The sequence below is a fragment of the Bufo bufo genome, chromosome 8 (assembly GCF_905171765.1).
Source record: "Bufo bufo chromosome 8, aBufBuf1.1, whole genome shotgun sequence".
In the NCBI taxonomy this organism is placed as follows: Eukaryota; Metazoa; Chordata; class Amphibia; order Anura; family Bufonidae; genus Bufo; species Bufo bufo.
The window spans coordinates 182,176,948-182,244,241 of record NC_053396.1 but is presented as its reverse complement, the minus strand read 5'-3'; the positions used below and the strand labels follow the sequence as shown (position 1 = coordinate 182,244,241).

Below are 67,294 nucleotides of genomic sequence, written 5' to 3'. Positions count from 1 at the left end.
ACCACATGTCCTTTTCCTCCTGCACAGCAAAGAAGAAGAAGAAAGAAAAGAAGTCAGGCTGCGCGAACAAGTGGATGAGGGGAGTTAAATTATTATTTATTTATTTTTTAACCCCCTCCAGCCCTATTTTACTATGCATTCTGTATTACAATCTACACAACATCTAACCCGAACTTCTGTGAAAAAAAATCGCTCATTTTCCCGCGACGCACCCGCATCTTATCCGGCCCAAATCCATGCCGCCCGTGTGAAAAAGAGGCCTAAATATTTCATTCTTTTCAGGCAAAAAAATATATAAAAATGTTATATACATTGGGGCAGATTTCCAAAGTCTGTAGATTGCACGAACCTAGATGTGACAGACGGCCCCAAAATCTAGGTGCATGCACATTAGTAAATGTGGGCCATTGTGTGCTCCATCAGTGCAGGTAAAACGTATGAAACTAAATAAAATCTCTATCTTCCTGACGTAGGTCACTGTATTTATATATTTTTCCCCCTTTCACAGTAGAATTAAAGGGAATCTGTCACCAGCGACCTGCAGACACATGGCTGTGGTTAATCTGATCCGAAGCTCTGTTCCTGACTTACAATACTTTCTTAATATGCAAATTAGGCCTTTGGTGCAGTGAGGGTGTCACCGTTGCTCTCATTGCACCTAAGCTCCACTCCCTTCTATGTCTAGCCCCTTCCTGACTGCTTTGACACTGCTTGGCCCTGTTAATCGAAGCAGTCAGGGAGGGGCTGGCCATAGAAGGGAGTGGAGCTTAGGTGCAACAAGAGCAACAGTGACACCCTCAATGCACCAAAGGCCTAATTTGCATATAAAGAAAAATCATAACTCGGAATCGGAACTTCAGATCAATAATAGAAAAATAACTCTCTAACCCCTTCCTGACCGGCCAGGACTTGCACATGCAGCGGGCACCATAGCCACTGGGTGCCTGTTCATACAGCAGACACCCGCAGCTAAAGTCCACAACTGGTAGTAATGTTGATTGTGGACTTTTAACCCTTCGGATGCCTTGGTCAAAAGTGACCACAGCATTTGAATGTGCTAAAACCCGGAAAAGCACGCTTCTGGGTGTGCTCTGGCTCTGGAGTGCCCGTGTATTGCGGACCTGCTTCTTGCAGGCCGCAGTACAGCCACGGCCAGGTGCATGAGCCCTAAGGGTATGTAACACCAGTGAAAAAATCCATGGCAAAATCCGCAGGAGTAAGGGATAGTAGCATATTTCACCCCAAAGATTTGCAAAAAGAGAAATCACCTGTGAACGCCCACAAGATAAACAGATATGCCGAGGACTTCAAGGGTCCGCAAAACACATACGGTCGTCTGAATGCACCCTTAAAAAGATCAACATATGATATGAATACAAAATCAAAAACATTGGATATTTCACAAAAACTTAAACGTGATCATCGCACTAGTAAGAGATTTGTGGCTGATTCAGAGCACAGACGGGTTTGTGCAGATAAAGGCACATTGAGGAAGATTTCTGCAAGATCCATGCATCGGATCAAGAGAGCAGCTGCTAAAATACCATTACATAGCAGCAAACAGATAGTTGAAGCTGCTGGTGCCTCTGGAGTCCCACAGACATCAAGGTGTAGAGTCCTCCAGAGTCTTGCAACTGTGCATAAACCTTCTTTCTCTTGAATGCATTGGGGGACACAGCACCATGGGTATATGCCCAGCTGACACTAGAAGTAAAAAGTGTTGGCTCCTCCTACCTGGGCTATACCAACTGCAGATGCAGGAGCAAACCAGTTTTTTTCTAGTGTCTTTAAGAGGCAGACACAACCTGCTTTTTTCCTGCAGGTCTTGCTGCTATTTTGTTTTATTTTTTATTTTTATCTTTATTGCAGGTTTTTCTCCTGCTGCAGGGGGTGCTCCATAGTGGGCTTCCACTTTAGTTGCACCCTCTACGGGTCACTCCCTGGATAAGTCTGAGACAGGCGAAGTCTCGTCTTCCGCCGCTTTTGGGGACACCTCTGACTCAGATTCTGTATCAGAGCAGAGTTCTACTTGATCTGTGGCCATGCAGGACCTCATTAAGGCGGTTAGAGACACCCTCAATGTGCAGGAGGGTACTCCCTCCTCTTCTCAGGACCCTGTGTCCTTCCGCCGTTCCATGTTGGTCTTTCCTAACCACCCGGACCTTGACGCACTCCTGGCCAAAGAATGGAGTCAGCCTGATAAGCACCTGCAGATGTCTAAAGGTTCGGACGCTCTGTTTACTTTCAGTGCAGAATCAGTGAACCTATGGTCAGTCCCACCTCTGGTTGATCCTTAGGTGGCCCGTTTGGCCAAGGCCACCACCCTTCCCTTGGCCGATGCGGCTTCCTTGTCGGATCCCGCTGACAAGAATATTGATTCCTTGGCTAAGGCCATTTTTGTAGCGGCAGGCTCCGCTGTTCAGCCTGCTTTTGCCGCCTCCTGGGTTGCCATTGCCTGTGTGGTCTGGGCGAAGCAGCTCATCCGTTTGCTGCCGGATTCTTCTCCAGGTGAGGTTTCCATTCTTGCCTCTCAGCTTCTCCAGGCTTCCCGGTACCTATGTGATGTCTCCCTGGAATCGGCTTGCCGTTCTAGCAGGGCGGCTGCTAACTCTGTGGCCATCCGCCGTACAGTCTGGCTCTGTTCATGGGAGGCAGATGTGGCGATTACTTCTATTCGCAGAGTTTCTGAACTTGCTGCACTTTCTTGCAGATCCCGTTTCTTGGTGTCTCATCAGGATAAGGTCGTTCTGCGTCCGGTGCCTTCCTTCCTCCCTAAGGTGGTGTCCTCATTCCACATTAACGAGGAGATTGTCCTTCCGTCCTGACCCCTCATATCCTAGGGAGCGTTCATTTCACCGTTTGGCTGTCGTTAGGGTGCTTCGCCTCTATCTTCGGTTGACTGAGCCCTCGGTCGGACTCCCTCTTTGTGATCCCTGAGGGTTCTAGCAAGGGCCTGCAGGCTTCCAAGGTCATTTCCCGTTGTATTAGGTCAGCAGTTAAGGTGGCCTATGTTGCCAAGGGTCATGTTCCTCCCTTTCGTTTGACCGCTCATTCCACTCGGGGCTTCTTGGGCGGTTAGACATCAGGCCTCAGCTTCCCAGGTCTGCAAGGCCACCACCTGGGCCTCTGTTCATACGTTTTCAAAATTTTAAATCGCATCCACTCCTTGGCTTCTGCTGATGCCAGTTTGGGTCGCAGGGTTCTGCAAGCAGCCGTGAGTTAGTTGCGTTGCGTTGCATGGCTGTTTTATTGCTGCCCTCCCTTGTGGATTGCTTTAGGACATCCCATGGTGCTGTGTCCCCCAATGCATTCAAGAGAAAACTGGATTTTTGTACTCGCCGTAAAATCCTTTTCTCGTAGGATGCATTGGGGGACACAGATCCCACCCTTTGTGGCTAAGTTTTCTGTTGGTCCTGTCTGGTTTAGGACTCGTTGGCTTAGTTTTTTCTCCTACTGCTTTTCAACCTACTGGTTTGCTCCTGCATCTGCAGTGGGTATAGCCCAGATAGGAGGAGCCAACACTTTTTACTTCTGGTGTCAGCCTCCTAGTGGCAGCTGGGCATATACCCATGGTGCCGTGTCCCCCAATGCATCCTACAAGAAAAGGCTTTTACGGTGAGTACAAAAATACAGTTATTCGGCCACTACTAACCAATGCTCACAAGCAGAAACAGCTGCATTGGGCAGAAAAATACTTGAAGACTAATTTTTAAACAGTCCTGTTCACTGATGAGTGCAGTGCAACCCTGGACGGTCCAGATGGATGGAGTAGTGGATGGTTGGTGAACGGCCACCCTGTTCCAACAAGGCTGCGACGTCAGCAAGGTGGTGGATGAGACATGTTTTGGGCCGGAATCATGGGAAGAGAGCTGGTCGGCCCCTTTAGGGTCCCCGAAGGTGTAAAGATGACCTCTGCAAAGTATGTGGAGTTCCTGACTGACCACTTTCTTCCCTGGTACAGAAGGAAGAACTATGCTTTCCGTAATAAAATCATCTTAATGCATGAAAATGCATCATCTCATGCTGCAAATAATACCTCTGCATCAATGGCTGCTATGGGAATAAAAGGAGAGAAAGCCTCCATCCTCCCCTGACCTCAATTCTATTGAGAACCTTTGAAACATCCTCAAGCAAAAGATCTATGAGGGTGGGAGGCAGTTTACATCCAAACAGCAGCTCTGGGAGGCTATTGTGACATCTTGCAAACAAATTCAATCAGAAACTGTCCAAAAACTCACAAGTTCAATGGATGCAAGACTTGTGAAGCTGCTATCAAATAAGGGGTCCTATGTTAAAATGTAATGTGCCCTGTTTAAATGTTGTTAAAAGTTTGATTGAAAAAGCTTTTGATTTCAGTAAATATGCTGCAAACACAACAAATGACAATTTTCAGTTCTTTACAACCTGTAAAGTGTTTTGAAACTTACAATGCACTGTTCCAAATTATTATGCACAGTAAGTTTGTTTAAAAAAAATACTGTTATCATTAGGTTTGTTCAATAAAATTGAATTGTACTCTTAATAGATGATAACAAGAGAACTATGCTGACTTATTTACATCAATTATTTAGGTAAATGAGAAATATAATTTGCATAATAATTTGGAACAGGGTGTATTATAAAAGTAAATTATAAATTAATTGTCACAGATGATATTACAGATAGCTGGAAGTTATGGATAAACATCCGACTGGCTTGATCCCAAACTAAGGAGCATAAAGGAGACCCCTGGAAAACCCTAAGAGCTCATCCTGACTGCTAAGCTCATACAAAGGTCTCAGAGGTAGACGATTGCATGCCCTCGTACCTAGACTGTGTGACACTTGAAAACCCTATAATAGTGAGGGGACACGACCACCGGCTCCCTGCACTTAATACGGAGGGAGTCAGGGTCACCTAGAATCAAGCCAGCAAGTAAACACAATACAAGAAAGGACTTATCTGAACAAGCAGTAACAGAAGTCTCCAGCAGTGATCACTTCAATCCAGGAAGTAGTATAAACCGCAAAGTGAGGCAGTATGGGAGGGAATATAAAGGGAGGCAATTAGTGTGAATAGGTGACAGCTGGGAGAAGGAAAGGAGATGACAAAGTGAAACCAAAACAAAGAACATCATGCAAGAGGTACAGAAGAACGTCTGCCAGACCTTCTCAGAGAGCTGGCGGTGAGATTAATAAAGCCCTTAGTTGGTAGTCAATATATAATTTACATTTATAATATACTAGTGCCAAATGCCAATTTCCACACACTTTATTAACCCCTATCAGACCTCAGATCAGCCCTTTATTAACCCCTATCAGACCTCAGATGAATAAAATACAAAACTCCTCCTCTCCTGCGCCACGGCTCCTCTTCATCTCCGGGTCCGGCGTCTCGCTCCCCTGTCTTCTCCGACCCGCACTGCAGCATCAGGTCATAGTGCGCGCACTACGTCCTGACGCTGTATGGGGTCAGGACAGTGCAGCGCGGGCTCCATCAAAGAAGACCAGGAAGGGTGAGTATTGGAAGCACTCCCGGCACCCGATGCATACTAGTTCGCGCTTCCATAATGGAAACGCTCACTAGTATTCCATTTATACGCATTATCGGCATATCAGCAAGGTTAGAGGAAAATACCGATAATGTACAAAATCCTGAATATCGGCCAATAATATCAGTACTTCCGATAATCTGTTGATCCCTAATTTGCACCAAATTCCGGAACTTTTTTATGCTGAAAACTTACAAAGCCTTTGTAAATGTGGGCGATGTTCAGAAGCAGGGGAAGCTATTTTGGATTGTACTTTTCACTTCCTGTTTAGTTTTCTAATTGTTCCACGCCATAGACTGTGCCGCCACTTCCTCCGTTATTTACGAGGTTCTGTATCATAGAACAATCATTACATAACATCAGTAAACCAGATCCGCTTCCTTTTTAAAGGTCTTTATTATAAAAACCATATTCCAAATATTGTACAAGAATAGTGTAAAAATAAGTCATTTTGGCTAAAAAGGAACAAAAAAATTATTTTTTCACTAGTCGACCCGGGAGCCCAATTGTTACGTTTCACTCTGCATCATGAATATGAATAGATAGATGTGTAATACTTAGAAGATGCCATAGAGGTATACAGCTCTTGGCTTCGATTGCCGTGGACCTGGTAGTCACAGAATCCTACCATACACTTTTGTGAGCTATGTATTAAAAACCGGAACAGGTTCCATCATTAAGGCTGGGTTGACATCACGTTTTTCCTATCAGTTTAACGTATAAGTTTTTTTGTTTATGTTAACCAGATGGGAAAAAACATGATGTGAACCCAGCCTTAATGATGGAACCTGTTCCGGTTTTTAATACATAGCCTCAGACTGGTGGCATCCGTTCACCATGGAGGATACAAAATCACAGCACACCACGTTCTTGTATTCTGCAGGTCCAGAAAAAAAAAAAAAAAAATTATATATATATATATATATATATATATATATAATATATATATATATATATATATATATATATATACACACACACTTTTTTTTTCTACAGACCTGCAGAATACAAGAACGTGGTGTGCTACGATTTTGTATCTTTTTTTTTTTTCTTTCTGGCGTATACATCAAACAGAGGCATAAAACGTAATGTGAACCCACCCTAAGGGTCCATTTAAACGTCCGTAAGTGTTTTGTGGATCCACAAAACACGGACACCAGCAATGTGCGTTTCGCATTTTGCGGACCACAGATCGCCGGCACTATGATATAAAATGCCTAATCTTGTCTGCAATTGCGGACAAGAATAGGACATGTTCTATTTTTTCGGGACCGGAAGTGCGGGTCCGCTATTCCGGATCCGGGCAGCACATCGTGCGGCCCCATAGAAATGAATGGGTGCGCAATTCCGTTCTGCAAAATGCGGAACAGAATTGCGGACGTGTGAATGGAGCCTAAGAAGTAGAAAAAAGCACACATATGAAACCTGCACGGCCCAAGAATACGGTTCCTTCCTGTACACTGTGGAAGCCTTGGATTAAACCAGAGTTCCCCCAACAGGTGGCTCTCTAGCTGTTTCCTAAACTACAACTTCCATCAGACCCTGACAACCTGCAGCTGCCAGGTCATGATGAGAGTTGTAGTACTGCAACAGGTGAAGAAGAGCCATAGGTTGTGGAAATCTATATTCAACATACAGATATGATCCAACAACCCCTTGGTTATCCCAGGATTCCCTGGATAGAAACGCAGGTCACACTATAAGCTTGTGTAAACCTAGAAATGCCACATGTCGGGAGAGGAAGATCTCATGGTCGGGGCAGTGGGACATGGCTTACATATTGGCCATATTGGCCCAACGTCTGCACACCATTTAGTTGATGTTTTGTTAACCATATTAGACCTATGACCGAATTTGCAGGCAACAAATTATAGAGCGGGAGGAACTGGGCAGATCGATATATAGTCTGGTGTAAAAACCTTCAGGATAACTTGTAGTTCATTCATTTAAATCCCTGCTCTTTCTGGACTTAGGAGTCTAGTGGATGGAGTGAATCAATGTCTGATCTGTCAATCACTGATAGGACCGCCCACTGGACTCCCAAGCATAGAATGAGCAGGGATATAAATAAATTAAATACAAGTTATTCGTATCTTTTCCCATAAAACGATATATCAAGCTGCTCATCTCCTCCTGCTCTATAACATGCTGCCTGCAGATAATACATGTGACAGGATCCCTTTAAGTGACAGCATAACTACCCACCTAACAGTTAAATAAAGGAGCTTCAATTACTGTTAAATATCTTGCGGGTTTCTCTCCTTCAAAAAGTTTTAGTTGCAGTAACTCATTTCAAACTGTGCTTTTTAGACTCTGTACTACTGGGATGCCCAACCTGCAGCCCTCCAGCTGTTGCAAAACTACAACTCCCAGCATGCCTCGATAGCTGTAGGCTGTCCAGGCATGATAAAAGTTGTAGTTTTGCAACAGCTGGAGGGCCGCAGGTTGGGCATCTCTGCTCTACTATGTAAAACATAAGGATCTCCCCTATATGATATAGGCTCTGTCCGTGCAAACTTTTTCTTTTTATACTAGATCCTTTTAAAAAGGAGGCTCCATTGACGTCCGTAGCAACTGCAGGGCCATTTTTCAAGTAGCTAAAGAAAAAAAATAATAGTTGCATGGACTTCAAATCTCGTAAAGTGATGGTCCCACCTCTGGGACCTCCACTGCACGGCCCCGTGGCTGGTGCTGTATCTCCTATGTTTTTCCTACACATTAGCATTCCTGGGGAAACAGCTGTCCAGGGGACTTCACTTGAATGGGGCTGCACTACAGTTCTCCGTACATTGGCCCCTCAGCCCAACCAGTGAAGGGAACCTAGTGCTACACCAGCCCTGCAGACCGAGCCCTTATGTCTAGTGATTGCTCCTGCAAACTGGGGCCTTCATTCTAATGATCACAGGGGGTTCCCATGGTTAGACTCCTACAATCATAAATTGATGGCATATCCTAGTGATATGCCATCACTTTGCAAGATGGAAATGACTCTTTAAAAAGGCTCTGCTTCCCCCCACCCCCAGACACAGCACCACTTACATCTATGGTCTCTAGTACTGCAGGTCAGCCCCATTTAAGTAAATCTCAAGCAACAAAGCAGAGTGCAACTACAACGGGGCAAATCAGTGCGGCTCACCCGACGCGGGGTATAATGAATGTGGCCTGTGTGTAGGCAATCATTGCTTTGGCTCAATCTTGCCAACCTGCATCAGAACCAAGGATACTACCTCGAATTAAAGTGAACATTTAAAAAAATAAAATATAGAATAAAATCAGTTTGTAAAGAAGTAATAAAATATACATATATATACAAATTATAAAAGAAAGGAGGTCAACGCTTCTCCCAGCTTTAAACTGTACAGTTTCCAGTGTTAGGTCTCTAAGAGGCTACAAAAAGCATAAATAAAATACAATTATAATACATCATAAAGTCCAATAGAGATGAGGTTGGGAATCCGAGGTTCCTTCTTATCACTGTAAGAGTCCAAAATGTTGCCACAACTTTTTCTTTGTGTCAGTCTCAAGTCTTAGTCCTGCACCATGTCAGAGAATATGTTTATGAGGTTGTCGAGCCCCCACAAGTAACCATCTTCCCGGTTACCCTCTACCCAAGGCGCCCGGTGATTTAGTGTCTGCTTGTTTGGCAACCGAACAGTTTTTCCAAAGTCAATCATCCAAACCTTGGCCAGTTCTGAGGAGTCGTGGACAAAGAGCAAGGAGCTGCCAACCACCTAAAGGAAAAACATTGACGAGTTAGGTCAGGTTCCTGCCATGCCTATAGGCTCCTGTACATTCCTCATCGCATGCGAAACACCCTAAGGAAATCAGATCAAGACTAAAGCTGACCACCAGCTATTCCTCCCGACCCTCTCCAAACATGTTTGGCTTAGCCAAGTGTGCATGTGTTCTCAATAGGGAGAAGGGAATAAGCTGCTGCCAGACTCCTTTGGCGGTGACTTACCTGCCTTGAGCTTGTTGGAATCTATCCTCATGTGCATCTATGGCCCTTTTGGCTCACCTCTTGGTCTTATTTGCTTTGGCAGCAGCTGCCTGACATTGGTTGCTACAGTTAAGTTTACCATCAACTAAGCTTCCCAATTCTTTTTCAAGTCCATTTTACCCAATGTTTCCCCATTGACTACACAAAGAAATAACCTTTATTTTCTGAAACAGTGGCTGGCTACTCCAGTGGAGATGGACCCTAGTCATGTGTATAACCTTCATGTCTATGTGAGCAATACAGAGATAGATACCTCATGGTGCTTGAAAAACTCTGATTTTTCCAGTTCAACGCGAAGCTCTTTCAATCTTGTTAGGTAATTTGTCTGCAATTAAAAATGAGAGAAGGCAAGATGGTCAGATATCTTTTCAGACGTCTACTGGCGATGGTCTCAACTGCTTCCCCAGGTGGTGGCCCATATTGTAGAAAGTGGCTTGCAGCAGGCAATGTGTCCTTGGAATGTGTCATTGGTTAAAAATGTAAGGTCCACACGGTGACAAAACATCTGACTTCACTTGCAGATACTCACCAGAATGTTCTTATTGCCATCAACAAAGTCTTCCAGTGCCCTCATCACCTGCTCCCGATGTTTGGTCTTCTTGAAGTTTGTGTTGCACGTCCCATCAGCTCTCTGATAAGAAATAAACCTGTGACATCAGTTCACTGGTTCCTTAATTGCAAGCTGGTAAAATTAAATCTCAAGAATGTTTGTTTCATCTGCAATCTCTAAGGTTTGAAGAAAAAAACCCTCTGCATATGTCAGTACTTCTGAACAATACGGGTTTAGTGTTGCTCACCTTGATTCCCTCTATTCTAAAGCCCAAAGTTGCGGTGGAACTAAGGGTCTCCCGCCACTGCATGTATCTGGGCTTCAGGACCGCCCCTTGTCTGTGCTCCTCTTCAGTGGGTGCGTTGGGGTCTACAGCGGTCATTTTATCATACATGTCCTTTCTGAGCTTGGGCTTCTCTCGAGCCTTGACCAGTTCCTCCTCTAGATATGTACTGAAGAAGGAGAGCTTTAGTTAGATGGTGTCATGACATCTGACCGTAGCAACTAGAAACGATCACAGATATTCGCTGTATTTCAGAGATGCATTAACCATGAAACCCATCTATTTCGAATGACCATCTTATCCATGATGGATAACTATTACATCGGTGGGGCTCCCACCTCTGACACTCCCACTGATCATAAGAACAGGGACCTTGAACCCCTTGGGGCCCCCTGAAATGCATGAAGTGGCAGGCTAGGCATGTGCACTGCTGTTCCGTTCATCTCTACAGGAGTTCCGGAGACACACGTACAATGATCGGCTATTTCAGGAACTTCCATAGAGATGAATGGAGTAGCTGTGAACATTCCCAACCTGCCGCTCCATTCATTAAGGGGAAGGGGGGTATGGGGCTCCTGTTCTTGTTATCAGTGGGGGGCCCAACAGTAGATCTAACAGTTAGGCTAGGTCTACACGTGACAGTTGCAGAAAAATGCAGTGCGACACCATAGACTACCATTATAAAAATTGTTGCGCGACATTCGTGCGACAAATGTCGTCGTGTAGACCTAGCCTGTGGGTAGGGGATAACTTGTCAGAATCTGGAATACCTCTTGCAGTAAATGAGCCTCCCTTTTCTTTACGCTATAAAAAGTTTAATATTGGACAAATATATTACCATACAAGTATTTTTATACAAGGTTAACAGAGATGTGCATGTTGGGGGAGGGGGGGGGGGTTCACAAACCCCCTCCTGGGCTGACCTGCAAAGGTAAGCATACTTGCCTGCTTCCTAAAAACACACTGGCTCACACGCTCTCAGGCCTCCGCTGCCCCACTTAGGTCTGGATGTACAATTCCGGTTTGACGCCACTGCAGCCAAAGTCTGGCTGCAGTGGTGACCTGCTCCTTTTGCATCACGTGACCATTTGTCGTGACACAAGGGGAGCAGGTCACCCTTGCGTCCAGTGATTGACTGCAGAGATGTCAAACTAGAAGTTTACATCCAGGGACCGAGCGGAGGCCTGAGAGAGCAGGAGTCGGGAAGCAGGTAAGTAGGATTCTCTACTGTAATTGTGGCCATGCTTCACTCACCGAACGCCCATTTTACAGTCCATGATGGAAGGAGACTCAAACTCGGACAGAAGATCCTCCATTTGGTTGTAGATCTCGCCTTCCTTTTCGATCACACCGTAATAACCAGGGACAAATGGCTGTAAGGAGTCTCGATTCAACCATTCCAAACACTGCTGCTCGCACTGACAGAACTTCTTCAGGATTTTCCCAAATTCTCCAGCCTTAAAGTTACCTACAGAAAAACAAGAGTGAATAGTTACTGTAGACCCCTATACATGCCCGAGTGCTCCTCACTGTCCGAATGCTGATCGACAATATAGGAATCAACAAGTGGTCGTTCACAGAAGGAACGATCATTCTAGTATTCATTTATCCAAGCCCCTCCTCTCATCGGGTATTGTGCTGCTGAGGAATAGTCACTTTTATGCCTAGGTTGATCATTTGTCAGTGATCAGAAATTAACATTCATCTGGCCTATCATCGACCCGTGTAAAGGGGCCATTAGAAATGGTTTCCTTGTGAGGACAGAGTTAAAAAAAAATATATAATAAAAACACACACACACACACACAACACCACCAGCCTATGTGCGGTTCCACAGTCCCGGCCACCAGAGAGGCCGGCGCTTTTTCCTATAGTGTGCAAGCACGACCACCGCTGATTGCAAGGTGGACGTAACCATGGACCAGAGCAGTGTATAATGTGATGGAAAAATGAATCCAGCTAGCAAAGGAAGCAATATGGACAATCCCAATACATTAGAAAGTGGCTTGTATTAACTTCCTCTACATGATAAATGCTATTTGCTGAAGTGAGACAACCCCTTTAATTTACCGCTCACCAGGTGTGTTTGTATAACTAGGGCGAAACTACAGAGCAGACCAACTTCTTTATAATTTACAGAGGAAAATCTGGTTTAAATAAACACTTCTCGGAATCCAATGGTAAAATACTACACAGACTCAATCCGAGATGCATCAATAGAAGTCACTCTATAGTATAAAATAGCAAGTAGACCATTAGAAACCTCATTTCCTGAGGCTCAGGTTTACAAGAAGCAGATTTCTTCAAGAATGAGCGCCCGAGAAGTCATGCTTTCTTACCTGCATGTCCTGCCAGCTGGACCCATGGATAGTGCTTTTTGAAGGACACCACAAACGGCGACCAGTGGACCATGTTCTTCAGCTTCCTCCAGGATGTACTCTGCAAAAGAAGAACCAAGAAGACAGTGAGCTCAGCAAATTCCTGGAGGAACGGTCATATGCAACCACAAGTTTATCTTGGGAACCAGAAACATGCATGTTTTGTGAAGCCACCACCCAGCAATCTGGTTATAGTTCCAGAACGATCGCCCCGACACCTGGAGGAGATTCTGGCTCAGCGAGGAACAAGAGACAGTTTACAGAGGAAACATTCTGAACATCTAAAATGTTATGGACTCTATGGTGACCTCAGAACATCAATAAAAAGCAGCAAGCTGCTTCCTCTGTTCCTCTCTGCACTTAACAGAACTAAACCAACGGAGTTGTAGCTGACAACCTAGAAGTCATCTAATTACTTTGTGACCTGTGGCTTTGCAATGTTTGGCAGGGGAGGAAATGGTTGCAAGTTGCTATTATACATATCTGCAAATATATTAAACTGCTGGACAGACTCCAAGGAGAAAGAAACAATAGTGTGTTTGGCCGATCCTCAAGCTCTCGCCGGAGGTATGAACACGCTGGGTCAGGCATCTGTGGCTTGTTGACACCTAAAGCAAAGCAGGCGATCAATACTCACTGCATGTCACAAGGCGCTTGCCACCACAAACACCACAAAGCAACACATTCCCTCAAGCTGGAATAGAAAACGGGTACACTATACTCCATGAGAGAGATTGCAACCCAGCTAACAATACAGAGGTCAGGAAATGAGGATGGATTTCTCAAAAAGGTTCATATATGAGGGTGAACTCCTCAAGAAGGTTCAGATATAGGGGTGAACTCCTCAAGAAGGTCCGAGTATGAGGGTGAACTCCTCAAGAAGGTCCGAGTATGAGGGTGAACTCCTCAAGAAGGTCCGAGTATGAGGGTGAACTCCTCAAGAAGGTCCGAGTATGAAGGTGAACTCCTCAAGAAGGTCCGAGTATGAGGGTGAACTCCTCAAGAAGGTCCGAGTATGAGGGTGAACTCCTCAAGAAGGTCCGAGTATGAGGGTGAACTCCTCAAGAAGGTCCGAGTATGAGGGTGCATTACTAAAAAGATGCAGGCATGAGTCTCATAATCAACTCAAAGGACATACACAAGAAACAAACAGTCTTAAAGCATCACCAACTTTTCAGTGAGGTTCAGAGTGCCGAGACCCCCACAATCTCTGGAACACAGGGAGAGAAGCGCACGCATATCTCACACTCTCTCCTTGCTGCACGAGACGGGCTCCATGGAAGTGAATGGGCCCGTCTTGATTCCATCCTCAGGAGTGAGAGTGCAATATGCTTGCATTTGTCTTTCCTCATTCTAGAGAACAGCGGGGGTCATATCACTCAGACTTCCATTGATCAAAACTTTTGATGTATCTACAAAAAATAAATAAAAAAAAAGAAAGTTTTGTGACTGCTTTAAGGTGGCCACACACCTTCAATAGCTGCTGGGTGACAGCTTGTCCCTCAACCCTACTATAACATGCATGCTCAGTTTGGCTGAGCGTCCATGTGTTCTTAAAGGGGAGAGGAGAATAAGCCGCTACCTCTGACGTCAGGGTATCTCCCTTGAGAACTAAAGATTTGGGCATGTTGAATTTCAACATGTCCAATCCTGTTGTCACTCACATCTGCCGAAAAACTAACATGAATTGGATAGTTCGCCGGTCCCGAAGAAAAATCGCCAGGTTCAGCTTGGCCATCAACAATCATCTGCTGGTCCGTAGACCCCTTAATTAAAGTTCCCCACTTGATAAAACATCTAGGATCCACAAGTGTCTTCTAATAATGTCACAAAACCTCTGTATGTAATATCCAGCAATGCTAACACAATTCCTTTACATAGCTCATTTCTTGACTGATTATTAGAGGAGGTTTAAAATATCAACTGTGGACCACTATGACTATAATTGACCCAGTCTACGAGTAGACAGAGGGTGTTCCACCATCCTGGGCTCTATCTATTAGCCACAGTGTCTACAAGTAGTGACTTACTTGGTCATTGGCTGATTTAAACGTGCACCATGTAATGCGCCATGTCCCCACTGGTGGCGCTGCAAGTTGCATTGAACACTATCTGGTGAATGCCCCACGGAAATTGTGAGGATCCCCAGCGGCCAATAATCCACTTATCAATAGGGTATCAATCGGTCAAGCCCAACACCGCAATATGCTCTAGTGAGAGTTTTCTGGATCAGGATTGGCACATTGATCTGGGTCCAACAAAAAGCATGGAGATCCCAATGAACATGGAAGCCAGATACTGACCTCTGAAGACATAACCCTCCTGAAAATAAACTAGGAAACCAGCCGTGTACGAGACGATATTACCTCATCACTAGACACGTCCATCAGCAGGACACCCACATAAGTTCAGAGCCCGGAGATTCAGGTCGGTCACAGTCCGAGGCGGCTGGTGTATGCGTATATGTGTAAACTATACTGAAAGTACGAATTCTCCCAAGTCTTACACGGCATGGGAACAAAGTCCTAACTCCAGTGCCGGGCCTGCTGGATGTGCGAGGGGAAGAGCCCCGGCACAGATCAAACCTGATATACAAAGCACTTGGGAGAATAGATACGCAAATATAATACAAGAAAAATTCCAAATACATGCTCTTAAAAGGAAAGTAAACCTAAATCAGGGGCATTAACGGCCGTTTGGGGCCATTATACAGATTCCTAGATCAGTCATGTGACTACACCTCGACTCTCGACAGCTGAAGTGACTGTACGAAGTCCAAACCTGAACGCTCCGGACGTAAAACAGAAAGAAAGACCTTCCCCGTGTCGGCTCTGGCAGAGGAGCTCCTGGCCCCCAGTGAAAAAACTGTAACAGAGCCACCACCCACCATGTGCCACTCATAATACTGGTATCTTTTGCTGTGCCCCCTTAGGCATTAAAGGGGTTCTCCAGGCTTTGAATATTGATGACCTATCCTCATCAATATGGGGGTCCGACGCCCCGCCGATCAGCTGTATGAAGAGAAGGCACTTGCCGGGTGTGCGTGCCATCTCCTGTCTCTCTTCCTGCTCGCTGCTGCCATGTCTATGGCAAGCAGGAAGAGAGACAGAAGGCTGGGTGCACCCCCAATCTTCATAAATGATCCCCTAAATGTAAAGCTGGCTGTACATATTAGATGTGTATCGACCGAACCCGCAGATTTCAGCTGACCAACAAGGCTACTTTCCGTTTGTGAGATCCGTTCAGGGCTCTCACAAGCGGTCCAAAACAGATCAGTTTTGCCCTAATGCGTTCCGAATGGAAAAGGATCCGATCAGAATGCATTAGTTCAGTCTCCATTCCCCTTTGGAGACGGACACCAAAACGCTGCTTGCAGCGTTTTGATGTCCGTCTGACGAAACATTGTGTGTCAGGACGGATCCGTTTTCTATGACACAATCTGGCGCAATAGAAAACGGATCAGTCCCCCATTGACTTTCAATGGTGTTCAAGATGGATCCGTCATGGCTATGTTAAAGAGAATACAAACGGATCTGTTCTGAACGGATGCAGACGGTTGTATTATCTGAACGGATCCGTCTGTGCAGATCCATGATGGATCCGCACCAAACGCGAGTGTGAAAGTAGCCTTAATGTGTGTGTGGCCTCCCGACTCTCCCTCTACCTCCCCCAACAGCTGGTATCGGGGGGAGATAAGGATCAGGCACGTGTGATTCAATTGCCCGATCTTTTTTTTTCTGCAGGGAGTTCAGCTTTTGCCAGGTGTCTGGCAGTGGCTTTATCCCCTGTATTACAGGATTGGGAGACATGGCTGTCTGACACCCACCTGGCCAGATTAACAGTTTCTACATGTTTCTCAGACTTGGAGATAAGCAACATAAAAGTAGTGATCATGGGGGTAGGGATTTCCAACTGACTATCATTATCTCTCCGGCATACAATGGGTGATAACCAGGAATAATGGAGAGCACTCAGATGGGATACAGGAGATGGGTTCTGACTGGTTGAAGCCTATCACTTTAGGTAGAAATAATTAAAGGGTTTTCCGGGATTACTATGGTCTTTAATAGACATGCTCATGTTATTGCTCTCCTCATGTAACATCTTCACCATGCATTTCTTTTTTTAATTTGGACTCTCCTGACCAGTTTTCGCCATGTGAACCAATCCCTCTGGTTTGTTTCCTTCCTGTAGGCAGCACTTCCTGTTCCTGTATCCAACCAAACCCATGATGCACTTCTCCTTCCTCTGCCACACCTCCAAGCTAGTTTATAGCTCCTCCCACCCAGCTAGTTATAGAGACCTTCCCCTATCACTGCCCCGCCCATGGACATATCATAGGCAATAAGAAAGAGCTGCGTGGACCTGGTCATGTGTCCACAACCCAGAACGGAAGATAGGAGCAAAAAAGATGGAAAAAATAAAAATCACAAAATTACAGCTACAGTCATAAATGATAATTTTAAAGGATGTTGATGCAAACAGGAAAACCCCTTTAAGCTGTATTGTGACTGCTTATCATTTGTGCATGGCACGCCGTTAGATTTGGTGAATTTTTGTGACCATATTTTACAAGACGGTTAGAAAATGTCATGAAAAAAAATGACACCTGTGAAAAAGGACTCTGGAAAATGACTCCAACAGATGGCCACTTGACACAGATAGGCATGATTGTTTTTCCACAGTAAGGAGCGGTCATCTGAAATGCATTACTTCCTCGCAAGATTAGAGAATACTAAAATTAAACGGCACCTTAAGAATTGTAAGAAGTCATCATTTCCTCATCATTTCATGGAGACTGGAATTTCTAGATCCATCCCTTCTGGAGGAAAATCATATCATGTGCGACCACCTAGACACTAGCCAATTTGCCCCCAGACCAGCGTTCTAACATCTTCCATCCTCACCCCAGGACGGGGGTTCTTAAAGGGGTTGTGCCACAAAAAAAAATATTCTACAATTTTCAAACCAGCATCTGGATCTTAATACTTTCGTAATTGCATGTAATTAAAAAAATTTGTACAGCCACCAAGCTAGTCAATGAAATCTATCTGCCTAGCGCCACCTGCTGTTTGTTGATTTCCTTATTTTTTGTCCACCTCACTGAGACGGTCGCACGCGCTCAGTTTAAATCTTCAACTGCCACCAGCCCTATCGTCTGTTAGAAGCTGTGTCAGTTACAGGAAAAGAGCTGCAGCAGAAAGAAGAAACCCCCTGAGAAAGGACGCACCCTCTGAGCTGCGTGATCCTCCGTTCCGGACTTGCAGATGTGCACGGCATTATACTGATTTATAATGCTGTGTGCCTCTGTCTGACCTTACTTCTACAGGATGACCGTGACATAAAGCTGTCAGTATGATCCTGTAGGTCCAAGGTTGAGCAGTGGCACAAAGCTTTATTAACCATGGCAACGCCATCCGCTCCTCCAAGTCCACAAAGGAGGAGGACGCTCACACGGGGAGCGATTCCAGCTCTAACTGGAGCAATGAATGGGGAGATGTCTGGACCCATGTGTGTTACAGGACTGGTTCTAGATTTGTTAGAAATAGATTGGCATGTCCTATATGATCTCAGATTTTTATTTTTTACATCAGGACATAACCCCTTTAACTGGAATAACGTCAAAATAGGCTTCTACAAAACAAAAGGAAATAAAAATACAGCACAAAGTTGGCAAATTCCAATGTAATGGCGCTAGTCTCTGGCCCAATGGACTTTGGCTCTCTATTTGCATACAGAGTAAAAAAAGGTATTGGGGGGCCAGAACTACGGAGCATGGGAAGCTTAAAAAAAATAAAATAAAAATATGGCGCCATGATCGATGGCTATCATGGTTAGGTGAAGATTCCCTAAACTCATGACAGGTCCTAGATTCCCTCTCATGACAGGTCCTCTTTGATGACCTATTCTGGTCGTTCTGTGTTTGGATTGTGCAAACAGGCTCCATATAACTCCACGTTTTACAAAGTTTTAAAGGAAATGTGTCATCGGAAAATGTTTAAATCACAATTATTTTTAGATTTAAGATATTTTTAAAGAATTTTTGCAGATTTTTTTTTTTTTTTAAAACTTTCCATGTCAATATCTATATTTAAACAAAATGCATAAAATCCAGCAGTTTTCTCAATAGGCGCCACTTCTTGGTCTGTACAGATCACTTTACTGCAGTTACCTGCTTATCTGTCATTCTAATCCTGCCTGTAGTGATATCACCTCTGTGTAGAGATAAGACAAGATCCACCATTCAAAATAGCCGACTGTCAGAGCTTATCTATTAGGGATCGACCGATATGGATTTTTAAGGACCGATACCGATAATCTGTGAACTTTCAGGCCGATAGCCGATAATTTATACGGATATTCTGTGAATTTTCATTTTTGAAAAAAAATTAAATTCCTACACAAATCTGCTGAAAAATTAATATGTTTATTGTTAACGTGTATTTTTTTTTGTAAATCTTTCTTTTTCATTAATAATTAATATTTTGGTGTGTTTTTTTATTTCACTATTAGCCCCATTAGGAACTAGAACCCTTGTCCTATTCACCCTGATAGATCTCTATCAGGGTGAATAGGACCTCACACTGTCCCTGCTGCTCTGTGCACACAGCAGCAAGGGAGCTATGGCAGCCAGAGCTTCAATAGCGTCCTGGCTGCCATGGTAACCGATCGGAGCCCCAGGATTACACTGCTGAGGAGGGAGGAGGAGGACCCTGTGGCCACTGCCACCAATGATTAATACTGGGGGGCTTGGGTGGGCGCACTGCACCACCAATGTCATTAATACTGGGGTTGGGGGGGGGGGGGGCGCACTGCACCACCAATGATTCATACTGGGGTTAGGGGGGGGGGGGGGGCGCACTGCGGCACCTGAGGGGTTAACTACCGCGGATCGCAGCTACCGCTCATAGAGGTCGGGAGCCGGCTATGTGATTCTGCAGCCAGCTCCCGCCTCCTGTATATGAATTAATGAGAGAGGTATCTTCATTGGTGGCGCAGTGGCCACAGCCCCTCCCCTCCTCTTGTCCCCTCTCTCCTCATTGGGGGCAGCACAGGGGGAGGGAGACACTGCTTCCTTCTCCCCTGTGCTGCTGAGGGAACACAGAGCGCTGAAAGCAGCGCGATCCTTGTTCCCAATACGTTATCGGTATATCGGCAAAATAGATGCCGATAGCGATAACTGTCAAAATCCTGAATATCGGTAAAACCGATGGTTGATCCCTATTATCTATTCTTTCCTTGTACAATGACTTCTGCACAGGGCATGCCTAGAAAACTCTCCCATAGAAGTCAATGAGGTCCCCTCCTGACCATTGTGTCTATGGCCCATGGGGCTGCCGTAAAGCACTTTTCTTAATACGGTTAAGAACAACTCAGGCAAGATGGCCGCCCCATAATCATGTTCAGAAATCAGAAAATAAAGAGATTAGAAAATAAGGAGATGTGTTTGAACTGACAGATAAAAATTTTGGGGACGTATTTCCTTTAATACGCGCCCCCCCCCAAATAGCACAATATGGGGGCGCTAATATACCTAGAGTTACCGTACTTGCGCTTTCGTACAGGTTTTTTTCTGCGATATTTCACATGAAAGTGTGGGTGACATATTACAGAGCATAGAAAGTAGACGTTTGTATTATCTGTAACATAGCCAAGACGGATCTGTCATGAACTCCATTGAAAGTCAATGGGAAGCGGATCCGTTTTCTATTGTGCCTGCAGCGTTTTTCTGTCCACCTGACGAGACTGAGCCAAACGGATCCGTCCTGGCACACAATGTAAGTCAATGGGAACAGATCCGTTTGAGTCAGTTTCGTCAAGCGAACAGCAAAACGCTGCAGGCAGCGTTTTGTTGTCCGCCTCCAGAGCGGAATGGAGACTGAACGGAGGCAAACTGATGCATTCTGAGCAGATCCTTTTCCATTCAGGACGCATTAGGGCAAAACTGATCCGTTTTGGACCGCTTGTGAGATCCCTGAACGGATCTCTCAAACGGAAAGCCAAATCGCGAGTGTGAAAGTAGCCTAAGGTTAAGTACTCATAAATATAAGATTATTTTGGGTAGAATATTGTTTCTGGCTAGACTCCCGATTACTCGGACCAGGTTTTCACGATATGTCCCAGAGCTGAATACATGGATAAGCTTGGTTAATAAGGTAAAAAACTATGAAAATATTCTTTACAAGCAAAGAAAAGTTCAGGAGAAGTGGACGAAGATATGGGAGGCCTGGAGGTGTTAAACCTCCTCCCCTCATTTCTGTGTTTGACTTTCCCTGACTTCACTCTTTCTTTTCTTCTCTCCACTTTAGTTCCCCCCCCCCCCCTCTTTTTTTTCTTCTTCTTTTGTAAGTGATAGAGGGATTTGAGACGCATCGCAAGGGTGTGGGGGGGGGGGGGGGGGAGGTGCTGTAAGGGGGGAAAAAAGTCTTATTTTAAATTGTAATTTTGTAGTAAAAATGGACTGTATATGTTTTGTTGTAATAAAGATTTGGAAAAAAAAGAAAAAATAATCACAACATAAAAAAAGAAAAACAAACCAACTAGAAGATGCCAGGAAAGAAACAACGTGCCACCCCACGGGCAGCATTAGAGGAAAGACCACAAGTCTTCAGGGTAGTGGAGCACATCGCTCCAGGAATCCTGGAATTGAGCTCGTGTATAATTTTGGGGACAATCGCATGTGGAGCGGCTCCAGCCAAGACCATTTCTGACTTCCTGAGTGTATCCGGAGTCCAAAAGGCCAATGCCGTGACAAATGGCTGCTTACAGAAGGCTTCGGAGTCTAATAACTGCACTTTTCCTGTCAGGAAAAAGAAAATATGTGACTGTTGCGTTTCGAAGCCGCTGTTTACAGGAGCTCCGTTCGGTGGAGGCTGCAGCTGTTGGAATAAAGCATCATTTACCCAAACAGTGGAAACGAGAAATAGGAAAAATGTAAATTCCCGACCATCTGTCAGGCAAATGTAGCAGGGAGCTGGAAAATGGAGCCCAGGAACAGATTTTCATGACATGCCTGAGGTAAAAATGAACAAACGCTCGCCGGCAAGACCAGGGAAATTCAAGAGAAAGTGTCGACAGAGCCGTAGAAAGCATTGCTGGTGATCGAACAACCACCACATGTGCACAACGACCCCCCCCCCCCCCCCCCCCCCCCCATCTATGACGGGACGAGCATGGTGACCCGACACTATTCAAAAACGATGCGGAAATTGGAGAAAACAAGGAGTCACAGATCCAGAAATTCTTTTCAGCACAGTCAGCTGATTCTAGTTTCCCCCAAGCACGTACCTGCGTACACAAAACGAGCCGTCTCTCGCACTCACTAGGGAAAAACCAGCGGCAAGAATCTGTGTAAAGCTCAGGAATTCCAGTACGTCTTTCCCCGTAGGAGCCATAAGTTGTACTTTCCCACCGTAGGAAAAAAAGAGTCTTCTGTTACCAGAAGTAATACCACACCACACCAGATTTCTGAGGAGAAATGACCCAGGAGGTCTGTTGATCTTACAAGACACAGGGCACTCCAGCAAGCACAGTACAATGAAGTTACTTTCGTCCTTGTGTGAACCATCAGATTTTCCTCGCACGCCCAAATTTCATAAATCACGCAATTATGAGAGGCCTCATTGGCAAATGGCGGCATTTTCCACTAGAGACACATTTATAAAGGAAGGATTCTGAGGACATGACTAACAGCAAGGAGGGAATGTGTATGACATTGTGAAGGCCGAGCACTGGTATAAATGCTATAATTACTCAAATTAAAATGGGCACGCAAAAATATGGACGTCATGGGCAACATTCAATTACGGCTGTTCAAACGGCTCTTTCTGTAACAAATATACGTCAATGGAGAGGGCCACATGGAAGCTTGCCCACCTCTCCACTTAGAGGTCTTGTCTTATCTGAGGCATATCGCTATGGGACGAGCACCCATCCCCAGAACGGGACTCCCAAAGTGAGCGGAGAGCAACCACACATACAAGGCTGCCCTCCATTCATTTCTATGAGACTGCCGTAAATAGCCGAGCGCTGACTCGGCTATCTCCAGCAGTCCCATAGAAACGAATAGGGCTGTGGCCGCGCTCACTCATCCATTTTCAGAAATACCATAGAAAATTATGGAGAGAATGCCACGTATGCACGGTGCTTGCCTTAACATTCGAGGACCCAGGCCGTAACTATCTGACATTGGTGAAAGAGAGAAATCAAAAAACACGGTGCTCCATGGTGAAGTAAGACCTAGGACAGCAGGTAGGTAATAAGGCTCACCAAATAGAGTTGCGCAAATGCAGGCACAACTCTGAGAAGCACATGGACCTTACAAGGGAAGGAATGAAGCTAACCACAGCACGGCAGGCTGGTAATCCAGAGGGATAGGGTACAAAGGAATCGCTTTATACATTTACGCGTTTCGAAAAGCATGCCGTCTGATGAAATCGGCAAACTTTTGAAACACGCTACATGAATAAAGCGATTCCTTGGTACCCAGAGTTCCTTAGCCTGCTTCTTTTGGACGTTTTTCTGCTATCTGACACTGGTGGCATATCCTAGTGATGATGCCACCAATGTCTCAGATGAGATAACCCTTTTAAATGCTGTGGATGGGAATGGGCAAACAAGCGGTCTTGAGACTCCGTTTTCCCCAGTAGGTGAAGATGTCGATCCTGTGAATATGGAGATATATGAAAATCTGCAGTGATCATAAGACAGATACTTTTTTGAACTTGATACCAGTAATCTAACCGAACAATACTATAAAGATCGGCCATACACATTCGTCTAAAACTGACCAAAACGATCGTTCATTGGGTGAAAACGACTGGTTTAGCTGACCAATGACAGGCCACTTTCTTCTGAAACGAAGTCGGCCATGTTTGAAACTTTCATCCATTGGTTGGAGGAAAGATCTCTCTTTGAAAGTGTTCCCAGACTTTCATTCATCGCCCAGATATATTGAACAACTATACCAGCCAACGTGGAGCAAAATGTGTCTGGCCATGTCTGCGAAAGCAGAGGGTCGTATGTTCAACTGCTGTCCAATTATCAACCAACAATCTATTTGTATGGCCACCTTAATCCTCCTCCTAGCCTGAAAAGACAAATAACAGGCAACAATAGAGGACATTCAACTCTACTCCAGATGTAGATAACCACCAGAACAAGTCAGGCAGGATGCTCCTGCAGACCTTCAACGTCTTGCATGAAAGTGTTGGCCAATGTTGCCTCCTCTTAGCCCATCTATAAATAGAGAGGACAGAGGGCACTTTGCGTTGACCTCAAATGACCTGATATACATCTAAACCCCCAGAGGGAATAGTTAAAGAACTATTAAAAGCAACCCAATTTTGTCAAGAAATTGACTCTTTAGACCGCCCAGCCATGACTCAACCACTTCAGCTTTATCCAAACACAGGGTTTTCTTTGTCCTGCTCAGGTCAGCTCTCGGCTGTGACACAGTCACACAAGCATGAACATTGTTGGAGAGGAAAGATACACAAAAGTATGGTATAAAAAAATCCATGAGTAAACAAGGCTACAGAAATAGCCAGACCGCTGCGCCGCTCCGTTGTTTGTTCTTCAGGAGAAGTGTTTACCAAGAACTTCATACAAAGACGTGCAGGTTTTGTGTGCGAGTTATAGACAACGGTCACAGGAGACCATGTATTAACAAGGCCGTTATATAACGGGCTCCTAAACAACTACGGTATACACAATGGCTTTTTTTATTTAGTTTTACTACAGCACTTTGTTTCAATATGTTGGCAGGAAGTACAGTGCTGCCCATAATTATTCATACCCCTGGCAAATTTTGATTTAAAGTTACTTTTATTCAACCAGCAAGTAATTTTTTGACGGGAAATGACATAGGTGTCTCCCAAAAGATAATAAGACGATGTACAAGAGGCATTATTGTGGGGAAAAAAACATTTCTTAGCTTTTATTTACATTTGAGCAAAAAATACAAGATGTTCCGCACTGTGGAAAATCTCAGAGGACGTGGTCGGAAGCCAAAAGTGACACCTGTGCTGGCCAGAAGGATAGTAAGAGAGGTGAAAAAGAATCCAAGGATCACCTCCAAGGCCATCCTGGTGAATCTGGGCTCTGCTGGTGGCAATGTCTCAAGGCAGACAATCCAACGGACACTGCACACTGCAGACCAAGGGGGACGCCACTTCTCCACATAAGGCACACAAAAGCTCGCTTGGCCTTTGCAAAAGCTCATCTGGACAAAGAAGAAGACTTCTGGTCTTCTGTGTTATGGTCAGATGAAACAAAAATTGAATTGTTTGGTCACAATGATGTTTCCTTCATTTGGCGTAAAAAAGGAGAAGCCTTCAACCCAAAGAACACCATCCCCACTGTCAAACATGGTGGTGGGAACCTAATGCTTTGGGGGTGTTTTTCAGCCAATGGACCAGGGAACCTAATCACAGTAAACGGCACCATGAAAAAAGAGCAATACATGAGGATTCTCAACGACAACATCAGGCAGTCTGCAGAGAAACTTGGCCTTGGGCACCAGTGGACATTTCAGCATGACAATGACCCAAAAGACACAGCAAAAGTGGTGAAGAAATGGTTAGCAGAAAACAACATTAACGTTTTGGAGTGACCCAGCCAGAGTCCAGACTTGAATCCAATTGAGAATCTGTGGAGGAAGGTAAAGATCAGGGTGATGGCAAGAAGACCCTCCAACCTGAAAGATTTGGAGCTCATTGCTAAAGATGAATGGGCAAAAATACCTGTGGAGACCTGCAAAAAGCTGGTCTGCAATTATAGGAAGCGTCTGATCGCTGTAATAGCCAATAAAGGCTTTTCTATTGATTATTGAGAAGGGTATGAATAATTTTGGACTGGACACTTTTTGCTCAAATGTAAATAAAAGCTGAGAAATGTTTTTTTTTTTTTCATAATAATGCCTCTTGTACATCGATTTATTATCTTTTGGGAGACACCTATGTCATTTCCCGGCAAAAAATTACTTGCTGGTTGAATAAAAGTAACTTTAAATCTAAATTTGCCAGGGGTATGAATAATTATGGGCAGCACTGTAGTCATGCATCTTGTCTATTCTTTTTGTTTTTTTAATGAACACTATGCCAAAGCAATTATATGTTATAGCTCTCTATATTCGTAAAGTTGGCCATATACAGTCATGTGAAAAAATTAGGACACCCTTTGAAAGCATGTGGTTTTTTGTAACATTTTTAATAAATGGTTATTTCATCTCCGTTTCAACAATACAGAGAGATTAAAGTAATCCAACTAAACAAAGAAAACTGAAGAAAAGTCTTTTCAAGATCTTCTGTAAATGTCATTCTACAAAAATGCCTATTCTAACTGAGGAAAAAGATAGGACACCCTCACATGTATTCCCTCTTAAATTGGCTCAGATCTCACACAGGTATATCACACCAGGTGCACATAATTAGTAGATCGTTACTCTGCATGTTGAATGAGGCTTGCCCTATTTAAACCTCAGACATTTAGTTTGGTGTGCTCCTGACTGTTGAAGTGAGAGTGAGCACCATGGTGAGAGCAAAAGAGCTGTCAGAGGACTTCAGAAAAAAGATTGTAGCAGCCTATGAGTCTGGGAAGGGATTTAAAAAGATCTCAAAAGATTTTGAAATCAGCCATTCCACTGTCCGGAAGATAGTCTACAAGTGGAGGGCTTTCAAAACAACTGCCAACATGCCCAGGACTGGTCGCCCCAGCAAGTTCACCCCAAGAGCAGACCGCAAGATGCTAAAAGAGGTATCCAAAAACCCTAAAGTGTCATCTCGAGAACTACAGCAGGCTCTGGCTACTGTTGATGTAGAAGTACATGCCTCTACAATCAGAAAGAGACTGTACAAGTTTAACTTGCATGGGAGGTGTGCAAGGAGGAAACCTTTGCTTTCCAAGAGAAACATCGAGGCCAGACTGACATTTGCCAGCGATAAAGTTGACAAAGACCAGGACTTCTGGAATAATGTTCTTTGGACAGATGAGTCCAAAATTGAATTATTTGGACACAACAGCAGAGGACATGTTTGGCGTAAACCAAACACAGCATTCCAAGAAAAGAACCTCATACCAACTGTGAAGCATGGAGGTGGAAGTGTCATGGTTTGGGGCTGCTTTGCTGCAGCAGGACCTGGTCAGCTCACCATCATAGAATCCACGATGAATTCTACTGTGTATCAGAAGGTGCTTGAAGAACATGTGAGACCATCAGTTAGAAAATTAAAGCTGAAGCGGAACTGGACCATGCAACATGACAATGACCCAAAACATACTAGTAAATCAACCAAAGATTGGCTGAAAAAGAAGAAATGGAGAGTCCTGGAATGGCCAAGTCAAAGTCCAGATTTGAATCCCATTGAGATGCTGTGGGGTGACTTGAAAAGGGCTGTACGTGCAAGAAACCCCTCAAACATCTCACAGCTGAAAAAGTTCTGCATTGAGGAGTGGGGTAAAATTTCCTCAGACCGATGTCGAAGTAGCTACAAGAACCGTCTCACTGCAGTTATTTCAGCCAAAGGAGGTAACACTCGCTATTAGGGGCAAGGGTGTCCTATCTTTTTCCTCAGTTAGAATAGGCATTTTTGTAGAATGACATTTACAGAAGATCTTGAAAAGACTTTTCTTCAGTTTTCTTTGTTTAGTCGGATTACTTTAATCTCTCTGTATTGTTGAAACGGAGATGAAATAACCATTTATTAAAAATGTTACAAAAAAACACATGCTTTCAAAGGGTGTCCTAATTTTTTCACAAGACTGTACCTTAGATACCTGTTGTTCAACTGGTCGGGCATGCTGAAATCCAACATGCCTTCAACATTAGAAGATGTCAAGAGAGAGTCGGGCGTCAACCCACCTCCATACACAAGAGCTGGTCCCACCAAAATTGTTGAGTTTTGTTGACATTCATCTAAAATGTATGGCGACCTAAACACCATCACGAATGTTAACCGATCCTTCCGTTCACCAGTTATCTCCATTGCTGTCCCTTAAGATACCGGGCGAGCAGACATTTTGGGGGGAAAAGCGTTACTTTCCAGTAATTGCTTGCTCATCATTGGAGGTCCTCATACAAAATTCATTGTTTATGGGCAGCAGATCCCTGTTCACAAAGCACTGCTGCCAAGAAATGATGCCTGAGGTGTCCACACCAAAGATCACTTACCCAATCAATGAGCAAAACGCTTGATGATTGGGTGATCTGCAGCACCTTTACATGGGGCTATTATTGGTAACAAGCATTCATATGAAACACTCATTAAACATGGAAATGTCACTCACAATATGTATGATTTCAATATGGCCAGTTTTTTCTTAGAAGTGGATTACAGGAGATCACACTTCCGGGACCCCAGTACTCCATGAGCTGTAATGTGTGGGAGACTCTGACAGCAAGTGTTCAATTCCCTAGCACTGCCTCCGCAGGGGAAGTGAGGAATTACATGGTGCCTACTGAAATAAATTGTCTGCTAGTGTATTTATCAGACAGGTTGGGGCCTCCAAAAAAAGTTCTCTCTGGAGGCCTACTCGAACTCAGAATGACTTCATAGGGTCTTTACTGTTTAGGATACCTAATTTCAAAGGCCCCCTGCGGTTAATATGGAAAAAAGTAATATAGTGAAAGGGGCATCACCTAAGACATTACACAACTGAACAATTTAGACTGTCTCCACACTAAACAGGTAACGTTGACCATTGGCATAACCAGGGAAGAAAGATCCAGAGGTCCAGGAGCTCCAGAATCATGGCCAGATTCTCTTCAGTGGATTCTTATAGTAATCAACTGACCAGATATTTCCCATCTTGCCAACAAAAAAAATCAGATAAATTGTTAAGAAAGGGGTGGGGTGGGGTATGACATTTTTATTTTCTGTAACCAAGACATGTCACCAATGACTACATATCAAGCAAGTCGTGGGGGGGGGGGGGGATAATCAGCACGCAACTGGAGCCCGGTAGCAGTTCAGGTGAGACGAGTTAGGTTGGATGTAGAGGGGCAGAAAAACCTATAAATTTTTTTGTTAGAACTCATCATAATAAACTTAATAAAGAAACTGTCAGAACTTGGTGTAAGAAACAGAATACGGAAAAGGCACTTCTTCAGTCTGCTTGACGTTTAGTAGAAAAGACAAGAACATTCCTCAATTGATTTAGATACGGAGAATTGAACACAAATCCATATGTGATCCTTTGCCTCGACTTGTAAATTTAAGACAGCGGCCTTGGAAAACTTCTGTATCTCTGATAATTTCATTAATTATGGAGTGTCACCATGATTTAAGCGCTCACTGACTCATTAACCAGCAAGTCTGAACTTCCACACACTATTTATAGCAGCTGGTTAATGGGTTTAATTGAAGCTAAGACTAAACAAACACTCTTTCGGCAGCCTTATTTTCTCAGTTATAAAGGCTGTATTATTTGGGCCTGGGGGTTTGCGCCTTTGTCTCATTTTACTAGATTCACCGGACGTGCAGACAGTTTACAAAATGCCTCACAATCTAGAACGTTTCCATCATGGCAGCTCAGGAACAAGACATGCTGGAACTCAACTCTAAAGGGAATCCATTCTTTCCAGCAAAGAGTAGGGCTACCAGCTCATCGACCACCATTGATGCCAACTCGTCAGAAGTTTGCAAAACCACCCTCTTGATAAGAATGATGGCACCCAAATATTCATGCATTTCCATGAAGAACAATAAATTCTGAGAAAAAGAGCTCAAGAACATTTATACCTGAAGAACACAACCGACAACATACAATACTACAGACATATTGGGAGAGCTGACCACTCCTTTTTTAAGGGTGATTGTAATACATTCAATGGGACGTCTTCAATTATAATCTGACTACCCACCCAAAAATAAATAAAAAATACTTATTGCCAGGAATCTGTTATATATAAAAAAAAAAAAAAGCTCACATTTTGAAAGACCTTTCATCAACGTGACCACGGACGAAACGTCAGGGAAGGAAGCCTCAGCGTTGTATTAATTTTATTTCCTGTTTAAACAGATTCCTAGCAGTCAGTAATTTTTGGGAGGAGGGCTCAGACAACGTCTTTAGGACAGGTCTATCACTGGGTGTCCAGGAGAGGAGACCTTCAGAGATTTCTTGGACAATGGAGCACTGTGATGGGCTGGACCATTTTGCTCTGAAGTTTCAGGTTCACATTTCAGGAAACAAAAATTAAAGGGATTTTCTAGTATAAGTCAGAAGGGGTTAAACAAAAAAAAAAAAATACTAATTCCTCACCTCCACAAATTCCCTGTTGCTGTCATTCCAATGCTGCTCCAGCCCGCACTGCTCTTGACTACCTAGTCTTATCTCGACAAACCAGAATCGCCAGCTCAGCCAAAGGATGGTGAAATTTAGGTGACTCAGCTTATGTAAATGACACTAAAGGGGAACCGTATGGAATAAAATAGGGTGATGTATGGAAAAAACACTAAGAAAACAAAACTAAAAAATAAATAAAAAACACCACAACCACACCTCAGTTTGCACCAAGGTCTCTTCAAACACTCCCTGATGGGCACCTTGCCACCCGGTTCTGTAACTTCAGCCAAGCCTGTCTCACTGAAGCACAGACAATTCAGTGTAGGTTTCATCTTCACGTTTACACAACAAACCATAGGAAAGAAGTTAGTTGCGATTAGTAAATTTCTAGGTGTACTCGCTACTGTTTCAAAGAGTAATGTCCACTTCTGCCACCATGCGAGGTCCAGGTTCAATGTAAATCAAGATTTTTGTAGGCGTCAGAGCGCCAAACACCATTTTTCTTCCTGTCTCGAGAGGCCACCGGGGGGAGTTTAGGAGCTGAATGCATACTGTGATATTACTGAGGTCAGTGTGTGCACTGTCTGCACAGCTCCACCTGGTGGTGGCAGTGGGCAGGTCGAATTTTTTCATTTAACCAACTCTTTAGAGATCCACAAGCATCTATTAATACAAATGAAGGTTGGGGGCTGCCAAGTACATCTGGCACGAATTATCCTGAAGGAAATTGACTGAATTAAATTTTGCCTAAAATTATTGGAGATGATCTGATTTACCAACAACGGTGCCCTTTAAAATAGGTGGTAAAGGCGTGGTACTAGAGAGGGTGAGGAGGTATGGGATGTCTGTAGCCTGTCCCTGCCATGGCGAGCAGATCCACGTTATGTAACACCATGTCACCTCTTATCTTACTGCACGCATCGTTTAGCAAATGTTGACAAACAGACGGCTGTGTTTGCTGACAAAGAAAGAAAAAGAGAAATCTGACGCCAATGTTCGGGTGATTGTTCGGATACAAATTCAATATTTGCAGGTTACGCAGATAAGAAAGATGGTGAGAGCAGAAGTGATCAGTAATGAGGGGGCTGCTCTGCAGAAGTGAAGGTTCCCTCTAACAAAACCGTCCTTCACGACCTGGTTCTATGCTTTCTTCAAAAACACTTGCTGATGGCATGACCATAGAAACCAAGAGATCTGTTTGCAGTCAAGTCCTTGTCCCATCGCATGGTCTTGGTGGACATCCCTTGATGGTTAGATGGAGATCACTTGTACAGCAGATATATACAGCGACATTGCGCTAACATCTTATTGCTGGAAAATAATTAGTAGCCTGGGGAAAACACCCCACCCATGTGAACCCTTGCTTGGGTGTAGTCCAAGTCTTACGTGCCTAAAGGAGAGGATCACTTCTCGATAACCGAAGATGCACAGACTTGTTGGAAAGCTCAATCTTTCCAGGTTCCCACCCATCTCCTGTCTCAGCTTTTTCACATTCCCATCATGGCTGTCCTGATCAGTGGTGCTCAACTTTTCACCACAATCCCAAGCGCTTTCCATCCATGGATCTCAAAAAGAGGTGGCTCCCTACACACCGACTATGCGAGTCTATAAGTGGCCGCACACCTTAGATAGCTGTTAGCTGAATGGCAGTTCGGCTTCCTCCTGACCCTACCATACACATGCATGGCCAAGCGTTCATGTGTTCTCTATGGTGATAGGGGAATAGGGTAAAGGCTTATCTCCCTGAGAACAAAGGATCGGACATAATGAAATCCAACACGCACAATCCTTCTTTCCCCCCGCCATGTGCCACTGGGAGTGACTCAGGACCACCACACATTAGACAGTTGTCTGGTGCTGCCAAAAATGGCATGTTTGGCTGACATTCATCTAATGGGTGTAGGCACCCTTATATAGCTGGCGCCAGCTTAGGCTACTTTCACACTAGCGTTCGGGGCTCCACTTGTGAGTTCCGTTTGAAGGGGCTCACAAGCGGCCCCGAACGGATCCGTCCAGCCCTAATGCATTCTGAATGGATGCGGATCCGCTCAGAATGCATCAGTCTGGCTCCGTTTGTCCTCCGCTCCGCTCAGCAGACGGACACCTGAACGCAGCTTGCAGCGTTCGGGTGTCCGCCTGGCCGTGCGGAGGCAAACGGATCCGTCCAGACTTACAATGTAAGTCAATGGGGACGGATCCGTTTGAATTTGACACAGTATGGCTCAATCTTCAAAAGGATCCGTCTCCCATTGACTTTCAATGTAAAGTCAAAACGGATCCGTTTGCATTATCATGAACAAAAAAAAACAAATTTTTTTTTTTTTTTTTGTTCATGGTAATGCAAACGGATCCGTTCTGAACGGATCTAAGCGTTTGCATTATAGGTGCGGATCCGTCTGGGCACATACCAGACGGATCCGACCTAAACGCAGGTGTGAAAGTAGCCTTATCTTCCCAAAAACAAAGGATCGGGTATATTGAAATCCAACATGTCCAATTCTTCTTTCCACCTGACATGTGCCATTGGGAAGGATTAGATGGTGGCTGGTTTTGTCCAAAACATTTTACATAGCCGTCTGTCTCTGGTGAGACTCGCCAAGAACAAAGCATCGAGTATACTGAAATCCAACATGCCCGATCCTTCTTTCCCCCCACCCCCCTTCCCGACATGTGCCACTAGGATAGAGTCAGAACCCCCATACACATAAGGGGATCACGCACGCAACCGTGTGTAGTTTGCGGTCCGCAAAAAAAAAAAACACGATCTGAAAAAAATATGGATGACGTCCGTGTGCATTTTGTGATTTGCGGAACGGAACAGCTGGCCCCTAATAGAACAGTCCTATCCTTGTCTGTAATGCGGACAATGATAGGACATGTTCTATTTTTTTTTTGCAGAACAGACATACGGAAACAGAATGCCTGTGGAGTAACTTCCGTTTCTTTTGCGGACCCATTGAAATGAATTGTTCCGCATACGGTCCGCAAAAAAACAGAACAGAGACGGAAAGAAAATACGTTCATGTGCATGAGCCCATAGTGAGTTGGCTGGTGCTGGCGAAAATGTCAGGTTTGACTGACATTCATCTAAGGGCTCAAGCACACAAACATATTTTCTGTCAGTGTCCGTTCCGTTTTTTTTTTTTTTTTTTTTGATCCGTATGTGGAACCCATTCACTTCAATGGGGCCGCAAAAAAAAGCTGAAATGCCTCTGCGTGTATTGCGTTTCTGTATGTCCGCACAGCCGCTCCTCAAAAAAAAAAAAAAAATAGAACATGTCCTATTATTGTCCGCAGTACGGACAAGGATAAGGCTTCATTCACACGTCCGCAAATGGGTCCGCATCCGTTCCGCAATTTTGCGGAACGGGTGCGGACCCATTCATTTTCTATAGGGACGGAATGGATGCGGACAGCACACAGTGTGCTGTCCGCATCTGCGGAGCGCGGCCCCGATATTCGAGTCCACAGCTCCGCAAAAGATAGAACATGTCCTATTTCTTGTCCGCAGCTTGCGGACAAGAATAGGCATTCTATAGGGGGGCCGGGCGGGTGTGTTGCGGGTCCGCAACACACCACGGACGTGTGAATGGAGCCTAAGACTGTTCTATGAAGGGCCAGCTGTTCTGTTCCGCAAAATATTGGAATGCACATAACCAGAATCAGTCTTCTGCAGATCCACAATTCGCGGACCGCAAACCATCCAACAGTCGCGTGCATGAGGCCTAATGGGCTTACGCACCTTTTATATAGCTGGTGGCGGTTTATTTCCCCAAGAACATGGGATCGGACGTACTGAAATACAACATGTCCAAACCTTAACCCACCCCCCGACATGCACCATCAGGAAAGATGGTGGCTGTTTCTGTGGAAAACAAGGCGCTCAACAGACTTTCCCCTAACGTGTCTGGCCACGTTCACACCGCAGCATGTCGGAGCACAACGTCTTGTCTCAGCCTGCCTGCAGTACAGAGACCGGGAAGGGAGTTGCACAATGGTTCAGGTCATGGATTTTGTAATTTTTTTGTTTTTTTATAGTCAACGTCAGGCATTAATAATCATCACCATTATAACACGGCATGTACATTCAGAGCACACAAACAATTTGTGAAAGATCAGATAACCTGCAGTGACGGGTGATCGGGCTCCACCTGGCTTACATGTGATGACAGACTGTTTCCACTGCGGCCTGCTTGTGGTTAGAGGTTAGCGAGATGATCAGAGGAGTCTGTGTAACGTGATGTACGCTGGATCCCTGCACACCTCTACACAGCAGCATGGCCTCGCCAGAGCCATCAAGCATCCCTCAGGCAGGACCTTCAGGCCTAAAAGAATGAAACGCGTGCGCGCAACGTACAGAGTACCCCCTAATGCGCACACATGTACCATTCATACACCACCCATAGGATAGGAGGACGGACGGCAATTCACAGCCATCTCTGCAAGGTCCCCAGGGTCCTGTGGTTACGATATGCCTCAAGGAAACCTGAACTTTGCATCTTATGCTTGAATGAGCCTCGTGCAAGGCATACGTTCTCTGACAGACGTACAAGTCACGACGCGAGTCCTGTATGTTCGGCGTCAGGGCGAAAAGCGAGGGGGGGGGGGGGGGAAGACACTTCATAGTATTCGGGATACTAGTTATAAATCACAGGAGGTCAGTAAGGGGATAGGCTCCCCAATAAAGCTGGCCATAGGCTGTTGTATAGAGGCCCTACAGACTGGCGCCGCTTATCTCCGCATTCTCTACTAAAACAGCATCCAACTGAACATGTAAAGGGGGCATGGAGACAGACAGACTTACTTATCCCATATAACCATGGCCTGCTCAAGTGTGAGCTAGACGTGGCCCTAAGGCCCTCCCTAATGGAAGTCTTAATCATTTGCTTTAATGCTCTTCCAGATATAATAGCTTCATATACCCTTTTAGGGAACACTGAGTTATCAGTAGGGGGGACTCCTCCGTTAACATTGAAGCGTAGGTGCAGCTCCTCCGAGTAAACAGCGGTCTGCTGCCCAGAAACAATGCAGCTGTATGAGGACGAGCGATCATACCGTGGAGGAGATCGCTGCATGTAAATGTAGTTCTTCACCCGCACTGAACGAGCAGAACGCTTCCTTCCCGATAATCGGCTGCTCCTCGGGCCGTGTAAACCCCCCCCCTATTATCCAGGGTGGGGACTGGTTACAAGAGCGTCTCTCTCTCTGGAGGACCCGTCTTGTTCTGCATTACACAGACAATGGACATTACGTAATGCGGATTTTCACCAGCGGTGGGTGCTGCAGGGAAAATGTAGACTTGCGGCTAGGTTTCATCATAGACTGCAGCTGATCGCAGGGGGTCTCATCAGTTTACCATCAAGAAAGAAAATGGGGACCCCTTTAAAGTTGATACAGTCAGCTAAGGCTGATAGATACCAGTCACTTGTAGTGGATGATTGTAGAGTAGTACCAAGCTGAAATAAAATATATTTTATTAATTAAAATATTAGTAATAAACCCACTTTGGCCCCACTATTAATGAGCCATTTTCCTAGAAACCACCCATGAAGCATTTTCTAATAATACGCGGGCACAGGATCGGTGCCAACCCTACGTCCAGCCCTGCGATCTCTTCTCAGAATCAGTAACAGACGGTGTACACTGCGTTTAATAACGAGGGCAATGAGTGCATAATGAAAAGTCACACACCCTGCGCTCATGTCATTCAGGTGGTGCTTCCCGCTGCTGGCACCAGAGACGTGGCATTCATGCCTGGCGGTGAAAACGTGTTTAAAGAGGCCGGTTGCTCGCTAGTCACAAATACCAGATCCCCGTGATGTCTAGAGGCCGATGAAGAATGGCGGCCTACCTAGATGCCTGGTGAAGAGCCGATACCCCCGCCTAGAGGTAGGCCCACACCACCAGAGCTTCTGAAGAGCATTTGGGGAAATTCTCCACTCCTTAGGAATTGTTCACATCTCCGTTTGTGGATCCGGCGGGCTGTTCCGGCACAGAGCGGCATGCTGGATCTCACAGATCCGTCATTGTTGGATGCTCTACTTGACTGCCATGGGGGGGGTCCGGTGGTAATCGGGTGGAAGAAAACAGATGCATGCAGCAGTTTACATCCAGCTGAAACCCAGCATTTTTTACGGAAATCGGCCAGATCACTGTCAGACCTCATGGCGGTCAATGGGGATCCGGCGGTGAAGTAGAGGATCCGGCAGGCTGCTCTGCGCTGGAACAGCCTGCCGGATCCAAAAACGGAGATGTGAACTCGCCCTTAGTTACTGGTCAGGACAAGGATTCAGGTCTCTATTAATGGACCCCCCACCACCCACATGCGACAAAAATTCTGATCACTTTAAGCAAGATGGCCGCCAAGATAAAAAAATATCTGAAACGTTTTGAGAGCCGGAACAGCCGCACTATGACCGGAGTGAGCGCTGATCCACTTTTGCCGTTCCCTCCTATGGAAATGTATCTGAAGTGGGGAGGTCATAATTTGGGTCAACGTTCACCCCTTGTACCAGTCGTCTAAAGCCGAAAAACTGACTTCAACGTGCAGAATGAAAGCGTCGATAATTTACGTATAGGGCGTCACAGGACAACACATCTCCTTCCAAGAGCTTTCCACAGGAGGACTTTACTCATCACACTCCTACATGACAGATGGAAACAACTTGCACAATGCTATATTACCCTAGTCACAACCCTAGCCCCGTGACTGTAGGCACCCACATGGCCCACGGCATACCATAGGCTAAAAGAATATCCCAGATAGACCCAAAACGCGCTGGTTCAATGAAAACCACACACTACAAAAAAAGGCCAAAACCCTCTGCCCCATTATCTTCTGCCAAGTAAAGAAATGCCTACTAGGAACCATCAGAGGAGACATACAACCTTCCTTAACCCGCAGCTCTCCAGCTGTTGCGAGGACACAACTCCCAAGTCTGCGTCAATCTGAGAATGCTAGGGGTTGTGGTTTCACCACAGCTGGAGACCCACAGGTTGCAGACCACAGGTGACTCACTACCAAAAGATGTGTCCTAGGAAGCGTTCCCCTTGTAAAGGATGCAGGAAGGTGTGCAGAGGGTACATTACCAGGACCTGCACCGGTCTCCACTACAGCGTGCTCTCTGAAAACACAATCGTCGCTGGCAGAGGGGAGGGGTTGGTGCTGACGTTGGAAAGTTGCTCAGTAACTGCAACCCCCAGGAGAATTTTTCCATGACAGAGGAGAAAAAAAAAAAAAAAGGAGTGTGTCGGTGTAACTGGTTAACCCCTGACCTCCTGTAGACCTGCTAGTCCAGGTACATGACCTGATGACCAGCAATCAGGGTATGGAGAAAGGAGGACTGCAAGCCAACACAGGTCAAGGGTTGGAGAACACAGGAGGTCAATGCTGACCCCATGTCCTTACATCCAAAAAGCTGCAGCGCTAACCCTGATGGAAGGGGGCGCGAGAATTCTGTCTGAAGAAGGTCTTGTTGACTGTCTCCCGCATAAAGGGAAATAGGACGCGTATAAGGAAAGTGGATTCCCCCCCAAAAAATATTTTACTTGTCCACTGTTCCGTTGTGCGTTTCCACTGTGTGAACATACACTAAGGGTTCGGCCACAGACAAAACCCACCAGCAAACTCTGCTCGAGTTTGTGGGTGAAATCCACAGCAAAAAGGCCGATTCGCATGACTGTGGACGGTCCATGTGTTGGCGGCATCTCCCGCCCCGACCGCGGCTTTACTGACCCCAACTGACTGCGTGAAATAATTTAGGATAGTCATAAAACACTATGATGCCATCAGTCCGGGTCGGGGGAGCCGCGGCCGGCCCGGGAGATGCCGCCAACACATGGCCTGTCCATGGTCGTGTGAATCAGCCCTAAGGCTTTAGCCACATGTCTGTACTTCGGTCTGGATACTGCGCTTAAAACCTGCGGCAGTTCACAACACAACACGTGGACGGGGTTTTAAAAACACTGTCCACATGTCGAAGAAAACTAAAATCTGTGTGGAATTGAGGGCACGGTGCGGATCTTCTTACGCCTAAGGATGCCTGCCTTAGGATTAGATGCGGTTTTTCAGCGCAGATTTTCTTGCCCAAAAAAAAAACCCCGCAGTGTAATATAGTAGCAGCAGATTGTATAAAAAAAAAAAAAAAAAAAAAGGCAGAAAAAAGCACCTAAAAGACAATAAATAGTGCAGATTTGTGTGCATTTTTTTAATGCGTTTTTTGGGGCCGATTTTATGCAGATTTTCGGCCACCCTTAGAAACCCCTGCAATGCACACGATGAAATCTACATGTAAGGGTGCATTCACACATCCGTGTGTGTTTTGCGGATCCACAAAACACGGACATCAGCGATGTGCGTTCCGCATTTTGCGGACCGCACATCGCCGGCATTCTCATAGAAAATGCCTTTTCTTGTCCGCAATTGCGGACAAGAATAGGACATGTTCTATCATTTTCGGGATCGGAATTGCGGACCCGGAAGTGCGGATCCGCAATTCCGGATCCGGGCAGCACATCGTGCTGCCCCATAGAAATGAATGGGTCCGCAATTGCGGACATGTGAATGGACCCCAACACTGTATGTAAGGGCTCATGCACACGACCGTATGCATTTTGCGGTACTTAAAACACGGATCCGTGTTGCATTTGTTTTGTTTGCGGCTCAGAATAGGACATATTCAATTTTTTTTTTTTTTTTGCGGAACGGACATGCGGACACGAAATCATTTCCATTTCTTTTCGAGCCCCATTGAAGTGAATGTTCGGCATACGGACCGGTTAAACAGAACGGGGGAAAAAATAGGTTTGTGTGCTTGAGCCCTAACACGTAGAATCCACAAAAGAAAATCCTGCAGCGTGTGGGATCAGTTATTGAGCGGAGACCTGCAAAACCTTCCGGGATTACAGATTGGGCTCGGCTGGGTTTGCTCAAAGTGTGAACGAAGCCTAAACTAAAGGGGTTGTCAGACCTGTTCATACAGTCCTCAAAATCAAAGACCCGCAGACTGTACGACCAACTACCAGCAATCCCGGGAAGTCACGTTAAACCCCAATGTTCAAAAACTTAGAGGGTCCCTTTAAATCCTGCGGGGGATACTGTTAAGTAAAGCAGTAAAATCTCCCTGGAGGCCAAGTATATACGGTAAAGAAATAAGTTGTCACCTGGTAAGTCAGCAGTGCAAGCCGGCGGCGGAGTCCACATGCATGAGAACGAGCAGATTACCTCCTCCCAGGGAGACAGATAATGCTTTGCATAAGGCTTAACATCTGCACCACTGCTCCAGAGGCATCTTGGGACAAAGCTGGATTATACGGGAGGACGCTAGAGCCGGGTCTACAAGGAGCATACAGTACAGGGTGAGCAAAATCAGAGAGGACGACGCTAGAGCCGGGTCTACAAGGAGCATACAGTACAGGGTGAGCAAAATCAGAGAGGAGGACGCTAGTGCCGAGTCTTCAGGGTGTATACAGCACAGGGTGAGCAAAATCAGAGAGGAGGACGCTAGAGCCGGGTCTACAGGGTGTATACAGCACAGGGTGAGCAAAATCAGAGAGGAGGACGCTAGAGCCGGGTCTACAGGGTGTATACAGCACAGGGTGAGCAAAATCAGAGAGGAGGACGCTAGAGCCGGTTCTACAGGGTGTATACAGCACAGGGTGAGCAAAATCAGAGAGGACGACGCTAGAGCCGGGTCTACAGGGTGTATACAGCACAGGGTGAGCAAAATCAGAGAGGAGGACGCTAGAGCCGGGTCTACAGGGTGTATACAGCACAGGGTGAGCAAAATCAGAGAGGAGGACGCTAGTGCCGAGTCTTCAGGGTGTATACAGCACAGGGTGAGCAAAATCAGAGAGGAGGACGCTAGAGCCGGGTCTACAGGGTGTATACAGCACAGGGTGAGCAAAATCAGAGAGGAGGACGCTAGAGCCGGGTCTACAGGGTGTATACAGCACAGGGTGAGCAAAATCAGAGAGGAGGACGCTAGAGCCGGGTCTACAGGGTGTATACAGCACAGGGTGAGCAAAATCAGAGAGGAGGATGCTAGAGCCGGGTCTACAGGGAGTATACACAGCACAGGGTGAGCAAAATCAGAGAGGAGGACACTAAAGCCGGGTCTACAGGGTGTATACAGCACAGGGTGAGCAAAATCAGAGAGGACGACGCTAGAGCCGGGTCTACAGGGTGTATACAGCACAGGGTGAGCAAAATCAGAGAGGAGGACGCTAGAGCCGGGTCTACAGGGTGTATACAGCACAGGGTGAGCAAAATCAGAGAGGAGGACACTAAATCCGGGTCTACAGGGTGTATACAGCACAGGGTGAGCAAAATCAGAGAGGAGGACGCTAGAGCCGGGTCTACAGGGTGTATACAGCACAGGGTGAGCAAAATCAGAGGAGGAGGACGCTAGAGCCGGGTCTACAGGGTGTATACAGCACAGGGTGACCAAAATCAGAGAGGAGGACGCTAGAGCCGGGTCTAGAGGGTGTATACAGCACAGGGTGAGCAAAATCAGAGAGGACGACGCTAGAGCCGGGTCTACAGGGTGTATACAGCACAGGGTGAGCAAAATCAGAGAGGACGACGCTAGAGCCGGGTCTACAGGGTGTATACAGCACAGGGTGAGCAAAATCAGAAAGGAGGATGCTAGAGCCGGGTCTACAGGGTGTATACAGCACAGGGTGAGCAAAATCAAAGAGGAGGACACTAGAGCCGGGTTTACAGGGAGTATACAGCACAGGGTGACCGAAATATCAGAGCAGAGGATGCTAGAGCCGGGTCTACAGTATAGGGTGTTCAGAATCAGACACAAAATGCGCTAGAGCAGGGTCTACAGTACAGGGTGTCCGAAATCAGAGAGGAAGACCCTAGAGCAGGGTCTACAGGTAGTACACAGCACAAGGTGACCGAAATCAGAGAAAACAATGATAACGCGGGGTCTACAGGGTATAGAAACGAGGATTCTAGAGCCGGGTCTACCGTACAGTCCGGAATCAGAGACAAGGGTGCTACAGCAGGGTCGAGTACACAGCACAGGGTGACAAATTAGAGAATTTTTCACACCCAATTAACCGGATTTTGAGGTAGAGAAGCCACAGATCACAGCCGTCTGCAACCTCAACCACAAATCCCAGCGGACGGAGCATACTGGGGGCTGTAGTTTTATAACAGCTGGAAAAGTTGCAGCCAAGGCTCCACAGACACCGATCGGTCACAAGTAGCAGGAAAATGTACTACTCAGTGACAGCAAAGCCCAAAAGCTGCACTGACCATTCTGAAGGCTTCAGAGCTGAACTCTCAAAGTGTCTTTGCAGGTCTATTCTATGGGACTGGCAGAGATAACAGTACAAGCGCTCGGCGATCTCTGGCGGCCCCATAGAGCATCAACACATGTGTCACCACTACTCCATTCAAACTGGGGAAGCAGGGGCCCACAGTCTCATGATCGAAGAGGGCCCCAGCGGACTGACCTCTTCCAGTCAGACAGATCCCCTCTCCTGTGGATCGGGGATAAGTGGTCTTAATGAGACAACCCCTTTAATACAGGTTGAATATTATATCTATAGATTAAGGGGGTACACTCCCAACATCCTATGTATAGGCCATAAATGCGAGTCCCAGAGTTGGCCACATCACGTGGCGAATGTATGGCCATCTCTCCATTCATCCCCCGCCTGATCTGGGGAGCCCCCCATTCTCCACCTCTAGGACCTGCGTTAGGAAATTTTGGCAGGTGGGATGGCGGACCTCCAATTGGGTTTGGTTTACTGGGACCCCCCATTCTGCACATAGGTGTGTGTGTGTGTCCCGGAGGACGAAAGAGAAGAACCAAGGAGTGATCTCCAGGCGCCGCTTATCCAAAAGCAAACCCTTAGGATCTTCAGGGGATCATCAAGACACACTCTAGGTGTAGGGACGGTACGTTTCTTCAAGACCAAGGCAAAATGGTGACGTGATGTTTTTTTGGATCCTTTGGCCAGTGAAGGGTTAAGCCGGAGGTCTCGTCTGCTAGACCTGGAGAACCAGCTGCTGGAGGATCGGTGGCCTCCCCTGAAGGTGAGGAGATCACACCCCGCTGTTTGTTCAGCAAGACAGGAATTTCTGACACAGAACTTAGGAATTCCTGCCAAGTCCATTCAGAAGAGACCAAACTCGTCCCCATCTGTATACCGCTGCCTGGTATCAGGTCTATATACCCCGTAAGACCCCGATCCATGCATGCCAGTGTTACGGGGGATGCTGGGAGGGGTATCGGCGCAGGTACGGGTATAAATTGGTATCGCCCCCTTTTTTCCTAGAGGCAGATCTAACCAATAAATAGCTGAATTCTATTAACGGGGGCGTCCGGGCTTTTAAAATTGATGGTCGATGGTCAATATTAGATGGGTGGGGGTCCGACTCTCGCCGATCAGTGGTGGGGGCAAAAGCTGCCATCTCTTCGTTGTTCATATTGTGAATGCCATGTTTTTATTGGCAGCTGTTCTGACTTCAAGTGAATAAAGCAGAGCTGCAATACCAGACACGGCCTATGCACATGAGTGGCGCTGTTCATGGAAATAAAATTTAAAAAAAATTAAAACATTTCAAATGCCCCTTTTTTTTCTAGTCCTGGACAACCTGGGAGTATTTCACCTAAAAATGGGTAACTATAAAATCGGATACGAAAAATATAAAGAAAAAACGTCTCGGTAACAGGCGCCTCGTAGATTCAAGGGCAGCAGAGAGACAAAACAATTGTAACACTGGGCCTCACACAATCAGTAAGATAAATTACTGACGGAAGGGACGCATTCTTCTAAAATAACTCAAAACAAACCGAGGAACGCTCCCTCCCACGAGATAGGGACGTGGTACAATACGGTGGTCAACCAGACTAGGAAACCGCAAGCCCACACAGGGTTACAGCCAGGGCCTTGGACACGTTCCTGTCACCAGCAGCATACAGGTCGGCCTAAACTACATGTAAAAGAATAGCATTCAGGCTGAAAAACAGCGCCACACTTGTCCACAGGTCGGGTGTGGTTTTGCATCCTACTGTAACTCTGCAGATATCCTGTATTCCTCAATAGTCATGTACCACTGTGTAATATGTAACCCATGGTACGACAATATTGGTACATGTGTGCTGAGGCCACCTTTCAGATATATTGACCCACATTTACTAAACTTTTGGAGTAAATTATCGCAAATGGCGGCATCAAATTTGACGAGGGACCAGAAAACTGGGCACCGGATGTAGATTTTGTCAAATTTCTTAGGAAAGGCCGGTAATGGTTTTATTGATGAGATATGACATTTACCATTAGCTGCTGCAGCCTCTGTGTCTGTCTCTCTCACTAGAGCTCACTCCTCCCCCTCCATAGACTTCTACGGGCAACTACAATTTGATCCGTCAGTGAGCAGACAGTCCGTCTTGGTCTCACAAGACGGATTTAAAACACAGAATTCAGAGAGAATGGAAGTTCAGAAAAAGGAAGGGGAGAAAGAAGAACGGATAACCAGAGAACAAGGCATTTTTCTCTGATAAGATATATTACAAAGTTTCTTGTATTCACCGTTACTATTATTTTTATGAAAAGTTAGCGACCATTTAAGTTGTCTCATCGCAGAAAGCCACTTTAAAGCGGTTTTCCGGGACTTTTATAACAAACATCGTATCGGCAGGGGTCCGACTCCTGGCACCCCCACTGATCAGCTGTCTGATCGGCAGTAGCTCTGGAACCACAAAGCTCCTTCCACTTGAACAGGAGCATCGCTGTAGTAACCAGAGCCGCTTCTAAACTGCTGACCGGAGAGGATGGTGGGGGTCGGATCCCCACCAAGCTGACACTGATTAACGTAGAAGTCCCAGAAAATCCGATCTATCCCCCAGTCGGATCTCTGGTGATCAGGTTATTGCTGCTGCAGCAATAACCTGATCTCCACGGATCGGACTGCCGTAACCTCTAATGGATTACTTTGCCGCAGAAGCTGCAGAGGATCAGACAAACGCGGCATTACGCGGATGGCCCAAGTCTACCGAGCGAGAGCCGCCGCCTGTTATTCCAGCGAAGAACAGAGGGTCCCAAGGCGCTTAAGAGTATTAAAGGGGCCACTTCCCAGAAATCACAAGATGCCCCGTCTTGGAAATAAAAGCACAGCAGAAAAAAAAAAAACAAGCGGAAAACATAAATGAGAGCAGAAGCTGACAGGAAACTGGGGAAAGTGACAATAAACCAGTTCCCGTGTAGGTAGAGGAGACCGGGTGATGCATCGGCTGCTCAAAGCTTTACAAGATACTATACGCTCCCCGCTACAGAGCGCAACTACTACTCCCAGCCGGAAAACGAATCCAGAATCAATAGCAGATTCCTGCTGCCACTTGTTGAAATGGACGACAAAGGGGAATTTCAGTTAAAGGAGTCACAGATGGACGTGAGAAGGTCAGAGGAAGGTCTGTATGGTGGCACCAGGATCCCACGTGGCTCCGAACCACAGGGTCTCCATGTACCCCCCCCCACATGTGCTGCTGGCTGCCATATTTCCAGAGCTATAGTGTTGAGAGTCAAATGATGACAGCACTCACCTATCACTGGTTTTCACAGGGTCTAGATTGGTCCCTAACTCCACCTCAGGAACTATTACGTCCTAAGGGCTCTTTCACACCTGCGTTGTTGTCTTCCGGCATAGAGTTCCGTCGTCGGGGCTCTATGCCGGAAGAATCCTGATCAGGATTATCCTAATGCATTCTGAATGGAGAGAAATCCGTTCAGGATGCATCAGGATGTCTTCAGTTCCGGAACGGAACGTTTTTTGGCCGGAGAAAATACTGCAGCATGCTGCGCTTTTTGCTCCGGCCAAAAATCCGGAACACTTGCCGCAAGGCCGGATCCGGAATTAATGCCCATTGAAAGGCATTGATCCGGATCCGGCCTTAAGCTAAACGTCGTTTCGGCGCATTGCCGCATCCGACATTTAGCTTTTTCAGAGTGGTTACCATGGCTGCCGGGACGCTAAAGTCCTGGCAGCCATGGTAAAGTGTAGTGGGGAGCGGGGAGCAGTGTACTTACCGTCCGTGCGGCTCCCCGGGCGCTCCAGAGTGACGTCAGGGCGCCCCAAGCGCATGGATCATGTGATCGCATGGATCACGTCATCCATGCGCATGGGGCGCTCTGACGTCATTCTGGAGCGCCCCGTGAGCCGCACGGACGGTAAGTATACCGCTCCCACGCTCCCCACTACTACTATGGCAACCAGGACTTTAATAGCGTCCTGGCTGCCATAGTAACACTGAACGCATTTGGAAGACGGTTCCGTCTTCAAATGCTTTCAGTACACTTGCGTTTTTCCGGATCCGGAGTGTAATTCCGGCAAGTGGAGTACACGCCGGATCCGGACAACGCAAGTGTGAAAGAGGCCTTACATATATACACAAATTGACAGCACCCCAGAGTTAAAGGTGAAGTAATTCATGATTTTATTCAGCCGGACATAATTTCAGGCAATGTTTCGGGCTATATGCCGCCCTTCATCAGGCTCTTCATCCTGCGGAGATGCCATAAATGTTGATAGGGACAATGCCGACCGCTAAGGGCCACGCTATATCTTAGTTGGCGGGGGACCTACATAAACGTAAAAAGTACCGATAAATGCTGAGGAACTGAAACACAAATAATAAAAATAAGTTAGGATTTCTGCCTGTTGTCAGTGAATAGAAACAGACTGAACACCCATCCTGCACTGACACACCGTCACAAACTCATCAGGGGTAACTTCTAGAAGAAGGATTTGCCGCTCCCCCCCATGCGTCATAAGCAATCAATGGACTTTTTGGAACTTAATGACAAGATTTTTATTCATCACGAAGGTGGAGAATTCCTTTAAATTGCCCTGGATACAGACTGTACCATTTGATAACTACCCGGTGAGTGGAAGGACTCACGTGGATTAGGGTGCCACCGGGAGGCGCTCTCTGATTCACACATCCTCACCCGATCTTTAAGAACAGGTTTTTCCAAGTAACTCTGAAAATAGCGTCCAAGGTGAGGGCCGAGCGTTTCCGGGGGTTATATTTAGAAGCCTGTAAATAGCTGGAGACAATATAACCCAGCAGCCTCGGAGATCGACTCTCATCATCCCACACAGCACGCTCAGCCCAATGTCACATGCATGCTGAGCAGGCGCATCCCCGGCACACGACATCTGGAGACCCTCCTGGAGCTGTGACCACCGCTCCTCACAGCCGGAAACCTGGACATGGAGATTAGATAGTTGTCGAGCCAGACTCTCATTAAAGGGATTGTCCACATTCGGAGGTCTTTTGGCCCAACACCTGTCCCTCCCCGCCACTGGGTTCTGGCTCCTTCAGTCCCCATCTGCCACTACTGCTCTACGGTCCTGACTGTGGGCACTTGTGCTGCTGCAGCCAATGACTGGCAGCAGCAGCAGCAGCAGCAATGTGTCCCCTTCCCCCATGTGTCACGTGACCCACATCAAACCAGAAGTCGTCATGCAGAACCACAGCGCATAGGTGGCATTGAGGGACCGTTCAGGGAAATGCTCGGGCCACATAACCAGGTGTCCTCCGACATCAGCCTTCATACAAGGTCTACAATACCTTTAAAGGGGCATTCCGGGGTCCAGATATTGAGGACCTGTTCACAGAACATCAGATCGGAGGGGTCTAATACCTCACACTCCCACCAATCACTCGTTCACCAAAGCCGCAGAAGCTGCAACTAGAATTTGAATGGGAGCTGAGCCGCAGTACCTGGTCTGGCCACTACACTTTGAATGGCGCTGTCTGCTTCTGGCTTTGTGGTAGGTCCAGCTTCGGAGGCTGCAGCTGATCGTGGTCATCAATATCTGGAGCACGGAAGACCCCTTTGAAAGGGACTGTCCCATCGGGGCAACCTGTTTACCCATGCACTATTGGGGCACACGGAACTTTAATAAGAACATCACATGTAGAGAAGGAGGTCACACATTAGAGGGGACCAGTCACATTGAGCACGAGGCAGGTTATAGAGCAGGAGGAGCTGAGCAGATTGATATATACTTTTATGGGAAAATATTCAGGAAAACGTGTAATTCATTCATATAAATCTCTGCTCTTTCTGGGCTTAGGAGTCCGGTGGGCGGTCCCAACAGTGACTGACAACCCTCCTTGTATCTCTGCATAGAGATAGCTGTCAGTCACTAAGGCCTCTTTAACAGGGGCGAGATTTCCGCACGGGTGCAATGCGTGAGGTGAACGCATTGCACCCGCACCGAATCCTGACCCATTCATTTCTATGGGGCTGTGCACACGAGCGGTGATTTTCACGCATCACTTGTGCATTGCGTGAAAATCGCAGCATGCTCTATTTTGTGCGTTTTTCACGCAACGCAGGCCCTATAGAAGTGAAAGGGACTGCGTGAAAATCACAAGCAAGTGCGGATGCGGTGCGATTTTCACGCACGGTTGCTAGGAGACGATCGGGATAGGGATCCGATTATTATTATTTTCCCTTATAACATGGTTATAAGGGAAAATAATAACATTCTTAATACAGAATGCATAGTACAATAGCGCTGGAGGGGTTAAAAATAATAAAATATTTCAACTCACCTTAATCCACTTGTTCGCGCTGCCGGCATCTCGTCTGTCGTCTTTGCTGTGCAGGAGGAAAAGGACCTGTGGTGACGTCACTGCGCTCATCACATGGTCCATCATCATGGTGACGGGCCATGTGATGGACCATGTGATGAGCGCAGTGATGTCATTAAAAGGTCCTTTACCCAGGTCCTGAAAAAAGACAGAAGAGAAGCCGGGCTGCGCGAACAAGTGGATTAAGGCGAGTTAAAAAAAAATAAAAAATATTTAACCCCTCCAGCGCTAGTTTACTATGCATTCTGTATTCAGAATGCTATTATTTTCCCTTATAACCATGTTATAAGGGAAAATAATTAATTACATCTACACAACACCGATCCCAAACCTGAACTTCAGTGAAGAAGTCCAGGTTTGGGTCTGGGTACCACATTCAGTTTATCACACGCGTGCAAAACGCATTGCACCCGCGCGATAAAAACTGAACAACGGAACGCGGTTGCAGTCAAAACTGACTGAAATTGCGTACCTACTCGCGCGGGTTTGCAGCAATGCACCCAGGACGCATCCGGAGCCAAAACATAGACGCCGGTGTGAAAGATGCCTAACATCACCGCCCACTGGACTCCTAAACCCAGAACGAGCGGAGTTTTAAATGTATAAAATTAAATCTTTACCCACAACGCTGTATGTCAATCAGCTCAGCTCCTCCTGCTCTATAACAGGGGTCCTCCAGCTGTTGCAAAACTACAACTCCCAGCGTGCCATAATACCTATAGGCTGACCAGACACGCTGGGAGTTGTAGTTTTGCAACAGCTGGAGGGCCGCAGGTTGCGCAGCCCTGCTCTATAGCATGCTGTGAGGTGAGAGGTTCCCTTTAAAGTCCTTCCAGATAATGACACCCATGACAGAAGATCATTGCAAAGCCGTCTGTTCAGTGAAACATCAACCAGGGACTAACCACACTTGGGAGGACATCCCTAGAGCTACTGGAGTATCACTGGTGGTCCAAGAACACCTAGAGAACGCTGGAACAAAGAGGTGGCCATATGTGGCCCTCAGTTCCTGTAGGACAAGTGAAGGCATCAACGTGTGGACCTATGGGAACCAAGAGCACCGAACCACCACTGAAGCCATCCTCTTTGGGTTGTCAACTGGTTGCCGAAAAACACTTTGGAAAAAGTTCAGAAAATTCTTGGGATCGCCATGCAACTTTTGACAGTCACCAAGGAGACCTCACCTTAAACGTTCCTTTCACAGTCAGCGTTTGATCAGTGATTGTGAGCCAAAACCAGGAGTGAAGGCTACACAGCTATAGGGTATAAAGGAAAGGTTTTCTCCTGTTCTGTGTTTTTGACCTGCGCCTGGTTTGAGCTCAATCACAAAAAAATAAAATAAAATCACTGATCAAACACTGAATGCGTGAAAGGAGCCCAAGAGGAGTTCACTCCGATCCGAGCAATGTAAGATATCTGAGCATTCTCTACAACCTGTGGCTCTCCGACTGTTTGGAAGCTACAACTTCCAGCATGCCCCGACAGGAGCAGCCTGTGAGGGCACGTTGGGAGTTGTAGTTTGCCTGCAGCTGGAGAGCCACAGGTCACATACCATTATTTTACAGGATGACTGGTTCCAATCACCCAGGTCATAAAGTCTCCCCGTACCCTCTACTTACCGAGGCTCCCAGCTCATCAGGACCGCACACCATTAACCCACTGGGCTCCAAGTCGCTGCTGATGAAGTCATCTTCAGATTCCTCAAAGGACGAAGCAGACGAGAGGCCAGAGGAACTGGACAACTTGCGTAGGAAGAGGGAAGGCACCGGGGACCCACCGCAGCCGCTATCAGAGCAGGGCGACTCGGCCTCACACGAGATGGGAACGTCCAGGCTGAAGCCGGTTTCATGGAACTGCGGAGACAATGACGGTGGGAAGCAGCGCTTGGGGCTGACATCTTGGGTGACAATAAGTCGGGGTATTGCATAGGTGTGGGTGTCGGAGTTCATAAGCAGTGGGGGCCCCCTTCGGTTCAGCAGCGAGTCACCACTTCGCGCTGTTTTGGGGGCACAGTCTGTATCCGGCGGAGTAACGGTTAATCTAAGGCCACCGATTCCAGAGTCGCTCGTCCACCGTTCCTCAATGGGACAATGACGAGTGTGATTGTTCGATCCCATTTTCTCATCAGTCCTGGACTGGGGGGCAAAAGAGATGGTGACGCGAGATAAACCACCCGCAGATACCTCTTCATGCCTCTCAGCCGCCTTGGTGGGTCTTTTGGTTGTTTCTTCTCCAGCACATAACCCGCTGTGGTGGTTCATCGAGCAATGACATCTGTTCTCGTTTCTCCAGTTACCAACCGCATGGTCCAAAGCCTCCGAGAGGTCACCCATGCCAGCGACCACCTCCACCCTCTGCCCGGCGCCCTCTAAGCCGTCTTCGGCGTCACCCAAAATCTTCCTGACATCTTCATTGGGCGACCCCAAGATGTTCTTCCCGCTCTCTTCCAACCAGACCCTCTCTTTCCCAGTAATCGTACCGGGCTTGGCGGCATCGCACTTGGACATATCCCTTCTGAGCCGCCCTCCCTGCCCATCCAGTCTCATGTCAGGGGCTGCCGCGGTTGGTGTACTCGGCGCTGTACCTTGGCAAGTAGACAATGGTCTCTGGTCCCCAGGGGTTAAGTCCAATGATCCAGAATCTGGTCTAGGTCTTAGATCTGCTCCTGTACTGGATCTCAGGGGACAGGGCTGCTGTATACTCGGCACTGTACTGGATCTCAGGGGACAGGGCTGCTGTATACTCGGCACTGTACTGGATCTCAGGGGACAGGGCTGCTGTATACTCGGCACTGTACTGGATCTCAGGGGACAGGGCTGCTGTATACTCGGCACTGTACTGGATCTCAGGGGACAGGGCTGCTGTATACTCGGCACTGTACTGGATCTCAGGGGACAGGGCTGCTGTATACTCGGCACTGTACTGGATCTCAGGGGACAGGGCTGCTGTATACTCGGCACTGTACTACAGCCTGCATCAGACCTGCGATCGCTCTCCCCTGTGAAACTTGCCGACGGTCTCCTCTCTAATCCAGGCTGCCGTATAGTAAGAGGAGGCTGCCTTCTACCCTCCTCCTCAGCCGGGCTTTTGTCCTCCCTTCTCCGCCTCCTCCGGACTCTGAGGCGCTTCTTCCACTCTCCGGCAGTGGAGAACCCTACCGCAGCCTGCGCTGCGCGATCAGAATAGTTTTGTCCCATCGCAGCCACCGTTACCCACAGGTTTCCTCCCTCCCGTGGGAGACGTCACTGGGTAACGCTCCAATCAGAGGAGAGTGGGCGCTGTCCGGCTCCAGGCAACGCATTCAGCGCAGCGTATCAATGCGCATCGAAAACTTCACTTTTTGTTTCCAAAAGTATTCATCCGCATCATAGTGGCTTTTAAAAAAAAAAAAAATGAATCCGCGAGGTTCAATCAGTCAGGCGACCACCAGTCTCACTTCTAGGTCCCAGGGACCACCTCCTCACGTCAGGGACACTGGTCAAAGCCTCACCTGTAGAGATACAAAAATAGCAGCCAGTGTAAATCATTGACAGGAGTAGAATAATATAAGAATTACAGGAATTCATTCAGCTAAGCTTCATTTCTTTTTTGGGGGGGGGGGGGCAGTCACCTGCTTCGCTGACATTTACAGCCACAGTGATGTCAGCAGGTCACAAACTGCCCACCCACCTACCCCAGAGACCTGCGCCCTGTTAGGGTTGCCCCTCGCCAGTCACCTTCCCCAACATAATATACCCGCCAAGTTGACAGGGGTGAAAAGACACAATGCGGGGTGTTATTTGACACTATTTGATCATAATTAGACTTTTGCACCTTTTAAAAAAAAAATTAAACTTTTTTTTCCTTTTGTTTTTAATATAAAATGCTGCCTCAGGTTTCCGTTTTTCACCGACGTGTGCTGTCCGCGTTTTCCCCGGACAGCACACGTGCCCCTTTATTTTAATGCGTTTGTTCACACATCAGTGTTTTTTTTACTCACCATGAGTCAGTAAAAATAATTACGTAGACATGCAGTACTGGACTACTTTGAAGTCTATGGTTCCGTGAAAATCATCCGTTTTTCACTGACCACTGATCGGAAATGCTCTAGAAATTAATTTTCAGCTGAGCAGCATCCGTGGACTACGGATGACACACGGAGGGTAAATAACGGACCAAACACGGATCCTTCACAGACATCTCCATGGATGTAACACGGATTTTTCATGGACGTGAAATGGACACGGAAATGTGAATGAGGTCTCGCTCTTATGGAGAAGCAAATGACCACAAAGCCGGGTACATCCCTCCCCTCCACCTATTTCACTGCTGCCCCTGAACCGTGCGGCCTCATGCAGGAGCCCAGTTTGCCCTGGTTTATCATACTGGTTTGTTCTGTAAGGATGCATTCAAACGACCGTATGTATTTAATTTAGCGGTCCGTGAAAAATACATATGACGTCTGTGTGGCATCAATTTATAGATTTTTTTGCGGATCCATTGTAACAATGCCTAGTCTTGTCCGCAAAACAGACAAGAATAGGATATGGTTCTTGCGGGACTACGGAACGGACATACAGATGCGGGCAGCACACAGAGTGTTTTCCGCATTTTTTGCAGACCCATTGAAATGAATGCGTCTACATCCAATCCGCGGACCAAAAATACGGTCATGTGAATGAGGCCTAAAACTAATAGAAGACAATGCTTTATGGAGACAGGGAGAGAAATTGTCTGTTCTGATGGAAGCATCTGTCAGATATCTATAAGATCTTCCTCTCTAGTGATAGTCGCCATTACTGCAGCGTGTAACGGGTATCTCTGGAGAAGCGCGCCGCAGGTTTTACATCCAGTACGGACAGGAGGACGGGCTAACATGGAGACTTTACTGATGTCTGTGTGTCTGGTGCCACTAGTCTGACGCTGGGGCAAATGTCTGGGTCGCGGCATCAATAAAACAGACTAATTTGGTGCAGGGGGGACTAGATGATGAAACGCTTATCTTGTCCTTTTCTGGAAAAAAGAGCAAAAACCCATGTGTGACAATCAGAGAGAAGGTATGCTGTAACTGATGGGGGGATTGCTCACGTGCACAGAAGTCCATGTCGGGTTTTTGCCCACATCGGTATCTGAGCTTCCATTACAGATTCTGTCCAAATGATGGGACAGAACAGCGCAGCGTTCTGGTAAAATGCCAGGTTTTTCTAGTTGAAACGAGATCCCATTACAGTCAGTGCGGTCCGTCAGGTGGGGCTCATTTCCATCATTTAATGGAGACGGCGCTTGCATTATTTTATATGTTCTCCTCCTATAATGGATGGTTTTGTGTTTATTGTTATTTATCCTGGGCCATTACAATTTTTGCAATTGCTAAAAAAATATGTAATTTTTCTTGCGCTTTTATCCTCTAAAAAGAATAAAAACAAGCAATGTGCTGGGAAATATATGGGATGGGAGTGGTAGTGGCTCTGGCTGTATCCGTTTTTCACAGTGTGGCAGTCCTCGTGGACATGGACGGTATCAGACAAACTATCCAATGATAACCTCATAAAAACAGAGAGAGGAGAGGCCGCACTTCCCCTTGCCCCTTTTTCCAAAACTCAAACTTAAAGGGGTTGTCTCACTTCAGGACATGGTGGGAGTTGTAGTTTTACAACAGCTGGAGGGCTGCAGGTTGGGCGTCCCTGCCCTAGACCAAATGTGAGCGCAGTTTGTGGTACGTGTTCCCCCCAAAGGGTACATTCCATGTCTCTTGTGCATGGTTTCCAAATTTTTTTCTACTGGGGCTTAACCAGCCGGAATCAGATGATAGCTGGTACTCGCCATTACTCGTAGTCAGTGCCAAAATTTAGAAAAATAACTGCACTTACTAATGTATTGTGATTGTCCATATTGCCTCCCTTGCTGGCTTGATTCATTGTGAGGGCCCAGGCATATGGGGGGGCTTTTTATACTCTCGGATAACCCCTTTAATACAAGGCACTTACTAATGTATTGTGATTGTCCATATTGCCTCCTTTGCTGGCTAGATGCATTTTTCAATCACATTATACACCGCTCGTTTCCATGGTTACGACCACTCTGCAATCCAGCAGAGGTGGTCATGCCTGTACCATCCTATGTGCGCTCCCATGGTCCCAGCCACCAGAGAGGCCTGTGCTTTTTCCTATAGCGTGCAAGCGCGGCCACCACTGCTGGATTGCAGGGAGGTTGTAACCATGGATACGGGCAGTGTATAATGCGATGGTAAAATGAATCAAGCCAGCAAAGGAGGCATTATGGACAATCACAATACATTAGTAAGTGCCGTGTATTAAAGGGGTTATCCGAGAGTATAAAAAGCCCCCCTATATGCCTGGGCCCTCACAATGATTCGACTTACCTGGCTCCCTGCGCTGCTCCTGATCCCCGCACCAGCTGCTTCTCCCCGTGTGCGGATGAAAACATCCGTTGTCGGCAGGGGGAAGGTTTGTAGACTAGCCAATGGCAGGCGGGGGTGAGCCTCCCTAGCATTGCGGGTGACGCTAGGGAGGCTCATCCCCATCCCCGCCTGCTATTGGCTGCCTCCATCCGCGCACATGGAGAAGGTGCGGGGACCAGAAGCAGTGAGGGCCCAGGCATATGGGGGAGGGGGTTTATACTATAGGATAACCCCTTTAACTTACTCTACATGATAAATGCCATATACTGAAGTGAGACAACCCCTTTAATTACAAAACGGTAACCTGTGTTTTACTAGTCTGGGGGCATTGTGCCACTGAGGGTACAAGAAGCCATGTCCTCGGCTTCCTGCGGAGAGAGAACGGTGAAGAGATAAGGCGCGGTTTAGCTACCAGTGATGAGGTAAACCTCAGGGGGAAAATGGCTTAAAATATGACATGATGGGAACGTAAGCTGCTCACAGTGCAACACGTACATGACTCCTCGGCTCCACACAATAGGCACAAACCGGTCCCGCTGACACAGTCCCAGCTGTGGACTTGTTGTGGATGCTGCAATGTGACTGATGTGTGACGCCGGCATGACTGTCATGTCTGTCAGCAGCTTCAATGTGACTCACACAGCGGCCAGGAATAGGCTCCGTACCGCTGCCAGCCCCGGGGCCGATACTACACCAGCAATCATGATACTTCATTACTAAACTACAGGATGTCCGAGCCCCATAAAAAGTATTGTTGTTTTTTTTATTGCACTTTTTACTGACTTTATGGGGAAGGGGGTTTACGCCATTTTTGGGGCATTTATACCAGCACCAGATTTTAGCTGAAAGTCTATGAATTCTGAAAAGCAAGACACACAAGAGGTTTTACTATTTGCATTTTTGGTGGCTTTTTTGTGTCTATGTTTTTTTGTTGTTGTTTTTTTGTTGTTAATGCAGCAGGCTGAAGCAAAGGTGTCTTTAAATTTATTAAAGGGCATCTGTCAGCAGTTTTGTGCTTATGAAACTGGCTGACCTGTTACATGTGTGCTTGGCAGCTGAAGACATCTGTGTTGGTCCCATGGTCATATGTGCCCGCATTGCTGAGAAACATGGTGTTTTAATATATGCAAATGAGTCTCTAGGAGCAATGGGGGCGTTACCCTTACACCTAGAGGCTCTGCTCTCTCTGCAGCTGCTGCGCCCTCTGCACTTTGACTGACAGGACCAGGTAGTGATGATGTTTTCAGTGCCTGACCCTGTCAAAGTGCAGAGGGCGCAGCAGCTGCAGAGAGAGTGGAGCCTCTAGGTGTAACGATAACGCCCCCTTTGCTCCTAGAGGCTCATTTGCATATATTAAAACATCATGTTTCTCAGCGATGCGGGCACATATGGACATGGCACCAACACAGATGCCTTCAGCTGCCAAGCACACATGTAACAGGTCAGCCAGTTTCATAGGGACAAATCTGCTGACAGATGCCCATTAAGGAAAAAGGGCCAGTAAAAATAAGAAAGCCATGAAAAGCTCATACAAAAAAACAAACATGGTTTTTATGGCAAAATTTATGTGCATTTGAGTCCTATAATCACTTCCTAATTACTTCCATCTTTCCAAGATTTTTTCACTTAGCCATGTGTGTATGTGCTGCCAGTGGGGAGAGAGGAGAAAGCCACCGCCAGACACCTCTAACTCTCCATACTTACCCTTAAAGGGGTTGTGCCATGAAAAATATTCAGCAGTTTTCAAGCCAGCACCTGGATCTGAATACTTTTTTAATTACATGTAATTTAGTGAGTTATTCAATACAATGTTTCTGTATAGCGCCACCTGCTGTTTTTTTTTTCTTATTTCTCTGTCCACCTTGCTGAAGTGGACACACATGCTGAGTTCCATCCTTCAACTGCCTCCTGAGCTGTTATAGGAAGAACGCTGCAGCAGAAAGGACACGTCCCCTGAGCTGCCAACTTTATATAAATCTAGCAGAGCAATTGGAGCAATGAATGTGGAGATCTCTGGATCCATGGGAGGTACAGGGCTGGTTCTGGCTTTGTTAGAAATAAATTGTCATGTCCTATATGATTTTCATGTTTTACATTAATCATGGGATAACCCCTATCATTAATCAGAGTCCCTCTGGAGAATCAAAGCGTATTCTGATTGGTTGCTGTGGGCAACTCCCAAACTTGGGCACCTAAAGTATAAGGTCTCCCCCTTTATGTCTGATGCTTGTTGATAGTACCCTTCCCAGCGGGGCCCCTTCCTCCTTACATAGTGACACTGTATCTGACTAACTGTATGGCACTGTTCTCTGTAACGTATTGTACAGCGCTGTGGAACATGTTGGCGCTTGATGGTCAGCTGGTTCGGTTCTCTGACTGAGACTGTTTATGGAGGCACTCTCTGTCTGGTACTGTTTATGGAGGCACTCTCTGGCTGGTACTATTTATGGAGGCACTCTGGTTGGCACTGTTTATGGAGGCACACTCTGGCTGGCACTGTTTATGGAGGCACTCTCTGTCTGGCACTGTTTATGGAGGCACTCTCTGTCTGGTACTGTTTATGGAGGCACTCTCTGGCTGGTACTATTTATGGAGGCACTCTGGTTGGCACTGTTTATGGAGGCACACTCTGTCTGGCACTGTTTATGGAGGCACTCTCTGTCTGGCACTGTTTATGGAGGCACTCTCTGGCTGGCACTGTTTATGGAGGCACTCTCTGTCTGGCACTGTTTATGGAGGCACTCTCTGTCTGGCACTGTTTATGGAGGCACTCTCTGTCTGGCGCTGTTTATGGAGGCACTCTCTGGCTGGCACTGTTTATGGAGGCACTCTGGCTGGCACTGTTTATGGAGGCACTCTGGCTGGCACTGTTTATTGAGGCACTCTCTGGCTGGCACTGTTTACGGAGGCACTCTCTGGCTGGCACTGTTTACGGAGGCACTCTCTGGCTGGCACTGTTTACGGAGGCACTCTATGGCTGGCACTGTTTACGGAGGCACTCTCTGGCTGGCACTGTTTACGGAGGCACTCTCTGGCTGGCACTGTTTACGGAGGCACTCTCTGGCTGGCACTGTTTACGGAGGCACTCTCTGTCTGGCGCTGTTTACGGAGGCACTCTCTGTCTGGCGCTGTTTACGGAGGCACTCTCTGGCTGGTTCTATTTATGGAGGCACTCTCTGTCTGGCACTGTCTATGGAGGCACTCTCTGGCTGGCACTGTTTACGGAGGCACTCTCTGGCTGGCACTGTTTACGGAGGCACTCTCTGGCTGGCACTGTTTACGGAGGCACTCTCTGTCTGGCACTGTTTACGGAGGCACTCTCTGTCTGGCGCTGTTTACGGAGGCACTCTCTGTCTGGCGCTGTTTACGGAGGCACTCTCTGGCTGGTTCTATTTATGGAGGCACTCTCTGTCTGGCACTGTCTATGGAGGCACTCTCTGTCTGGCACTGTTTATGGAGGCACTCTCTGTCTGGCACTGTTTATGGAGGCACTCTCTGTCTGGCATTGTTTATGGAGGCACTCTCTGGCTGGCACTGTTTATGGAGGCACTCTCTGGCTGGCACTGTTTATGGAGGCACTCTGTCTGGCACTGTTTATGGAGGCACTCTCTGTCTGGCATTGTTTATGGAGGCACTCTCTGGCTGGCACTGTCTATGGAGGCACTCTCTGGCTGGCACTGTCTATGGAGGCACTCTCTGGCTGGCACTGTCTATGGAGGCACTCTCTGTCTGGCATTGTTTATGGAGGCACTCTCTGTCTGGCACTGTTTATGGAGGCACTCTCTGTCTGGCACTGTCTATGGAGGCACTCTCTGGCTGGCACTGTCTATGGAGGCACTCTCTGGCTGGAGCTGCTTATGGAGGCACTCTCTGTCTGGCACTGTTTATGGAGGCACTCTCTGGCTGGCACTGTCTATGGAGGCATTCTCTGGCTGGCACTGTCTATGGAGGCACTCTCTGGCTGGAGCTGCTTATGGAGGCACTCTCTGGCTGGCACTGTTTATGGAGGCACTCTCTGGAAATTCAGCTAGGTAGTTGTAATATAAGCAATTCCCTTCTGGGACTTACCACCTGAAAACTCCCCAGTGATTCTTCTACGAGGACCTGGGCAACCGGTGGAAAAACATGAAGATTTGAATAAACGCTTACACAGGGCTCATCCGAAACCTGAGAGGACTCTCTATTACATACGTGATTTCCTGATAGCACGGGGCGAGCGCAGGCGATTGCACAGACACATGAATTAAGCAGGGCTCTTACGTGCGTCTACGGCTGGAAGGAAGTGCAATGGAACAGATACAGAATAATTACACAGTGTACTCAGTGTGAAAATCCCATCTATATCACATCCTCATACATTGCATAATAGGGTTCATTCGTGAGGCTTTTCAAGTATTCTGAGCAGTGCACGCCCCCCGGGGGGCGACAATAACTCACTGGTGTCACTGAGCGCCACAGTGAAGATTACAACCAGAACCACAAAAATTCAGACGCCAGATGCTGAAACCCATTCCTTCAGGGACATTGCCTCCCTGTGACGTTACACTGTATGTCAGATAATTAAAGGGGTTGTATGAGAAAAAAAAAAGGCTCTGCTATGTTTTCAGAAACAGCGCCACTCCTGTCAATAGGCGGTGTCTGGTATTACAATTTAGTCCTGGCCACTTGAATGGAGCCGAGCTGCAAAGTTAGATGCAAACCATGGAAAGATATGGGTTGGTTCTGGAATAAGGCAGACGCTGTTCCTCCTAAGACTAGATATTCCCTTTAAGGCCCCTACACATTTAATGCATGCTGGTTAACTTTTATGAAGTTTCCTGAAAAAGAGGAGATTGCATGGATCCCAGTCAGGAAAGTCACAAGGGTTTGTGCAGTAGGAGACATACAGTGCGGCTATTCACATGGAATTCCTCGGCAGAGAGGAGAGATGATGGAGAATATGTTTATGGAGGCACTCTCTAACTGGCACTGTTTATGGAGGCACTCTCTAACTGGCACTGTCTATGGAGGCACTCTCTAACTGGCACTGTTTATGGAGGCACTCTCTGGCTGGCACTGTTTATGGAGGCACTCTCTGGCTGGCACTGTCTATGGAGGCACTCTCTGGCTGGCGCTGTTTATGGAGGCACTCTCTGGCTGGCGCTGTTTATGGAGGCACTCTCTGGCTGGCACTGTTCGTGGACGCACTCTCTGGCTGGTTCTATTTATGGAGGCACACTGGCTGGCACTGTCTATGGAGGCACTCTCTGGCTGGCACTGTCTATGGAGGCACTCTCTGGCTGGCACTGTCTATTGAGGCACTCTCTGGCTGGCACTGTCTATGGAGGCACTCTCTGGCTAGCACTGTCTATGGAGGCACTCTCTGGCTGGCACTGTCTATGGAGGCACTCTCTGGCTGGCACTGTCTATGGAGGCACTCTCTGGCTGGCACTGTCTATGGAGGCACTCTCTGGCTGGCACTGTCTATGGAGGCACTCTCTGGCTGGCACTGTTTATGGAGGCACTCTCTGGCTGGCACTGTTTATGGAGGCACTCTCTGGCTGGCACTGTTTATGGAGGCACTCTCTGGCTGGCACTGTTTATGGAGGCACTCTCTGGCTGGCACTGTTTATGGAGGCACTCTCTGGCTGGCACTGTTTATGGAGGCACTCTCTGGCTGGTACTGTTTATGGAGGCACTCTCTGGCTGGCACTGTTTATGGAGGCACTCTCTGGCTGGCACTGTTTATGGAGGCACTCTCTGGCTGGCACTGTTTATGGAGGCACTCTCTGGCTGGCACTGTTTATGGAGGCACTCTCTGGCTGGTACTGTTTATGGAGGCACTCTCTGGCTGGCACTGTTTATGGAGGCACTCTCTGGCTGGCACTGTTTATGGAGGCACTCTCTGGCTGGCACTGTTTATGGAGGCCCTCTTTGCCTGGTGCTATTTATGGAGGCACTCTCTGGCTGGCGCTATTTATGGAGGCACTCTCTGGCTGGCGCTATTTATGGAGGCACTCTCTGGCTGGCACTGTTTATGGAGGCACTCTTTGCCTGGTGCTATTTATGGAGGCACTCTCTGGCTGGCACTGTTTATGGAGGCACTCTGCATAAATATCCATACAAGCATAGCTGCCTAGGCAGAAGAAGCAGTTTATTGTCAGCTGCCCTCGCAGCGCGGGCTCCATGGCAGTCATGCCCTGCTACTATACGGCATCTATATGTCATACTATTGAAATAAATGGTTCCGCATATGGTCCGCAAAAAAAAACAGAAGAGACACGGAAAGAAAATACGTTCATGTCCATGAGCCCTAACAGATACCCTGGTGAAAGGCTTCTCCTATGGTTCCTGTAGTCCTTGCACTATCAATATGTGGGCACAGTGGCACAAGCCTCCATACTTGGCCATCACTCCTGTCCTGATATAGGATATTAGGGTGTGACTGGGCAAAGCTGGCACTGTGTCCGTCTACATCCTGATACAGTGTATCCTCTGTATACATAATATACAAAGTGATAAAGTGAACTGCAACCTAAGGCTTCGTTCACATCACCGTTCAGCCTTTCCGTTCTCCTGCGCCGTTCAGGACGGATTCGGCACATAACTGAGCCGAACCGAACCTACAGACCCCATAGACTATAACGGGGTCCGTTAGGTTTCTGCTCAGAGAAAGTGGAGACAAAAGTCCTGCGCGCACAACTTTTGTCTCCGCTCCGAAATCATCTTCTGAGCGGAAACCTAACGGACCCCATTATAGTCTATTTTTTAGGGTTCTCCTTTAAAGTTCTATTCAGCCATTTTTTAATCTGTATCGGGGAAAGCTGGGTTTGTCATCCGCTCCCTCTACCCTGGAGTCTGCCAGACACAAACAACTGCTGAGCCAGATGTGAGATTTGCTGATTATTGTCGGAGAAGGGTCAGTCACGCGCTTGCGCTGTTTTTGGGCACAGTGACTCAGGAGTCGGTGTGAAGTGCGTAAGTCGAATGTTTGTCATTAACTCTGTTGAGCAATCATCAGCATGTTTCTGTAAATGTAGTCCACAGGGGACAAGTAGGGGAAGTGCAATAGTCCTGGGGGGGCTCGAGCTCCTTCTCAATGTGCCCTGACAGGAAACCATAAGGAAGGGGGGCTATAAAAATGTTTTTAAAAAAAGGCACAGCCTCTCCAACTGCACCTGAAACCAGAGCTGGGGATTTTCAGTGACAGGGACATGACTGGATAGTGATCCTACTACCTGACAATGCACATTCCAGTGATGTCACTGCAGGTGGCACTCTATAATACTCATACCTATGGCTCATGTTACCAGCGCCATTGGAGATTGTAAAGGTGGGGGAGGGGAGAGGCTCGCTTAAGGAAGTCTTTCCTGGAAAGCTGAGTGGATAATATGGCTAACAATACATCTCCAATAACGGATGTCACTAAGCTAACTATGGCTAAGACTGGCCATACACGTGATACCTGAGTATTTGGTGTACGGAGTAGAGGAGGGGAATAAGCCGCTGGCTGGCACCTATTTTACCTGTTTGCCTCCCTTGAGAACAGTGCGATTTATATATATATATATAATGAAAAGATGGCAGCACCGGGAAAGTAAAACAAAAAAAAGGAAAAAAGTGGGTGCACAGCCCAAACGGGATACAGCTTACCCAATATGAAAAATCCAAAAAGCAGGCAACAAGGTAAAGGTGAAAAAATATGCAAGACTTTATTCACCCATGTGACAAGGCAACGTTTCAAGGCTTGAGAAAGGCTCATGTATGAGCCGAAACGTCGCTCTGTGCCAATTTATGGGTGAATAAAGTTTCTTCACTGATAATTTTGAAAGTCTACAGGAGTGCAGTCCAATTTTTCTTTCTATACCAGTGGGTAAGCACCTATTCCCATACTTGGGCTCTGCACCCGTTTCCCCCTTTTTTGGATGGTGCTGCTGGTGATTTTTTCATTTATATGTATAGATGACACAGAGTGCTATACTCACCCTCACGGATCCTCCACCGCTGCTGGTTCAACGCTTACCGATTTCCACTACCTGGTTTCGATTTAATATGTAGGAAATATCTGAAGATGTCAATCACCAGCTGAGATGGATCAGGGCTGCAGCCAGTGATTGGCTGAGTGGGCATGTCCTGCCATGTCCTGTGTGCAGAGCCGGGAAGCGGAGACCAGTCGGGACCAGTAAGCATCGGAATTGCAGTGGATGGGGATCAGTGAAGATGAGTAATGCTTCTTTTTTAGTTAGATAGATTAGATAAAATAGATAGATAGATAAATAAATAGATTACATAGATTAGATTAGAGAAAGATAGATAGATAGATAGATAGATAGATAGATAGATAGATAGATAGATAGGAGATAGATAGATAGATAGATAGATATTAGATAAATAGATAGGAGATAGATAGATAGATAGATAGATAGATAGAATTCACTTATGAAACATTGCCTTGTAGGTCTCACTGAGCTGAATGTAATGATACCTTTCAATTAGCGATCTATTGCTATTCTGCTTATAATCCATATGCAAATGATCAGTTCAGTGCACTGAGGGTGGGCCCAAGACACTTTGTGCACCCTTGCTCCTCCTAGTTCTTCTGCCAGCCCCTCTCTCTCTCTTCTTGATTATGCAGGAATCTGACCCTGTCAATCATCTGGCCCTGGTCCTATCAATGAGGAAGGAGAGGGATGGTCTGGCAGAGGAAGCAGGAGGAGCGAGGGTGCACAGAGTGCACTTAATTGCTCATTTTCATGTGGATTAAAACTACTTTTCTCCATAATGAAGCAATGGATCACTAAGTGGAATGTGTCATTACATTCTGATGAGCTGGTTCTACAAGACATTGTGCCCGGTTTAACAGTGAATTTCCTGGTGACATATTCCTTTAAGAAGCAGCTGAATATAAACTGGACATCTCAAGGGTCTTTTTTTTTTATGATACTTTCTCTTTAAAAGACGTACAGTACAGACCAAAAGTTTGGACACACCTTCTCATTCAAAGAGTTTTCTTTATTTTCATGACTATGAAGGCATCAAAACTATGAATTAACACATGTGGAATTATATACATAACAAACAAGTGTGAAACAACTGAAAATATGTCATATTCTAGGTTCTTCAAAGTAGCCACCTCTTGCTTTGATAACTGCTTTGCACACTCTTGGCATTCTCTTGATGAGCTTCAAGAGGTAGTCCCCTGAAATGGTCTTCCAACAGTCTTGAAGGAGTTCCCAGAGATGCTTAGCACTTGTTGGCCCTTTTGCCTTCACTCTGCGGTCCAGCTCACCCCAAACCATCTCGATTGGGTTCAGGTCCGGTGACTGTGGAGGCCAGGTTATCTGGCGCAGCACCCCATCACTCTCCTTCATGGTCAAATAGCCCTTACTTTTAAAGTTTTCCCAATTTTTCGGCTGACTGACTGACCTTAATTTCTTAAAGTAATGATGGCCACTCAATTTTCATTACTTTGCTGCTTTTTTCTTGCCATAATACAAATTCTAACAGTCTATTCAGTAGGACTATCAGCTGTGTATCCACCTGACTTCTCCTCAACGCAACTGATGGTCCCAACCCCATTTATAAGGCAAGAAATCCCACTTATTAAACCTGACAGGGCACACCTGTGAAGTGAAAACCATTTCAGGGGACTACCTCTTGAAGCTCATCAAGAGAATGCCAAGAGTGTGCAAAGCAGTAATCAAAGCAAAAGGTGGCTACTTTGAAGAACCTAGAATATGACATATTTTCAGTTGTTTCACACTTGTTTGTTATGTATATAATTCCACATGTATTAATTCATAGTTTTGATGCCTTCAGTGTGAATCTACAATTTTCATAGTCATGAAAATAAAGAAAACTCTTTGAATGAGAAGGTGTGTCCAAACTTTTGGTCTGTACTGTATGTGCACAAATATTTGACTATAATCCTGTATAGACATTTCCATTATAGCAAATCGCTGCATTACGTAGGAGACTCTATGATGGTATCAAGTAGGAACACGGACAGTACATTTTTTAACCAATGGAACAGATTTCTCTCTGTCAGAAACAGCAATTACCACAATCACAGTCATCCGTTATAATAATCAGCTAATCACATGCTCCATTCATATAGCACAAAACAGCAGATAAAATAGATTTTGCGCCTTGATCAATATCGATAGAAGCAGAGAACATGGTGAGTTGGACCAGAGTAAGGGCTACCGGCGCCCTCTGGTGGTACAATAACTAAACTACAACACGGGAAGGAATAGTTCATCAAAAGGTGACACGGCTAAAGGAGCTAAAATAATGGCAAACACCCATTGAGTTGACAGTTCTGTCCAAGCAGGTTTCTTTGAGGGCTAAGGGCTTCTAAAAAAAAAAAAAAAAAAAAACACGTACTGCCGGGGGCCACATGATTACTTTTTCTAATTATATGCTTGGAGTAGAAAAAAAAAAATTAATCAAGTGTCCAGAAAGCTATAGACAAGTCTGAATAAAGCAATAAAGCAAACACAGATATTGGCCCCAGAATGGTCTATAGTTGGTGCAGAGGTATCGGTCACACCCAGGTCTTGGTGCTTGAGGAAACCAAAAGCCTCTGCCCCTTTTGAAAACATCAGGATTATAAAAGGCACATGGTGGGTGCGAACCCTGTTATGGATTTTGGCTTGGGACCCAGAACTTCAAGTTACGCCTCTGGGTGGCCCCATACAAAGATCTTAAGTAGCTTGACGTTCCCGAAAGACAGTACAAAACATTTTTTCAGGTCCTTAACCCTTTCCCAACCCTGGATTTTTTTTTTTTTTTGTGTTTCATTTTTCACTTCCTGCTTTACCAGAGCGACAACTTTTTTAATTTTCCACTCACATGGTTGTACGAGGGCTTGTGTTCTTGCAGGACAAGTTGTACTTTCTAAGGGTCCATTCACACGTCCACAATTTTGCAGAAGGCGTGCGGACCCATTCATTTTCAATGGGGCCGCAAAAGATGCGGACAGCACTCCGTGTGCTGTCCGCATCCACACTTCCGTTCCGCGGCCCCCCAAAAAAGGCAGACAAGGACAAGAAAAGGCATTTCTATTGCCGGCCATGTCCTCAAAATGAGGAACGCACATGGCCCGGTGTCCGGGTTTTGCGGATGCGCAATTTGCGGAACACAAAACAGTTGCGGACGTGTGAATGGACCCTAATGGCGCCATTTAATATTGCATATGATTTAGTGGGGAGCTGGAAATAAAATTCAAATAGGGTGGAATTAGAAAAAAAAAATAAGGCAATTCCGCCACAGTTTTAAGAGTTTTGTTTTTATGGTGTTCCTATGTGGTAAAACTGACCAGTTACCGTCATCCTCTGGGGCAGTACGATCACAGAGATAACACATTTCTATAGTTTTTCATGTGTTTTAATACTTACAAAAAAAGAAAGTTTGAATTTTTTTTTTCTTTTCATCATCATATTCTTTCTCCAATAACTTTGTTTTCTTTTTCCATCTACAGAGCGGAGTGAGGGCTCATTCTTTATGCAGGGCGGCGGTACAGAGTTCATCTTATGGGATAAATACTTTTATATTTGGAAAGTTTAGGCATTTTGGGATGCGGCGATGCCTATTATTATTTTTATTATGGTGAAAGGGGAGTAATTTTAAATTTTGTTTTATATTTATAGAAACCTTTTTATTTTTTTTTACCTTCCCCCAGGGGTCTTGAACATGCAATCCCATTCACACGTCCGTAAGTGTTTTGTGGATCCGCAATATAAACGGACAGCGGCAATGTGCATTCCGCAATTTGCGGACCGCACATCGCCGGCACTATAACAGAAAATGCCTAATCTTGTCCGCAATTGCGGACAAGAATAGGACATGTTCTATTTTTTTGAGGAAACGGAAGCACGGATGCGGAAGTGCGGATCCGCAAATACAGATGTGGATCCGCAAATGCGGATGCGGACAGAACATTCCGGCCCCATCGAAAATTAATGGGTCTGCACCCGTTCCGCAAAATTGCGGAACGGATGCAGACTCATTTTGCGGACGTGTGAATGGAGCCTTAGGCCTCTTTCACACGACCGTATGGCTTTTTCAGTGTTTTGCAGGCCGTTTTTTCCGGATCCGTTTTTCCGTTTTTTGTTTCCATTGTGTTTCCGTTTCGGTTCCATTTCTCCGTTCCGTTTTTCCGTATGGCATATACAGTATACAGTAATTACATAGAAAAAATTGGGCTGGGCATAACATTTTCAATAGATGGTTCCGCAAAAATGGAACGGATACGGAAGACATACGGATGCATTTCCGTAAGTGTTCCGGTTTTTTTGCGGACCCATTGACTTGAATGGAGCCACGGAACGTGATTTGCGGACAATAATAGGACAAGACTCAAAATGTAGCGGAACGGAAATGCGGACATACGGAAACGGAATGCTCAGGAAGTACATTCCGTTTTTTTTGCGGACCCATTGAAATGAATGGTTCCGTATACGGGCCGTATTCGGGAACGCAATAAACGGCCCGTATACGGAACGCAAAAAACGTTCGTGTGAACGAGCCCTTAGACTGCGTTTCTAATATTCCACTGTGATTTTACACAGCAGATTACTGAATTCAGTCCTATGGAGCCTTGCCACCTGCAGGCCTCATTAGGCACTACACCTCTAATACCATGGCTTACTTCAGAGAGACCCAGGGTATTAGAAACAACACAGTCCCCCGATCTCCCGATCCCCACGCAGGGGAGCCGTTCCGGTTCTGGAAGTGCAGCTCTCTCAGGGTAAGCTACTGCAGACATAATCCCTGGTGTGTGAAACAGCAGGCACCCGGCCGGAGACTACGGTGCCCCCTCCTCTCCGGAGCGGGTGCCATATTCCGCCGTACATGTACAATGGAGGTTTAGAGGGGTTAAAGGGGATGTCCAGGATTTTAATATTAATGGCCTATCCTCAGGATAGGTAAGCACTATCTGATTGGACAGGGGTCCGAAACCCCGCACCACCGACGATCAGCTGTTACTGAGTAGCTACGGCGCTGGAACTACGCAACTACTACTCAACCAGAGATGTTGCCAATATAACATCAAGACTACAGGCCCCCAAGTATTTACGGCCTGGCTCTGCCTGACCTACGAGGGGTGGAATGGAGATAGGGCACATTAAATGGGTATTCAGGTTTCAGCATAAAAAAGGGCTACTTATCACATAATAAAATGGTATATAGTCTTCTAATTTTTTTTTAAAGGTCTGTGCTTGCTTTATTAAATGGAAACTTTTTCTTAAAGGGATTGTTT

At 46.4% G+C, this 67,294-nt stretch overlaps 1 protein-coding gene across 2 annotated transcripts; it reads right to left on the bottom strand.

Annotated features, from left to right (window-relative positions):
* Positions 1 to 8,093: 8,093 nt before the first annotated feature.
* ITPKC (inositol-trisphosphate 3-kinase C) lies at positions 8,094 to 51,132 on the bottom strand. Of its 2 annotated transcripts, XM_040406179.1 has the most exons (8): positions 50,375 to 51,132; positions 49,271 to 50,332; positions 12,703 to 12,802; positions 11,618 to 11,831; positions 10,328 to 10,532; positions 10,060 to 10,161; positions 9,784 to 9,855; positions 8,094 to 9,261 (listed from the first exon to the last, which is right to left on the bottom strand). In XM_040406179.1, the coding sequence occupies exons 1-8, from the start codon at positions 50,846 to 50,848 to the stop codon at positions 9,058 to 9,060; spliced, it is 2,433 nt and encodes an 810-aa protein (XP_040262113.1). In that variant the 5' UTR covers positions 50,849 to 51,132; the 3' UTR covers positions 8,094 to 9,057. The 2 variants fall into 2 exon arrangements, with proteins under 2 accessions (XP_040262113.1, XP_040262112.1); XM_040406178.1 differs by having other exon boundaries at positions 49,271 to 51,132.
* Between the last annotated feature and the right edge of the window lie 16,162 nt (positions 51,133 to 67,294).

Bases quoted from the DNA above. Each gene is read 5' to 3' on its own strand.
- ITPKC (XM_040406178.1), bottom strand. From the start codon at position 50,848: ATGGGACAAAACTATTCTGATCGCGCAGCGCAGGCTGCGGTAGGGTTC. The intron at 12,803-49,270 runs GTAAGTAGAGGG...CTTCTTTTGCAG, and splicing joins CTGATGAGCTGGGAGCCTCG to AGTACATCCTGGAGGAAGCT. The intron at 9,262-9,783 runs GTATCTATCTCT...TTTTTCCTTTAG, and splicing joins AGTTTTTCAAGCACCATGAG to GTGGTTGGCAGCTCCTTGCT.